Genomic DNA, 72089 nt, shown 5'->3' with positions numbered 1-72089 from the left:
AGAATCAAATGTTGTACCTATTAGACAGTTTTGTATGCCCTTAGCTTCAATCCGATTTGATGTACTTTTGACATTAATGTAAATAAATAAAGTGCATGTTTGGTTCATGTTGTTTGGTATAATTCTATGTATGACCCTAAAACTGGACACTTATAGAGACTCATGTTAGTTTTAAATGTTCACAGCCATTTGATAAGTCTGGGGAGATTTTATCCTACCAAGGCTGATACTGGTGTGTCAGCAAGTGTTGGGATGGCCTGTCTCGGCCACCAGGGTAAGACCCAAGGCACATGCAGTATGGGATTACTCGAATCCTTGAACCATACCAGATTTCTAGTATTGCCCTGGACCTTGGAGACAGATGGGCAAAACTGGAAAGTTACACCTGACCCCTAGACTCGATTATGACACTTCACTAGGTGTCAGATCAGGCTGTCTTTGATATGCCAATCAGTGAGATCCTTAGCAGGGATCAAAACCTGGGTATGTTGGGATAGTTTGAGAATTCATCTGAGTGGGTGATCATAGTGACAGGATCAGCCCCTTTGTCGGACAAGGGTAATGATCGGGAAAGGCACTCTCTCTGATGGAAACCAAACTGCCGGCAATTGATTTCAATCGTTGGAATTTTGTTTTGCAAAATTAAAATATATATATATATATATATATATATATATATATGTATATGTACGGTTCCAAAATGTTTGCAAATGGTTTTAATTCCCGGGATCCATGTGAGTAGAGAGTGCGGCACTGTTCCTTGCAACCGAGGGAGAGGTCCTCTCTTGTCAGGCAGTGCTTGATCATTATGGGCTGAGAGGTTAAGTGTAAGACCATTTAGGATAATACCTGATGGGCTAATCTTGCACCAGCCCGCAATCCCTGGGTTTTTATAAGATGGCTTGGCCCAGGGATTACTTAATGTAAGTGTTGGGCCCATAGGGTCCATGTGATGGGCTCAGGGGGTTCACTGAGCTTTTCAGTGAATTCGACTGGGCCTTGTAATAAAGGCTGGGCCAAACCCATGTGGCTGGTGTGTAGATCAATGCTTGGGTCCCACGCCATACAAAGAAGCCCAACTGGGCAGCAGATTGGAAACTAGTTAAGCACTGAACACTTAATGGGCCAAAAGCCCATTTCGAGCTGGGCTGATATGATCACCCATTTATGGGGCGAATCTGAGATTAATGCTAGTAAAAGGTTTGGGCCTTTAACCTTATCCACTCTAGGAAACCAAATTCAAATTAGATTTGAATCTGTTAATCTCCTGATAAGATCAGGAGTAAACTAACGTAATCTGCAGATAGGATTAAGATAATCCCCTATCCAAATACTGATTTGGATTGGGATAACTCCTAATTAGGAGGTTTCTTAATCAAGAAGAAAAGAGGAGAAACCCTAAGAGAAAGATATCAGATTTCGAACTAGGGTTTTTGTGCAAGAAATTATCCTGCGAACTGAGATCAAGATCTCATACAGACTCCAGAAAGAAGAGAAGTAGTTCAGCCATCTTCGTCCTAGGAGTTGTCCTCCAGCCGCCGCCATTTCCTCTTGCAAGATCTGATCTTTGCAGCAATAGGGAGTCAAGAAATCAGTTCGTGACATAAGTCTTGCAAGAAAGACTGAAAAATATTCGTTGTTCAGAGTTTCCAGAGGGTTCTTGCGAAGGATCCAGTGTGTAGGACGCACCTTGCTGGTTCCGTTCCACCCACAGCTGTGTCATCTTCAGCAGGAGCAGATCTTGGTGTCTTCTTTGGGCGTGAACACCAACTTTGGGAGATATTGTTTCTCCGGATCAGGTATAATCCTCCCCTTTTTCTTTTTGGTTCAGATCTGGTTCGATTATGGTTCAAGTAGGATCCTTAAATATTGTATTCTAAATTCAGGGAATGCGATTCCTAGTTGGGAGAAGGTAGGAAAATTTTTGAAATTCGCCCACCCATTCCGCAACTTTTAAGGCATCCATTAGATGGATCCTACCATTCTTTCAGTGGTATCAGAGCCACAGGTTCGAATCTTGAACCAAAAGAAAATCAGATCTGAACCTACGCAGATGGCAGAAGATGTTCTGCCAAGATTTGCGCAGATTGTTTTCTTTTTTTTCAAGAAATTGTTTCTTATTAAGGGCGATTGATTTGAAATTAATTTTTGTTAAATCCAAAATTTATTTAGAACTGTTCTTTATTTATTTTGATTTATAGGATTTGATCAAGAATGTAATAAATCAATAGAAATAGGATTTCTATTTTTTTTATTGAAGAAGAAGGAAGAAGAAGGCGACGCTAGAGATTTGCAGATGGAGAAATCGCTTTCTGTGATTTTCAGTTTGTGAAACTGCAACCCTAGTGATTAACCTCTGTTTTGCAGGTGGTGCAAACAGTCCATGTTTGATTTGTGATTGTTGAAATTCAAAATTATTAATTTCAGATCTTTCATGAATTAATTCTTGAATTGAAAATCAGTTCCGGACCATTTCGGACTAGATTGGACCAAAACTGTTTGGACCAAATCTAGGGTTCGAAAGGGGCTATTTTTCAGTCCATTTTTCTCACACTTGTTGTTCCAAATCTGATGTTCAATTATAGGGATTAATTTGGCCCACCTGTAAAGCCCAATTTTAAAACGGTTATAACTGCAAAAGCCCACTTTTTGTGAGAAAAACTATATGGGCCGAACTGCTAACTACGATTCAGCCCATACACCTAGTAGACATTAATTATTAAAGCTATGGATTTCAATTGGGTTGTTTAATGGACTTTACGATAGTTAATTGATTGGATCAATTCCTCCTTTACATGTGATGTTTGGATGTTTGATGTGCTACGACCATGGGCCATAAGCACTTGGCCCATGATGACTCGTTAGTGGCTCTTGCGCACACAATGGCTGAGTGCACATCATTGCCATGGTGTCCCTTAAGGTCATTGGATGACCCCTCCTTGTTTGGTGGGCCCCATAACCCTGAAAAGGGATGTGTATGGAACACCTAGCCGATTAAGGCCCACCAGAAATCTGACTTTATGAAAGTCAATGGGAGCCACTTTGGTTTGACCTAACATTAGAACTAGGGCGTAATTTTGTTCCCTCCAGCAAATATGAGTGCATGTGATAGGGAGATCCATATGATGGACTCTCTAAAGGCCTTCCGTCATTAGCACAATGAAGGGTCCTTCAGTAATGAGGAAACGCACCATAAATGTGGGCTATCCATTTGCTGTTGGATCTGTTAGAGTGTTTCATAAGATGATAGGGGTGTCATAGACCGATGTGGGAGGGGCTTCACCAGAAAATGGGAACTCTCTCATGGTACCTTGGCGTAACCTGAATATGATGGGTGAGCACTCACTGGACAGAAAGGTTTACCTGAAAACGGCTCTGAACCTTGTCTGATAGAGGCCAAAGGGAAACTCATTCGATGAGTGGATATGATCCATCACAGAAAGGTGGTGGGGTTATGCAACTGAAACAGTTGGCTTCACGCACCGCATGTGATTTCCCACATTTCCAAAGACATTTCGTCATCTCCGTCATTGAGAAAGGAGGGAAATCTCAGAGATGAACAAATGGGAATGGAACATAGATTAAAAGCCATATCTATGTAGGTAACTTGAATCAAACTAAGGTTGTGGACTAATGATTTTGCTGTTTTATTAGAAAATGGCAAACAGTCAATTCGCAAAGCTTCTAGACGATAAAAAGCTTAAGGGTCCAAACTTTGCCGACTGGTACAGAAATCTTATGCTGGTCCTAACTTCCGAAAAATTAGATAAGGTGGTGAAAAATCCTGCCCCGGAGCGTCCGGGTGATAGGGCTTCTGAGGCCCGTAGGAGGGACTACCAAGATTGGGAGGATAAGAACTCCCTAGCCCGCTGCTTTGTATGAAGAGCAGAACCGTTCTACTCGACTGAAGGTCCTGAAACTGTTCATGACCGCGCAGATGTCTAAGGGGCAAAAATTTCATGACCATTGTCTTCGGATGATGGGCTACATTAACGAACTGGAAGCCCTTGGATCCGGGCTAGATCTTGGCACGCAAGTGGATGCCGTCCTGAATTCTTTGCCCTCTTCCTTTAATGCATTCACAATGAACTACAACAAGAATAAGCTGAAGGTCAGCATCCAGGAACTCAGCAATATGTTGCAGAGGGCCGAGAATCTACTCAAGAAGGATGAGCCTGTGGTTATGCTTGCTGAAACTAACAAATCGGGCAAGAAAAAGAGAAAGGCAAAGAAGCCCCAGAAGAAAGCTGCCAAATCCAAGAAGCAGAAGAAGAACAAGGCATCTGATGTCTATCACTTCTGCAAGCAGACCGGCCACTGGAAGAGGAACTGTCCTGCCTACCTGGAATATAAGAAAGGTAACATCGAAACTTGTGTCATAGAAACTAATATGTTAGTTACTTCTGTGTCCTGGTGTGTTGACTCCGGGGCTTCAACTCATGTGTGTAACTCACTGCAGGGGTTCAAAGATAGCAGAAGATTGAGTGAAGGCGAAGTGACACTATTTTTGGGAACGACTGCAAGTGTTGCAGCTGCAGCAATAGGAACCGTAGAATTAGTTTTTAGAGAAGGAGTCCTTGTACTTAAAGATTGTCTTTATGTATAGAACTTGAGAAGAAATTTAATTTCTGTTTCTAAACTGTGTGCTGATGGATATACTGTTTATTTTAGTAATATGATTACTGTTAAACGGAATAACAAATTCATCACAAGCGGGGAACTGGAGAACGGTCTCTATGTTCTACATCCTTCTCTGGAAACTAACTTAACCGAAACTATGTCGGTCAAAAATCCCAAGAAAAGGACTCGTGATATAGTGAATCCCACGTGCCTCTAGCATTACCGACTTGGCCATATCAGTGTTGACCGAATCACAAGACTGGTAAAGGATGGTCTTTTGGATTTTCTAACCGTAGAAAATCTTTCCACTTGTGAGCCTTGCCTCCAAGGTAAGATGACTAAGAGGCCATTTTTTTAGATAGTTTTGTATGCCCTTAGCTTCAATCCGATTTGATGTACTTTTGTTATTTAGTGGAAATAAATAAAGTGCATGCTTGATTCATGTTGTTTGGTTTAATTCTGTGTAAGACCCTAAAACTGGACACTTATAGAGACTCGTGTTAATTTTAAATGTTCACAGCCATTGGATAAATCTGGGGAGATTTATCAACTGCCGGCAGTTTGGTTTCCATCAGAGAGAGTGCATTCCCGATCATTACCCTTTGTCCGACAATGTGGCTGATTCTGTCACTATGACCACCCACTCAGATGAATTCTCAAACTGCCCCAACATACCCAGGTTTTGATCCCCACTAAGGATCTCACTGATTGGCATATCAAAGGCAGCCTGATCCAGCACCTAGTGAAGTGTCATAATCGAGTCTAGGGGTCAGGTGTAACTTTCCAGTTTTGCCCATCTATCTCCAAGGTCCAGGGCAAGACAGGAAATCTGGTCCGGTTCAAGGATTCAAGTAATCCCATACTGCATGTGCCTCGGGTCTTACCCTGATGGCTGAGACAGGCCATCCCAACACTTGGTGGCACACCAGCATCAGCCTTGGCAGGATAAATCTCCCCAGACTTATCCAACGTCTGTGAACATTTAAAACTAACATGAGTCTCTACAAATGTCCAGTTTTAGGGTTTTACACAGAATTAAACCAAACAACATGAATCAAACATGCACTTTATTTATTTCCACTAAATAACAAAAGTACACCAAATTAGATTGAAGCTAAGGGCATACATAAACTGTCTAACAACTCCCACTTGCACTTTGGTCCAATCTGGTACAAGCCGGAGTCCCATACTTTCCACGTGTTTCTCAAACACCTTTTGTGTCAGTGGCTTAGTCAATGGGTCTGCCACATTGTCCGCTGATGCTACTTTCTGAAATAGGACGTCCCCTCTACCAACGATCTCCCGTAGAACATGGTACTTCCTCTCGATGTGCTTTGACTTTGAGTGGGCCCGAGGCTCTTTAGCCTGTGCGATCGCTCCATTGTTGTCACACAACAACGGGATGGGTGATGTGCTGGATGGAATCACCCCCAATTCGTGTATGAACTTCTTCATCCACACGGCTTCCTTGGCAGCTTCACTTGCGGCAATGTACTCGGCCTCGGTTGTGGAGTCTGCAGTGGACCCCTGTTTGCTGCTTTTCCAGCAAACAGCACACGATCCTATCGTGAAAACATACCCAGATGTAGACTTTCTATCATCTGGATCCGACTGGAAATCGGCATCGGTATACCCTAGAACTTGCAGAGAACTACCATCGAATACCAGACAAAACTCTTTCATCCTTCGAAGGTATTTGAGTATGTTCTTCACAGCAGTCCAATGCTCCTGTCCGGGCGAGTGCACAACATTGCATACATGATGCTCCCTACGGCTGAGGCATAGGGAACGTCTCTCATGCTTTCAATCTCCTCAGAAGTCTTAGGAGACATCTTCTTGGAGAGAGTGACTCCGTGCCTAAAAGGAACGTTTCCTTTCTTGGAGTTTTCCATGCTGTATCTTTTGACAATCTTGTCAATATAAGCAGCCTGGGATAATCCAATTATCCGCTTCGATCTATCTCTATAGAGTCGAAGACCCAGTATGTATGAAGCTTCTCCAAGATCTTTCATGGAGAACTACTGTGATAGCCATACCTTGACCGAAGTCAACATTCCTACATCATTCCCAATGAGTAGGATATCGTCCACATACAAGACCAAAAAGGTGATCTTATCCCCACTGGATCCTGCCATCGGGGCCCTTCTTCCTCTTGTAGATCCATTTGCAACCAATTGCTTTTACCCCGGAGGGCGGATCCACTAGAGTCCAGACTCCATTGGTCTCCATTGAGTCCATTTCAGCTCTCATGGCCTCCACCCACTTCTAGGAGTCTATATCTAACATAGCTTCTGCGTAAGTCACGGGATCCTCTTTACTAATCAAGGCTTCCACCAAGTAACTATCCTGGTCATTACCATATCGGACTGGTGGTCTGGATACCCGGGTGGACCTTCTAGGTTGGTCATTACTTGGAACTTGTGGGACATCTCCCACTGCTCCTGAGCTCTCCTCATCAAGAACTATTTCCTGACGATGGGTGTCCTGGATGTAATCAGTTTCTAAGAATTGGGCGTTTCGACTGCAGAACACTTTCTGCTCACTTGGGTCATAGAATAGATAACCCATCGAATCCTTTGGGTAGCCTATAAACAGGCAACGGCTGGTTTTAGATTCCAACTTGTCCGCACTTGTTCTTTTAACATGTGCAGGACAACCCCAAATCTTCAAGTGTCTTACACTTGGCTTCCTTCCGGTCCAAAGCTCATATGGAGTTTTCGGAACTGATTTGGTTGGAACCCGATTCAGCACGTAGATAGCAGTCTCTAATGCATATCCCCAAAAGGATGTGGGTAGTTCTGTGCATACGAGAAGTGACCGGACCATGTCCAACAAGGTCCTATTCCTCCTCTCTGAAACACCGTTGAGTTGAGGTGTAGCAAGAGGAGCTAGTTGTGACACTATCCCATTGGCCTTTAAGTAGTCCCTGAATTTGTCAGAGAGATACTCGCCACCTCGATCTGATCGAAGGGCCTTAATTTCTCTCCTAACTATTTCTCGACTTCCTGTCTGAATTCTTTGAACTTTTCAAATGATTCAGACTTATGTCTCATTAGGTAAACGTAACCATATCGTGAAAAATCACATATAAAGGTGATGAAGTACACGTGTTGATTCCAGGTAGGCAGGACAGTTCCTCTTCCAGTGGCCGGTCTGCTTGCAGAAGTGACAGACATCAGATGCCTTGTTCTTCTTCTGCTTCTTAGGTTTGGTAGCTTTCTTCTGCGGCTTCTTTGCCTTTCTCTTTTTCTTGCCAGATTTGTTAGCTTCAGCAAGCATAACCACAGGCTCATCCTTCTTGAGTAAATCCTTGGCCCTCTGCAACATATTGCTGAGTTCCTGGACGCTGACATTCAGCTTATTCATATTGTAGTTCATAGTGAACGCATTGAAGGAAGAGGGCAAAGAATTCAGGATGGCATCCACTTGCGTGCCAAGATCTAGCCCGGATCCAAGAGCTTCAAGTTCATTAATGTATCCCATCATCCGAAGACAATGGTCATGAACTTTCTGCCCTTTGGTCATCTGCGCGGTCATTAACAATTTCAGGACCTTCTGTCGAGTAGAACGGTTCTACTCTTCATACATTGTCCTTAGACTGTCCAATATGTCCTTGGCTAGTTCGATCTGATCGAATTGCCTCTGTATTGAGTTGTCTAATGAGGCAATGACAAAGCAGTGGGCTAGGGAATTCTTATCCTCCCAATCTTGGTAGTCCCTCCTACGGGCCTCAGAAGCCCTATCACCCGGACGTTCCGGGGCAGGATTTTTCACCACCTTGTCTAACTTTTCGGAAGTTAGGACCAGCATAAGATTTTTGTACCAGTCGGCATAGTTTGGGCCCTTAAGCTTGTTATCGTCTAGAAGCTTTGCAAATTGACCGTTTGCCATTTTCTGATAAAACAGCAAAATCATTAGTCCACAACCTTAGTTTGATTCATGTTTACCTACATAGATATGGCTTTTAATCTATGTTCCATTCCCATTTGTTCATCTCTGAGATTTCCCTCCTATCTCAGTGACGGAGACGACGAAATGTCTCTGGAAATGTGGGAAATCACATGGGGTGCGTGAAGCCAACTGTTTCAGCTGCATAACCCCACCACCTTTCTGTGACGGATCATATCCACTCATCAAATGAGTTTCCCTTTGGCCTCTGTCAGACAAGGTTCAGAGCCGTTTTCAGGTAAACCCTTCTGTCCAGTGAGTGCACACCCATCATATTCAGGTTACGCCAAGGTACCGTGAGAGAGTTCCCATTTTCTGGTGAAGCCCCTCCCACATCGGTCTTTGACGCCCCTATCATCTTATCAAACACTCTAACAGATCCAACAGCAAATGGATAGCCCAATTTTATGGTGCGTTTCCTCATTACTGATGGACCCATCATTGTGCTAATGACGGAAGGCCTTTAGAGAGTCCATCATATGGATCTCCCTATCACTTGCATTCATATTTGCTGGAGGGAACAAATTACGCCCTAGTTCTAATTTAGGTCAAACCAAAGTGGCTCCCACTGACTTTCATAAAGTCAGATTTCTGGTGGGCCTTAATCGGCTAGGGGTTCCGTACGCATCCCTTTTTCAGGGTTGTGGGGCCCACCAGGCAAAGAGGGGGTCATCCAATGACCTTCAGGGACACCATGGCAATGATGTGCATTCAGCCATGGTGTGCGCAAGAGCCACTAACGAGTCATCACGGGCCAAGTACTTATGACCCATGGTCGCAGCACATCAAACATCCTAACATCACATGTAAAGGAGGAATTGATCCAATCAATTAATTGCTGTAAAGCCCATTCAACGGCCCATTTAAAAAAAAAACAAGTCATTAACGATTAATGTCCACTAGGTGTATGGGCTGAATCGTAGATAGCAGTTCGGCCCATATAGCTTATCTCACAATAATGGGCTTTTGCAGTTTTAACCCTTTAAAACTGGGCTTTACAGGTGGGCCGAATTAATCCCTGTAATTGAACATCAGATTTGGAACAATAGGTGTGAGACAATTGGACTGAAAACAGCCCCTTCGAACCCCAGATTCGGTCCAAACAGTTTTGGTCCAATCTAGTCCGAAATGGTCCAAAACTGATTTTCAATTTAAGAATTAATTATTGAAAGATCTGAAATTAATAGTTTTGATTTCAAACAAACACAAAACAATTATGGATCTGAAATTAATAGTTTTGATTTCAAACAAACACAAAACAATTATGGACTGTTCGCACCACCTGCAAAACAGAGGTTAATCACAAGGGTTGCAGTTTCACAAACTGCAAATCGCAGAAAGCGATTTCTCCAACTGCAAATCTCCTGTCGCCACCTTCTTCTTTCTTCTTCTTTAATCAAGAAAAAATAAAACAGAAAACCTATTTCTATTAATTACATCCTTGATCAAATCCTATACATTCAGTCTAAAATAAAAAAAAAAAATTATTTACAGACCGAATTAAGTGAAATAAATAAAAAGAAAAGAAAAATGGTGCGCAGACCATCTGCGCTAAATCTGCACTGCGATCTCCAGGTTCGAACAGTCCATTAAATCAAAATATATAAAGAACAATTCTAAATAAATTTTGGATTTAATAAAAATTAATTTCAGATCAATCGCCCTAAACAAGAAACAGTTTCTTGAAAAAGAAAACAATCTGCGCAAATCTTGAAAGAACACCTTCTATCCATCTGCGCAAGGTCAGATATGATTTTCTTTTGGTTCAAGATTCGAACCTGTGGCTCTGATACCACTGAAAGAATGGTAGGATCCATCTAATGGACGCTATAAAGGTTGCGGAATGGGTGGGCGAATTTCAAAAATTTCCTACCTTCTCCCAACTGGGAATCATATTCCCTAAATTTAGAATACAATATTCAAGGATCTACTTGAACCCTAATCAAACCAGATCTATACCAAAAGATAAATGGGAGGATTATACCTGATCCGGAGAAGATCTCCAGAAAACAAAAAAGGCTGAACTGTTTTTCTTTTCTGGAGAGTGTGAGATCTAATCTCAAATCGCAGGAACCCTTCTTGCGATCTTGCTTGGTTCGAAATCTGATATTTCTCCCTCTTAATTGGTTCAAAATCTCCTCCTTTTTTCTTGATTAAGAAATCTCCTCCTTAGGAGTTATCCCAATCCAAATCAGTATTTGGATAGGGGATGATCTTAATCCCTTTCCCAGATAGAGTTAGCTTACTCCTGATCTTATCAGGAGATTACCAGATTCAAATCTGATTTGAATTTGGTCTCTAAGAGTGGATAGAGCTAAGAGCCCAATCCTTTTACTAACTTCAATCTAAAATTCGCCCCCTGGATGGGTGATCATATCAGCCCACCTCGAAATGGGCTTTCGGCCCATTAAGTGTTCAGTGTTTAATTAGCTTCCAATCTGCTGCCCAGTTGGGCTTCTTTGTATGGCGTGGGACCCAAGCATTGATCTACACACCAGCCACATGGGTTCGGCCCAACCTTTAATACAAGGCCCAGCCGAATTCATTGAAAAACTCAATGAACCCCTTGAGTCCATCGTATGGACCCTATGGGCCCAACACTTACATTAAGTGGTCCCTGGGCCAAGCCATCTTATAAAAACCCAGGGACTGTGGGCAGGTGCAAGATTAGCCCATCAGGTATTATCCTAAATGGTCTTACACTTAACCTCTCAGCCCTTAATGATCAAGCATTGCCCGACAAGAGAGGACCTCTCCCTCGGCTGCACGGAATAGTGCCGCACTCTCCTCTCACATGGATCCCGAGAATTAAAACCATTTGCAAACATTTTGAAACCGTACATATATATGTAAATATATTAATTTTGCAAAACAAAATTCCAACGATTGAAATCAACTGCCGGCAGTTTGGTTTCCATCAGAGAGAGTGCATTCCCGATCATTACCCTTTATCCGACAATGTGGCTGATTTTGTCACTATGACCACCCACTCAGATGAATTCTCAAACTGCCCCAACAGACCCAGGGTTTGATCCCCACTAAGGATCTCACTGATTGGCATATCAAAGGCAGCCTGATCCAGCACCTAGTGAAGTGTCATAATCGAGTCTAGGGGTCAGGTGTAACTTTCCAATTTTGCCCATCTATCTCCAAGGTCCAGGGCAAGACTGGAAATCTGGTCCGGTTCAAGGATTCAAGTAATCCCATACTGCATGTGCCTCGGGTATTACCCTGATGGCTGAGACAGGCCATCCCAACACTTGGTGGCACACCAGCATCAGCCTTGGCAGGATAAATCTCCCCAGACTTATCCAACGGCTGTGAACATTTAAAACTAACATGAGTCTCTACAAATGTCCAGTTTTAGGGTTTTACACAGAATTAAACCAAACAACATGAATCAAACATGCACTTTATTTATTTCCACTAAATAACAAAAGTACATCAAATTAGATTGAAGCTAAGGGCATACATAAACTGTCTAACAGCTCCCACTAAAGATGACACAGCATAGGGTGGAGCAAAATCAGCAGGATGTCTTTCCAGCAGGAACCTGATTCTTCACCAAGAATCTAATGAAGGGCGAGTGAGCATGACTTCAGATCACCTTTTCTGCCCAAAGGTGATATCAAGAACCCTTCTTGATTGCTCGTACAGGTGGAGATCGATCTGGTAATGGCGGCAATAGCAGGAGAAGGCAAGAGCAGAAGATGGCGTCTGTCTAACTGTATGTTGTCTTCAATCTTATATCAATAAGACTGAAGGATGAATTGGGGTTCACCCTTCTCCTCTATTTATTGCCTTAAAGGGAGCTTTTCCTAATCCCATTAGGAGTTTCTTAATCCAAATCTTGTATTTGTATCTGGACTCTCTTTAAGAGATAAGGATAATCCCTTATCTTATCTGCAGATAAAGATCAGCCCTCTCAATCTAATTAGGAGTTTCTAGATCTAAATCTCTATTTGGATCTGGACTCTCTGACTTGATATGGACAATCCCTTATCCTATCGGTTGATCTAAATCCTAGAACCACCCCTCTTTAATTAATCTAATTAAGCCAGTTCGAATTGGGCTTTATGCCCATTAAGTCCATTTGCTCACTTATTCTCCAAACTGCTGCCCAGTTAGATATCCTTGTATGGCATTGAAGGGATGAGAGATCCATCCTATGGACGCCCAAAGATTGCGGAATAAGGGGCGAATTTCAAAAATTTTATCTCTCCCTTCAACTGGGAATCGTATTCCCCATTTAGAAAATCATATTTTCAAGGATCAATCTTGAACCATAAACTGAACCAGATCTGAATCAAAAGGAGTGGGAGAGGATTATACCTGATACGGAGAAATACTATCTCCCAATGGAGGTGTTCACGCCCAAGGAAGGATCCAAAATCTGCTCCCACTGAAGATGGCGCAGTGCAGGGTGGAGCAGAATCAGCAACGTTCTTCAAAAGAACTTGATCCTTCGTAAGGATCAACTGGACGACTTGAGTACAGCTCCAACCAATCTTTTCACAAAAGATTGAAATCAAGATCCAATCTTGATTGCTCCCAAGAACTGGAGATCGAACTGAAGGAATGGCAAAAGCAGGAAGGTGGCGGCAGGAGAGAATTCGCAGTATGCAGGAAATCTCTCAATCTCTCTTTCTTCAAAGAGAGATCAGCTCCTAATCAGATTAGGAGCTGCTAATCCAAATCATATTTGGGTTAGAAGTCCCTTAGTGATAAGGGATAACCCTTATCTTATCTGCAGATAAGATCAGCTGTCTCCTAATCTAATTAGGAGGTTTCCAGATCTAAATCCCATTTAGATCTTGGACTCTCTGAGTGGATAGGGTCTAAGCCCAATCCTTTCAGCTGACCCTCTTTAGAATTCGCCCCCTTTAAATGACTGATCAAATCAGCCCAGTTCGAAATGGGCTTAAGGCCCATTTAAGGTTATGTACTCAAAAGGCTTTCAAATTGCTGCCCAGTTGGGCTTCCTTGTATGGCGTGGGACCCAAGCATTGATCTACACATCAGCCACATGGGTTCGGCCCAGCCTTTGTTACAAGGCCGGGCCGAATGCACTGTTAATGACAGTGCACCCTCTGAAACCCATCAAATGGGCTATATGGGCCCAACACTTACACTAAGTGGTCCCTGGGCCAAGCCACCTTGTAACACCCAGGGACTGTGGGTAGATGCAAGATTAGCCCATCAGGTATTATCCTCAATGGTCTTACACTTAACCTCTCAGCCCATAATGATCATACACTGCCCGACAAGAGAGGACCTCTCCCTCGGCTGCAACGAACAGTGTTGCACTCTCCACTTATATGGATCCCGGGAATTAAAACCTTCTTGCAAACAATTTAGAAACCATACATATATACTTTTATATCTCATATAAAATATATTTTGCAAAACAAATCTCAACGGTTGAAATCAGCTGGCGGCAGTCTTGGTTTCCATCAGTGAGAGTTCATCCCCGATCATTACCTTTGTCCGACAAAGGGGCTGATCCTGTCACTATGATCACCCACTCAGATGAATTCTCGGACTGTCCCAACATACCCAGGTTTTGACCCCCTCTAAGGATCTCACTGATTGGTACATCAAAGACAGCCCAATCCGACACCTAGTGTAGTATCATAATTGAGTCTAGGGGTCGGGTGTAACTTTCCAGTTTTGCCCATCAATCTCCAAGGTCCAGGGCAATACTGGAAATCTGGTCCAGTTCAAAGATTCAATTAATCCTACACTGTATGTGCCTAGGGTCTCACCCTGGCAGCTGAGACAAGCCACCCCAACCGACTTGGTGGCACTACAGTGTCAGCCTTGTCAGGATAGGTCTCCCTAGACCGACCCACTGGCTGTGAACATTCTAAACTAACACGATTCTCATTAAGTGTCCAGTTTAAGGGTATTACACAGAAACATACCAAGGGAACATGAATCAAATATGTATCTTTATTCATTTACAATAAACTCATAAAGTACATCATTCTGATTGAAGCTAAGGGCATACAAAACTGTCTAACAGGCATGGGACCCAAACATTGATCTACACATCAGCCACATGGGTTCAGCCCAGCCTCTATTACAAGGCCTAGCCGAATTTACTACAGGAGAGAGTGTACCCCTGAGTCCATCACCAAAGGCTCCTAATGGGCCCAACATATACACTAAATGGTTCTTGGGTCAAGCCACCTTATAAAACCAGATGAGACCAAAAAGAACCCTTTTTTTATCCCCTAATATTCACTCTTTTACATTCATTTAGCACTTAAATGGACTCATTACTCTTGTATTTCGATTCAGGGCAATAAAGAAGGCAATTGGAAGAAAACAGGGCAAATCGGGTGATTTTGCACAGTTTCGACGACAGTCAGTGATTTGGGCCTCACTCACAATTCCGGACTCTGAATTGGGCAATTCAAGAAGAATTATCAAGAAAAAAGAAAGGCCCACAACTTTTATGTTTTGGGTTTTGACTGATTCGGTCCGCCTCGAGTACGGAAACGAGCCCGAAGTCGGAGCAAGTTCACAGCCAGGCCCATTTCACAACTTAAGCCCAACTCGCAGAAGTACCTTGAAGCAGCCCAAGTTTTAAAGCAGCCCAACTCGAATTCAAGAGTTAAGAGTCTGAATTTTGAATGTAATCTCCAAAGATAGAGTCTTATCAGATCTAAAGTCTTTAATGTAATCCTAGAGAGATAAGAAGATTGAGATTAGATCATTAGATAAGAGAAAGGATAGGATTAATTCAAAGAAGATCAAGACTCCATAAAGATAAGACGATCTCCTAGAAGGAGTTGGAAAATAGCCCTCTCCTTTGGCTATATAAAGAGGGGGGCAAACCAGCTCTAGCATCACTCACTCTCAGATCCAAGAGATCATCAAGAAGACCAAGAAGCTCAAGAAGGTAGTTCGGCTATGGAGAAGAAAAGCATGGAGATTGCGCAGATCATGAACAGCTAAGCTTCTTTTTCTGGTTCAAGGGGGGAGGTTCGATTGTGTCATTGTGAGGTTCTGTAGTTAATTTACTTTCTTGCTTATTAATTCAAGTATTCATTGATTCTTGTGCATATTTTTATTGGATGTTGATGTTATTTAGTTTGACAAACTGAATTAATGTTGATATTCCTATTGCTATCCATGATTTCGGTGATCCGTAATTGTCACGAATAATGGTACAAGTAGCAATTAGGTTGATATCTTTTTGGGTCAATTGTTTGTGACAGCCTTTGACCAATGTTTTAACATGGTTCAACCTAATGGAATTGATGGAACAAAATTCAGTAATTGCAGCTATCTCAATGCTATCATTGTTTAACATGGAACACTATCGTACCCAGTTGAGTGGTGATAAGTGTTGATCGAATGTTGGGTTTGGTCAACTGAATTAGGAAAACACAAGGTTTATTATGGCTATCCTAATAAATCTAAGGTTAAATGCTTGAATGGCAAGAATGTTGAAATGTACCTAGGATCGATGGCCAATCGATTCAACCCGAACCCTTGAACCAGAATTCGGTAAGACTGATTTTCTCTTGTTTGTTTAGTTTGTTATTCTTTTAATTTTAGTTATTAAATTTTCCCACACAATTACTTTATCCATTCGGCTAAGAGATTACTGATTTGCTCCCTGTGGAATTCGACCTACTACCACTTTACTACAAATATTTTATTGTGGGACTAGTACTAATTTTGAGGGCTTCGATAACCCGTCAAAATTTTGGTGCCGTTGCCGGGGAGCAACTTTAATTTCTTAGCTATTACCTTCCTCTTGTTAACCTCTTTTGTTTTATGACTCGTGCTTCTCAACGAGGTGAAATCGAGTACAACCCCGAAATTGAGAGGACCACCCGTCATTTAAGGAAGGAGGCAAGACAAAGGAATGATCGTTCCCCAAAAAAGGTGAATTCAGATTGTGATTTACTCATCTGTGATCTACCCATCTTCGAAGGAGAAGAAAGAATGGCTGACAGAGAGAGGACGTTGAGAGAGTTAACTGCACCAATGATGAACCAACAGCCCCTATGCATCATGTATCCCAATCTTGAGGTAGGTTTTGAATTGAAATCTGGTTTGATATAATTATTGCCTCTATTTCATGGTTTTCCAGATGATGACCCTCAAAAGCATCTGAAGGAATTCCATGTTGTCTGTTCAAGCATGAAACCCCACGGTATGACCGAGAATCAGGTAAAACTCATAGCCTTTCCATTTACTCTACGTGATTAAGCAAAGGATTGGTTGTATATTCTTCCTCCTGGTTCAATACGCACATGGGATGAGATGAATAGGGTATTTTTAGAAAAATATTTCCCAGCATCCCGGGCTGCAAACATAAGAAAAGAAATATGTGGAGTTCGGCAATTTGGTGGTGAGGCACTATATGAAATTGGGAAAGATTTAAACAATTTGTTGCTAGCTGTCCACACCACCAAATACCCGAACAACTGTTAATCCAATACTTCTACGAAGGGCTGCAGCCCATGGATAGAAGTATGGTCGATGCAGCCAGTGGAGGAGCCTTGGTGAACAAGACACCCGAAGCGGCTAGGGAGTTAATCTCCAACATGGCCGAAAATTCACAGCATTTCGGTGCAAGGACAGACGGTACCATTAGAAGGGTTAATGAGGTAAGCCATGTAAATTTAGAAAATCAGATTTCTGACTTGACTACTTTGGTAAGACAACTCACTGCAGGACGTTTACAAACTGCCAGGGTGTGTGGTATCTGTTCGATTCCTGGCCATCCTATGGACATGTGTCCATCATTACAGGATGGGTCGATTCAGCAAGCGAGTGCCGTAGGAGGATTCTCTGGCCAGCCCCAACGAAAGTATGATCCCTACTCCAATTACTACAATCTGGGGTGGAGAGATCATCCAAACCTATGCTACGGGAACCAAGGAGGACAGCAGCAATATCAGCCCCATTTTTTCAGTCGACAGCCCCAGTTTTCAACACCCATCACAGCGCAAGGCCAACCCCCGAATTCAGGTACGTCATTAGAAGATATAGTTAAGGCTCTAGCTACTAATACTCAGCAATTTCAACAAGAAACAAGAGCCAGCATTCAGAATTTGGGGAACCAAATCAGCCAACTTGCCACTGCCGTTAGCAAGTTGGAGGTGCAGAGCTCCGGGAATCTACCATCACAAATGGTAGTCAACCCCAAGGAGAGTGTATGTGTAGTGGTGCTAAGAAGCGGGAAGGAACTACAGCTAGAACCTACCTCACCAAGGAAGGTGGATAAAGGACAGGAAGAAGAGAAGGTGCAGGACTCAAGAGTTAGAGAGAACGTTTCAGCCATGATCAAGAGGACCTTACCAGAAAAACATGCTGATCCAGGTATGTTCACCCTACCTTGTGTGATTGGCAATAAGCAAATCGAGCATGCCATGCTAGACTTAGGTGCATCGATCAACGTCATGCCATACTCGATTTACTATGCTTTGAGATTAGGTTCTTTAAGGGAAACAAAGCTGTTATCCAATTAGCTTATCGTTCTAATGCCTACCCAGAAGGGATTGTTGAGAATGTAATGGTGCAGGTTAACGATTTAATTTTCCCAGCTGATTTTTACATTCTAAAGATGGAGGAGAACACGATCGAAGGTTCAGCCCCACTTCTATTAGGCAAGCCATTCATGAAAACGGCCAAGACCAAAATAGATGTGGATGAGGGTACCCTCTTCGTCGAATGTGACGGAGAGACTATTAAATTTAATATTTTTGAAGCTATGAAGTACCCAAATGAAGACCATTCGATTGACACTATTGATCCAACTGTGCAGGAATTTTTTGAAAAAGATATGAATGAGGAGCTAGAATCGAGTGCACAATTGGATACGAAGGCCCCTATTCCAGATTTGAACCCGCCCATGATGGATGGAAGGGGAGCACACCGAAAGCTGAAACCATGAGAGCTAAAGTAGCAAAAGAGGACGTCGAGCATAACGACGTTAAACAATTGCGCTTGGGGGAGGCAACCCATTGTGTTTAGTTAATTTTGTTATTTTCTTTGGTTTTGATTTTTTGTGTTTAGCAGGAACCCAACAAGACAAACAGGGAAGTACCCCCAAATCCTTCTACTTTATGCATAATCACATACATTGGGGACAATGTATAACTTAAGTGTGGGGGGATTACGGAAATCTGATGGAAATTTGGGATACCTTATCTTCTTGAAATTTCTGCTCCCTAGAAACTTATCCTTGAACGATTTCAACTTATCAGGAATCATGTGCTTAGGCTGAATAGATAAGATAGGATGCAAGCATGACTAACTGAATCTTTCTTGGCTGCATATGGTACCTCATGATTTTAATCGATCAATAGGCAAGATGCATAAGGGTTTGATTGATTTTCACATAATTATCTGTCAAACATGGGTTGATTATTCTAGAACTTGCTGTGTTAGGCATATAGAGACCACGATCAATGAATTCATGGATCAGGCAGTGAAACCCTGTGATTCTTGTGAAAAAAAAAGGAGTTTGAAAATAAAATCGTAACTAATGTGAGATGGAGCATAAAATGCACTCACATTTAGAAACAAAAATAAGTGTGAGATGGAGCATAAAATGCACTCACATCTAGAAACAAAAATAAGTGTGAGATGGAGCATAAAATGCACTCACATCTTGAAAAAAAGGCAAGGGTGAAATGGAGCATAAAATGCATTCACCCTAGAACCACAACTCCATTCTCACCTTTAGATCCTACGAATTCACACTAAGTGGTGGAGATGTGATACATAACAAGCTTATGGCAATAAGCACACCTTGTTTTGATTCAAAGAAAAGTAATTGCATCTGGCTGAATTGGTTTGTTAAAAGCAATGAGCACCCGTGCAGTCCAAGGAGTTTCAGCCCTAGAAGGCTTGTCTCCTTGACTATCGATTTAACTTGAGACTATGAGGAATGGTGATTTGCGATCACTCTTGGACAAGAAAAAGGGGAGAAAGAGATGAAAAGGGAAAGGTTACCAAGTCTGAACTAAAGCATGAAATGAACCAGGCCTCATGTAGAGAAAAAGAAAGATTGAAAATCAATAGTTAGTGTCTCTTGTGTAACTTGAGTTTTTGCCTTGCCCGAGGACGGGCAAAGTTTAAGTGTGGGGGGATTTGATGAGACCAAAAAGAACCCTATTTTTATCCCCTAATATTCACTCTTTTACAATTATTTAGCACTTAAATGGACTCATTACTCTTGTATTTCGATTCAGGGCAATAAAGAAGGCAATTGGAAGAAAACAGGGCAAATCGGGTGATTTTGCACAGTTTCGACGACAGTCAGTGATTTGGGCCTCACTCACAATTCTGGACTCTGAATTGGGCAATTTAAGAAGAAAGAAAGGCCCACAACTTTTATGTTTTGGGTTTTGACTGATTCGGTCCGCCTCGAGTACGGAAACGAGCCCGAAGTCGGAGCAAGTTCGCAGCCAGGCCCATTTCACAACTTAAGCCCAACTCGCAGAAGTACCTTGAAGCAGCCCAAGTTTTAAAACAGCCCAACTCGAATTCAAGAGTTAAGAGTCCGAATTTTGAATGTAATCTCCGAAGATAGAGTCTTATCAGTTCTAAAGTCTTTAATGTAATCCTAGAGAGATAAGAAGATTGAGATTAGATCATTAGATAAGAGATAGGATACGATTAATTCAAAGAAGATCAAGACTCCGTAAAGATAAGGCGATCTCCTAGAAGGAGTTGGACAACAGCCCTCTCCTTTGGCTATATAAAGAGGAGGGCAAACCAGCTCTAGCATCACTCACTCTCAGATCCAATAGATCATCAAGAAGACCAAGAAGCTCAAGAAGGTAGTTCGGCTATGGAGAAGAAAAGCATGGAGATTGCGCAGATCATGAACAACTAAGCTTCTTTTTCTGGAACAAGGGGGGAGGTTCGATTGTGTCATTGTGAGGTTCTGTAGTTAATTTACTTTCTTGCTTTTTAATTCAAGTATTCATTGATTGTTGTACATATTTTTATTGGATGTTGATGTTAATTAGTTTGACAAACTGAATTAATGTTGATATTCCTATTGCTATCCATGATTTCGGTGATCCGTAATTGTCACGAATAATGGTACAAGTAGAAATTAGGTTGATATCTTTTGAAGGGATGAGAGATCCATCCCATGGACGCCCAAAGATTGCGGAATAAGGGGCGAATTTCAAAAATTTTCTCTCCCTTCAACTGGGAATAGTATTCCCTATTTAGAAAATCATATTTTCAATGATCATTCTTGAACCTTAAACTGAACCAGATCTGAACCAAAAGGAGTAGGAGAGATATACCTGATACGGAGAAGTAGAATCTCCCAACGAAGGTGTTCACGCCCAAGGAAGGATCCAAAGACTGCTCCCACTGAAGATGGCGTAGTGCAGGTGGAGCAGAATCAGCAGTGTTCTTCTCCAAGAACTCTGTCCTTCGCAAGAATCAGCAAAATAGTACGTGAGCACAACTTCCTTTCAATCCTTTCTCAAAGAACTGATGTCAAGATCCAATCTTGACTTCTCTCACAACTGGAGATCGAACTGGCAAACAGGGCAGCAAGAACAGGGAGGTGGCAAGAGAGTATTTGCAGGCAGCAGAATTCTCTCTTCTTTTCAGTACTAAAGAAAACCGGATAATCTGTTTTTAAAGGCTGCCGCCATCTTCTTCTTTTATAATCTTAATAGGATCAGCTCCTAATCAGATTAGGAGTTGCTAATCCAAATCACATTTGGGTTAGAAGTCCCTTTAAGTGATAAGGGATAATCCTTATCTTATCTGGAGATCAGATCAGTTATCTCCTAATCTAATTAGGAGGTTTCCAGATCTAAATCTTATTCAGATCTTGGACTCTCTAAGTGGATAGGGTCTAAGCCCAATCCTATTAGCTGATCCACTTCAGAATTCACCCCTTTATTAACTAAATAAACAGCCCAGTTCGAATTGAGCTTTAGGCCCATTAAGCTTATGTGTTCACTTAACCCTCTTAACTGCTGCCCAATTGGGCTTCCTTGTATGGCGTGGGACCGAAGCATTGATCTACACATCAGCCACATGGGTTCGGCCCAGCCTTTGTTACAAGGCCTGACCGAATACACTGTTAAAGACAGTGCACCCCTGAAACCCATCAAATGGGCTCTACAGGCCCAACACTTACCCTAAGAGGTCCCTGGGCCAAGCCACCTTGTAACACCCAGGGACTGTGGGCAGATGCAAGATTAGCCCATCAGGTATTATCCTCAACGGTCTTACACTTAACCTCTGAGCCCATAATGATCATACACTGCCCGACAAGAGAGGACCTCTCGCTCGGCTGCAAGGAATAGTGTTGCACTCTCCACTCATATGGATCCCAGGAATTAAAACCTTCTTGCAAACATTTTAGAAACCATAATATATATATTTATATCTTATATAAAATATATTTTGCAAGACAAATCTCAACGGTTGAAATCGGCTGCCGGCAGTCTTGGTTTCCATCAGTGAGAGTGCATCCCCGATCATTACCTTTGTCCGACAAAGGGGCTGATCCTGTCACTATGATCACCCACTCAGATGAATTCTCGGACTGTCCCAACATACGCAGGTTTTGACCCCCACTAAGGATCTCACTGATTGGTACATCTAAGATAGCCCAATCCGACACCTAGTGTAGTATCATAATCGAGTCTAGGGGTCGGGTGTAACTTTCCAGTTTTGCCCATCAATCTCTAAGGTTAATCCCATGCTGCATGTGCTTCGGGTCTTACCCTGATGGCTGAGACAGGCCATCCCAACACTTGGTGGCACACCAGCATCAGCCTTGGCAGGATAAATCTCCCCAGACTTATCCAACGGCTGTCAACATTTAAAACTAACATGAATCTCTATAAATGTCCAGTTTTAGGGTTTTACACAGAATTAAACCAAACAACATGAATCAAACATGCACTTTATTTATTTCCACTAAATAACAAAAGTACATCAAATCAGATTGAAGCTAAGGGCATACATAAACTGTCTAACATTGATCCCCGCTAAGGAACTCACTGATTGGCATATCAAAGACAGCCCGATCCAACACCTAGTGAAGTGTCATAATCGAGTCTAGGTGTCAGGTGTAACTTTCCAGTTTTGCCCATCTGTGTCCAAAGTCCAGGGCAATACTAGAAATCTGGTCCAATTCAAGTATTCGAGTTATCCCATACTGCACGTGCCTTGGGTCTTACCCTGGTGGCCGAGACAGGCCATCCCAGCACTTGGTGGCACACCAGTATTAGCCTTGGCAGGATAAATCTCCCCAGACTTATCCAACGACTGTGAACATTTAAAACTAACACGAGTCTCCATAAGTGTCCAGTTTTAGGGTCTTACATAGAATTATAACAAACAACATGAATCAAACATGCACTTTATTTATTTACACTAAATAACAAAAGTACATCAAATCAGATTGAAGCTAAGGGCATACAAAACTGTCTAACAGCTCCCACTTGCACTTAGGTCCAATCTGGTACATGTCGGAGTCCCATACTTTCCACGTGTTTCTCAAACACCTTTTGTGTCAGAGGCTTAGTCAATGGGTCTGCCACATTATCCGCTGATGCTACCTTTTGAATTAGGATGCCCCCTCTACCAACGATCTCCCGTAGTACGTGGTACTTCCTCTCGATGTGCTTTGACTTCGAGTGGGCCCGAGGCTCTTTAGCCTGGGCGATCGCTCCATTGTTGTCACACAACAACAGAATGGGTGATGTGATGGATGGAATCACTCCCAATTCGTATATGAATTTCTTCATCCACACGGCTTCCTTGGCAGCTTCACTTGCGGCAATGTATTCGGCCTCGGTTGTGGAATCTGTAGTGGACCCCTGTTTGTTGCTTTTCCAGCAAACAGCAAATGTTCCTATCATGAAAACATACCCAGATGTAGACTATCATCTAGATCCGACTGGAAATTGGCATCAGTATACCCTAGAACTTGTAGTGAATTACCATCGAATACCAAACAAAACTCTTTTGTCCTTCGAAGGTATTTGAGTATGTTCTTCACAGCAGTCCAATACTCCTACCCTGGGTTGGCCTGAAATCTGCTTACCACACTCACCGCCTGAGCAATGTCCGGGCGAGTGCACAGCATGGCATACATGATGCTCCCTATGGCTGATTCATAGGTAACCTCTCCCATGCCCTCAATCTCCTCAGAAGTCTTGGGAGACATCTTCTTGGAGAGAGTGACTCCATGCCTGAAAGGAACGTTTCCTTTCTTCGAGTTCTCCATGCTATATCTTTTGATAATTTTGTCAATGTAAGCAGCCTGGGATAATCCAATTATCCGCTTCGATCTATCTCTATAGAGTCGAAGACCCAATATGTATGAAGCTTCTCCAAGATCTTTAATGGAGAACTGCTGTGATAGCCATACCTTGACCAAAGTCAACATTCCTACATCATTTCCAATGAGTAGGATATCGTCCATGTACAACACCAAAAAGGTGATCTTATCCCCACTGGACTTCATGTAAACCTAGGGTTCATCCGGATTCTACTCAAAGTAAAGCGTTTTAACGGCAGAATCAAAACGGATGTTCTAACTCCTAGTAGCCTGTTTAAGTCCATATATAGATTTATTATGTTTACATACCATGTGTTCCTGACCAGCAGCTATGAAGCCTTGCGGCTGCTGCATGTAGATATCTTCACTAAGATCTCCATTCAGGAACGCGGTTTTGACATCCATCTGCCAAATCTCGTTGTCATGGTATGCTGCTACAGCTAGCAGGATCCTAATGGATTTAAGCATGGCCATGGGCGAAAAGGTTTCTTCATAATCGATGCCTTTTTTCTGAGTATACCCTTTCGCCACCAAACGAGTTTTGTAGGTCTCAATCCTACCATCGGGGCCCTTCTTCCTCTTGTAGATCTATTTGCAACCAATTGCTTTTACCTCGGAGCGGATCTACTAGAGTCCAGACCCCATTGGTCTCCATCGAGTCCATCTCAGCTCTCATGGCCTCCACCCACTTCTGGGAATCTATGTCTAACATAGCTTCCGCGTAAGTTACGGGATCCTCCTCACTAGTCAAGGCTTCCACCAGGTAACTATCCTGGTCATAACCATATCGGACTGGTGGCCTGGATACCCGAGTGGATCTTCTAGGTTGGTCACAACCTGGAACTTGTGGGACATCTCCCACTGCTCCTGAGCTCTCCTCATCAAGAACTATTTCCTGACAATGGGTGTCCAGGATGTATTCGGTTTCTAAGAATTGGGCGTTTCGACTGCAGAACACTTTTTGCTCACTTGGGTCATAGAATAGATAACCCACCGAATCTTTTGGGTAGCCTATAAATTGGCAACGACTGGTTTTGGATTCCAACTTGTCCACACTTATTCTTTTAACGTGTGCAGGACAACCCCAAGTCTTCAAGTGTCTTACACTTGGCTTCCTTCCGATCCATAGTTCATATGGAGTCTTCGGAACCGATTTGGTTGGAACCCGATTCAGTACGTAGATAGCAGTCTCTAATGCATATCCCTAAAAGGATGTGGGTAATTCTAAGCATATGAGAAGTGACCAGACCATGTCCAACAAGGTCCTATTCCTCCTCTTTGAAACACCGTTGAGTTGAGGTGTGGCAGGAGGAGCTAATTGTGAAACTATCCCGTTGACCTTTAAGTAGTCCCTGAATTCGTCAGAGAGATACTCGCCACCTCGATCCGATCAAAGGGCCTTAATTTCTCTCCCTAACTACTTCCCGACTTCCTGTCTGAACTCTTTGAACTTTTCAAAGGATTCAGACTTGTGTTTCATTAGGTACACATATCGTGAAAAATCATCTATAAAGGTGATGAAATACACGTGTTTATTTCGTGTCCTGACACTCAGGGGACCACATACATTAGTATGTATTAGGTCAAGTGAGCTTGCAGATCTTTTAGGCTTACCGTCAAATGGCCGCTTAGTCATCTTACCTTGAAGGCAAGGCTCACAAGTGGGAAGATTTTCTACGGTTAGAAAATCCAAAGGACCATCCTTTACCAGCCTTGTGATTCGGTCAACACCGATATGGCCAAGTCATTAATGCTAGCGGCACGTAGGATTTTCTGTATCATGATTCCTTTTCTTGGGATTTTCGACCGACATAGTTTCGGTTAAGTTAGTTTCTAGAGAAGGATGTATAACATAGAGACCGTTCTCCAGTTCCCCGCATGCGATGAATTTGTTATTCCGTTTAACAGTAATCATATTACTAAAATAAACAGTATATCCATCTGCACACAGTTTAGAAACAGAAATTAAATTTCTTCTCAAGTTTTGTACATAAAGACGATCTTTAAGTACAAGCACTCCTTCTCTAAAGACTAATTCTATGGTTCCTATTGCCGCAGCTGCAACACTTGCAGTCGTTCCCAGGAATAGTGTCACTTCGCCTTCACTCAATCTTCTGCTAACTTTGAACTCCTATAGTGAGTTGCACGCATGAGTTGAAGCCTCGGCCACTGGAAGAGTAACTAACATATTAGTTTCTATGACACAAGTTTCGATGTTACCTTTCATAGATTCTAGGTAGGCAGGACAGTTCCTCTTCCAGTGGCCGGTCTGCTTGCAGAAGTGGCAGACATCAGATGCCTTGTTCTTCTTCTACATCTTGGGTTTGGCAGCTTTCTTCTTGGCTTCCTTGCCATTCTCTTTTTCTTGCCCAATTTATTAGCTTCAGCAAGCATAACCACATGCTCATCCTTCTTGAGTAGATCCTCGGTCCTCTGCAACATATTGCTGAGTTCCAAGACGCTGACATTCAGCTTATTCATGTTGTAGTTCATTGTGAACGCATTGAAGGAAGAGGGCAAAGAATTCAGGATGGCATCCACTTGCGTGCCAAGATCTAGCCCAAATCCAAGGGCTTCGAGTTCGTTAATGTAGCCCATCATCCAAAGACAATGGTCATGAACTTTCTGCCCTTTGGACATCTGCGCGGTCATGAACAGTTTCGGGACCTTCTGTCGAGTAGAACGGTTTTGCTCTTAATACATTGTCTTTAGACTGTCCAATATGTCCTTGGCTAGTTCAATCTGATCGAACTGCCTCTGTATTGAGTTGTCCAGTGAGGCAATGACAAAGCAGCGGGCTAGGGAGTTCATATCCTCCCAATCTTGGTAGTTCCTCCTACGGGCCTCAGAAGCCCCATCACCCGGACGCTCCGGGGCAAGATTTTTCACTACCTTATCTAACTTTTCGGAAGTTAGGACCAGCATAAGATTTTTGTACCAATCGGCATAGTTTGGGCCCTTAAGCTTGTTATCATCTAGAAGATTTTTGAATTGACCGTTTGCTATTTTTTGATAAAACAACAAAGACGTTAGTCCACAACCTCAGTTTGATTCATGTTGCCTACATAGATATGGTTTTCAATCTGTGTTCCATTCCCATTTGTTCATCTCTAAGATTTCCCTCCTTTCTCAGTGACGGAGATGACAAAATGTCTCTGGAAATGTGGGATATCACATGGGGTGCGTGAAGCCAACTGTTTCAGCTGCATAACCCCACCCCCTTTCTGTGACGGATCATATCCACTCATCAAATGAGTTTCCCTTTTGGCCTTTGTCAGACAAGGTTCAGAGCCGTTTTCAAGTAAACCTTTCTGTCCAGTGAGTGCTCAACCATCATATTCAGGTTACGCCAAGGTACCGTGAGAGAGTTCCCATTTTCTGGTGAAGCCCTCCCACATCGGTCTATGACGCCCCTATCATCTTATGAAACACTCTAACAGATCCAACAGCAAAAGGATAGCCCAATTATATGGTGCATTTCCTCATTACAAAAGGATCCATCATTGTGCTAATGATGGAAGGCCTTTAGCATCATATGGATCTGATGGGATGAGAGATCCATCCTATGGACGCCCAAAGATTGCGGAATAAGGGGCGAATTTCAAAAATTTTTCTCTCCCTTCAACTGGGAATCGTATTCCCTATTTAGAAAATCATATTTTCAAGGATCAATCTTGAACTATAAACTGAACCAGATCTGAACCAAAAAGGAGTGGGAAGAATTATACCTGATACGGAGAAGTAATATCTCCCAACGAAGGTGTTCACGCCCAAGGAAGGATCCAAAGACTGCTCCCACTGAAGATGGCGCAGTGCAGGTGGAGCAGAATCAGCAGTGTTCTTCTCCAAGAACTCTGTCCTTCGCAAGAATCAGCAAGATGGTACGTGAGCACAGCTTCCTTTCAATCCTTTCTCAAAAGACTGATGTTAAGATGCAACCTTGACTTCTCCCACAAGTGGAGATCGAACTGGCAAACAGGGCGGCAAGAACAGGGAGGCGGCAAGAGAGTATTTGTAGGGAGCAAAATTCTCTCTTCTTGATTTCAGCACTAAAGAAAACCTGATGATCTGTGTGTATATGCCTTTGGGCTGCCGCCCCCTTCTTCTTTTATAATCTTAAAGGGATCAGCTCCTAATCAGATTAGGAGTTGCTAATCCAAATCATATTTGGGTTAGAAGTCCCTTTAAGTGATAAGGGATAATCCTTATCTTATCTGGAGATCAGATCAGCCATCTCCTAATCTGATTAGGAGGTTTCTAGATCTAAATAAGATTTAGATCTTGGACTCTCTAAGTGGATAGGGTCTAAGCCCAATCCTATTAAGTGATCCACTTCAGATTTCGCCCCTTTATTAACTAAATAAACAACCCAGTTCGAAATGGGCTTTAGGCCCATTAAGCTTATGTGCTCACTTAACCCTCTTAACTGCTGATCCTGTCACTATGATCACCCACTCAGATGAATTCTCGGACTGTCCCAACATACCCAGGTTTTGACCCCCGCTAAGGATCTCACTGATTGGTACATCAAAAATAGCCCAATCCGACACCTAGTGCAGTATCATAATCGAGTCTAGGGGTCGGGTGTAACTTTCCAGTTTTGCCCATCAATCTCCAAGGTCCAGGGCAATACTGGAAATCTGGTTCAGTTCAAAGATTCAATTAATCATACACTGTATGTGCCTAGGGTCTCACCCTGGCAGCTGAGACAAGCCACCCCAACCAACTTGGTGGCACTACAGTGTCAGCCTTGTCAGGATAGGTCTCCCCAGACCGACCCACTGGCTGTTAACATTCTAAACTAACACGAGTCTCATTAAGTGTCCAGTTTAAGGGTATTACACAGAAACATACCAAGGGAACATGAATCAAATATGTATCTTTATGAAGCTAAGGGCATACAAAACTGTCTAACAGCTCCCACTTGCACTTAGGTCCAATCAGGTACTAGCCGGAGTCTCATGCTTTCCACGTGTTTCTCAAACACTTTCTGTGATAGTGGCTTTGTCAATGGGTCTGCTACATTTTCCGCTGACGCTACCTTCTGAATCAGGACGTCCCCTCTACCAACAATCTCCCGCAGTACGTGGTACTTCCTCTCGATGTGCTTCGACTTCGAGTGGGCTCGTGGCTCCTTAGCCTGAGCAATGGCTCCATTGTTATCACACAACAATGGGATGGGTGATGTGCTGGACGGAACAACTTCCAACTCGTGAATGAACTTCTTCATCCACACAGCTTCTTTGGCAGCCTCACTTGCGGCAATGTATTCGGCCTCGGTCGTGGAGTCTGCAGTGGACCCCTGTTTGCTGCTTTTCCAGCAAACAACACACGATCCTATCGTGAAAACATATCCAAATGTAGACTTTCTATCATCTGGGTCTGACTTGAAATCGGCATCTGTATACCCTTGGATCTGTAGTGAGCTACCGTCGAACCCCAGACAAAACTCTTTTGTCCTTCGAAGGTACTTAAGTTTGTTTTTCACAGCAATCCAATGCTCCTGCCCTGGGTTGGCCTGAAATCTGCTTACTACACTCACTGCCTGAGCAATGTCAGGACGAGTGCACAGCATGGCATACATGATGCTCCCTACGGCAGAGGCATAGGGAACGTCTTTCATGCCATCAATCTCCTCAGAAGTCTTGGGAGACATCTTCTTGGAGAGAGTGACTCCGTGCCTGAAAGGAACATTTCATTTCTTGGAGTTTTCCATGCTGTATCTTTTGACTATTTTGTCAATATAAGCAGATTGGGATAATCCAATTATCCGCTTCTATAGAGTCGAAGACCTAGTATATAGGAGGCTTCTCCAAGATCTTTCATGGAGAATTGCTGCGAAAGCCATACTTTCACTGTAGTTAACATTCCTACATCATTCCCAATGAGTAGAATGTCATCTACATATAGAACCAAGAAGGTAACCTTATCTCCACTGAACTTCCTGTAGACACAGGGTTCATCCGGATTCTGCTCGAAGTCAAACGATTTGACAGCAGAGTCAAAACGGATGTCCCAACTTCTAGAAGCTTGCTTAAGTCCATAAATGGATCTATTAAGTTTACATACCATGTTTTCCTGACCCGCAGCAATGAAGCCTTGCGGCTGCTGCATATAGATATCTTCAGTAAGATCTCCATTCAGGAATGCAGTTTTGACATCCATCTGCCAAATCTCATAATCATGGTATGCTGCTACAGCTAGCAGGATCCTAATGGATTTAAGCATGGCCACAAGCGAAAAGGTTTCCTCATAATCGATGCCTTCTTTCTGAGTGTACCCTTTCGCCACAAGACAAGCTTTGAAGGTCTCAATCCTACCATCGGGGCCCTTCTTCCTCTTGTAAATCCATTTGCAACCGATTGCTTTTACCCCGAAGGGTGGATCTACTAGAGTCCAGACTCCATTGGCCTCCATTGAGTCCATCTCTGCTCTCATGGCCTCCACCCACTTCTGGGAATCAATGTCCAACATATCTTCCGCGTAAGTCACGGGATCCTCCTCACTAGTCAAGGTTTCCACCAGGTAACTATCCTGATCATAACCATAACGGACTGGTGGTCTGGATGCCCGAGTGGATCTTCTAAGTTGGTCACTACCTGGAACCTGTGGGACATCTCCCACTGCTCCTGAGTTCTCCTCATCAAGAACAACTTCCTGACGATGGGTGTCCAGGATATAGTCGGTTTCCAAGAATTGTGCATTTCGACTGCAGAACACTTTCTGCTCACTTGGGTCATAGAAAATGTAACCTACAGAGCCTTTTGGGTAGCCCACAAATAGGCAACGGCTGGTCTTAGATTCCAACTTGTCTGCACTCGTTCTTTTAACGTGTGCTGGACAACCCCAAATCTTCAAGTGTCTGACACTTGGTTTCTTTCCGGTCCAAAGTTCATATGGAGTATTCGGAACCGATTTGGTTGGAACCCGATTCAGCACGTAAATTGCAGTCTCTAATGCGTAACCCCAAAAGGATGTGGGTAACTCTGAGTGTATGAGAAGCGACCGGACCATATCTAATAAGGTCATATTCCTCCTCTCTGAAACACCGTTAAGTTGTAGTGTAGCAGGAGGAGCTAATTGTGATACTATCCCATTGTCCTTTAAGTAGTCCCTGAATTCGTCAGAGAGATATTCGCCACCTCGATCTGATCGAAGGGCTTTAATTTCTCTCCCTAACTGTTTCTCGACCTCTTGTCTAAACTCTTTGAACTTTTCAAAGGATTCAGACTTGTGTCTCATTAGGTACACGTAACCATATCGTGAAAAATCATCTGTGAAGGTGATCAAATACACGTGTTGATTTCGTGTCCTAACACTCAGGGGACCACATACATCAGTATGTATTAGGTCAAGTGTGCCTGTACATCTTTCAGGCTTACGGTTAAATGGCCGTTTCGTCATCTTGCCTTGTAACCAAGGCTCATAGGAGCGAAGATCTTCTACAGTTAGAAAATCCAAAGGACCATCCTTTACCAACCTTGTGATTCGGTCAACACCGATGTGGACAAGTCGGTAATGCCACAGACACGAGGGATTAACTGTATCATGGGCTCTCTTCTTGGGGATTTCAGCCGACGTAGTTTCGGTTATGTTAGTTTCTAGAGAAGGATGTAGAACATAGAGACCGTTCTCCAGATCCCCATATGCGATGAATCTGTCGTTTCTTTTAATAGTAATCGTATTACTAAAGAAGACAGAATAACCATCTGCACACAGTTTTGAGACAGAAATCAAATTTCTTCTTAAATTTTGCACATAAAGACAATCTTTCAGTACAATTATTCCTTCTCTAAAATATAATTCCACGGTTCCTGTGGCCGCGGCTGCAACAGTTGTAGTAGTCCCCATGTAGAGTGTGACTTCTCCTTCACTCCGCCTTCTGCTTACCTTGAACCCCTGCAGTGAGTTACACGCATGAGTTGAAGCCCCGGAGTCAATACACCAGGACGCAGAAGCTACCAACAAATTGGTTTCTATAACACAAGTTTCGAAGTTACCTTTCTTGGATTCCAGGTAGGCAGGACAATTCCTTTTCCAGTGGCCGGTCTTCTTGCAGAAGTGACAGGCATCCGATGCTTTGTCTTTCTTCTGCTTCTTGCTTTTAGTGGCTTTCTTCTGAGGCTTCTTTGCCTTCCTTTTTCTCTTGCTTGTCTTGCCAGCTTCAACAAGCATGGCTACAGGCTCATCCTTTTTAATCAGTTCTTCAGCTCTTTGCAATATATTGTTGAGCTCTTGTAAGCTGACATTCAGCTTGTTCATGTTATAGTTCATGATGAACGGATTAAAGGAAGGAGGCAAAGAGTTAAGGATAGCATCTATCTGGGTTGCAAGGTCCAGGCCGGATCCAAGAGCCTCCAGTTCATTGATGTATCCCATCATCCGAAGACAATGGTCATGAACTTGTTGACCCTTGGACATTTGTGTGGTCATGAACTGTTTCAAGACCTTTTGTCGAGTAGAACGATTATGCTCTTCATACATTGTCCTGAGACTGTCCAATATGTCTTTGGCAAGTTCGATCTGATCGAACTGCCTCTGTATCGAATTGTCCAAGGAGGCAATGATGTAACACCGGGCAAGGGAGTTTTTCTCCTCCCATTCCTGATAGTCTTTCCTTCGGGCCTCAGAAGCCCTATCTCCCGGACGCTCCGGGGCAGGATTCTTTGCCACTTTGTCAAGTTTTTAAGAAGCAAGGACCAGCATAAGGTTCCTATACTAGTCAGCATAGTTTGGGCCCTTCAACTTGTTGTCATCAAGTAGCTTTGCAAATGATCCATTTGCCATTTTCTAATAAAAGAGCAAACATCAGTCCACGACCTAATTCGATTCATGTTCATTTCATAGCTATGGATTTTAATCTACGATCCATTTCCATTTATTCATCTCTGAGATTTCCCTCCTTTCTCAGTGACGGAGACTACGGGTTGTCTCTGGAAATGTGGGAAATCACATAGGGTGCATGAAGCCAACTGTTTCAGCTGCATAACCCCACCACCTTTCTGTGAAGGATCATATCCACTCATCATATGAGTTTTCCCTTTGGCCTCTGTCAAACAAGGTTCAGAGCCGTTTTCAGGTAAACCTTTCTGTCCAGTGAGTGCTTACCCATCATATTCGTGAACGCCAAAGTACCGTGAGAGAGTTCCCATTTTCTGGTGAAGCCCCTCCCACATCGGTCTATGATGCCCCTATCATCTTATGAAACACTTAGACAAGCCTAACAGCAAATGGATAGCCCATTTTCTGGTGCGTTTCCTCATTACTGAAGGACCCATCCTCATGCTAATGATGGAAGGCCTTTAGAGAGTTCATCATATGAATCTCCCTATCACATGCACTCATATTATCTGGAGGGAACAGATAATTACGCCCTAGTTCTATCTTTAGGTCAAACCAAAGTGGCTCCCACTGACTTTCATAAAGCCAGATTTTGGTGGGCCTAAATCGGCTAGGGTTCCGCACGAGACCTCATGATGAGGTGTGGGGCCCACCACTGAGGGAGGTCATCCAATGACCAAAAGGGACACCATGGCAATGATGTGCATTCAGCCATGGTGTGCGAAAGAGCCACTGTCGATTGAGCATGCGCCAAGTACTTATGGCCCATGTACGTAGCACATCACACATCCATACATCACATGCAGGGAAAAATTGATCCAATTAATTATCTGTAAAGCCCATTTGAAGCCCATTTTAAATCCATAATATTAACCATTAATATTATTCAGGTAAATGGGCCGAATGGTTCAACCCATATAGCTTTAAGGGTTAAGTGGGCTTTTAGCAGTTTTAACTGTTTAAAACTGGGCCTTTACAGGTTGGGCCGAATTAACCATTTAATTAAAAATCAATCCTTAGGCCCATTAGTGGGAAAATTAGGGCTGACTTTCAGCCTTGATTAAACCCTAGATTCAGTCCAAACAGTTTGAACCAATCTTGGTTCGAATGGGTCTAGGGTTTGATGTTTAATTAAATCTTTAATTCAAGAAAATAATCTGAAATTAATTACTGATAAAAGAAAAAACAACAATCAGTAAATCAGGGCTGCTCGCACAATCCATCCTGCAAAACAGAGGTTAGATCACAGAATGCAGATTCACAAACTGCAAATTGCAGATGGCGATTCTCCCATCTGCGAAATCTTCTTCTCTGCGAAATCTCGCTTTCTGCGCCGCCATCTTCGATCCATAATTAAAATAAATAGAAATCCTATTTCTATTAATAATTACAACAGATCGAATACCTATACATTGAGTCTAGAAAAAAAAAATTATTTACAGACCAAATGTAATAAATAAATCAAGAAACTGCAAATCTTGCAGGTTCCCTGCGCAAACCAAGATTTCGATCTCCTCTTGTACGAACAGCCCATAAATCAAGAAAATCATAAAGAACAATTCTAAATAATAATCAGATTTATATAAAATTAATTTCAGATTATTCGCCCATTAATTTTGGGAACAAATTTCCCAAAACCCATATCTGCACAAATTGAGAAAATCATAAAGAACAATTCTAAATAATAATCAGATTTATATAAAATTAATTTCGGATTATTCGCCCATTAATTTTGGGAACAAATTTCCCAAAACCCATATCTGCGTAAATTGGGTAGAACACCTTCTACCCAATTGCGCAGGTTCAGATCTGAAACAAACTGGTTCAAGATTTGAACCATGGCTCTGATACCACTGAAGGGATGAGAGATCCATCCTATGGACGCCCAAAGATTGCGGAATAAGGGGCGAATTTCAAAAATTTTTCTCTCCCTTCAACTGGGAATCGTATTCCCTATTTAGAAAATCATATTTTCAAGGATCAATCTTGAACCATAAACTGAACCAGATCTGAACCAAAAAGGAGTGGGAAGGATTATACCTGATACGGAGAAGTAATATCTCCCAACGAAGGTGTTCACGCCCAAGGAAGGATCCAAAGACTGCTCCCACTGAAGATGGCGCAGTGCAGGTGGAGCAGAATCAGCAGCGTTCTTCTCCAAGAACTCTATCCTTCGCAAGAATCAGCAAGATGGTATGTGAGCACAACTTCCTTTCAATCCTTTCTCAAAGGACTGATGTCAAGATCCAATCTTGACTTCTCCCACAAGTGGAGATCAAACTGGCAAACAGGGCGGCAAGAACAGGGAGGCGGCAAGAGAGTATTTGCAGGGAGCGGAATTCTCTCTTCTTGATTTCAACACTAAAGAAAACCTGATGATCTGTGTGTATATGCCTTTAGACTGCCACCCCCTTTTTCTTTTATAATCTTAAAGGGATCAGCTCATAATCAGATTAGGAGTTGCAAATCCAAATCATATTTGGGTTAGAAGTCCCTTTAAGTGATAAGGGATAATCCTTATCTTATCTGGAGATCAGATCAGCCATCTCCTAATCTGATTAAGAGGTTTCTAGATCTAAATCTTATTTAGATCTTGGACTCTCTAAGTGGATAGGGTCTAACCCAATCCTATTAGCTGATCCACTTCAGATTTCGCCCCTTTATTAACTAAATAAACAGCCCAGTTCGAAATGGGCTTTAGGCCCATTAAGCTTATGTGCTCACTTAACCCACTTAACTGCTGCCCAGTTGGGCTTCCTTGTATGGCATGGGACCCAAGCATTGATCTACACATCAGCCACATGGGTTCGGCCCAGCCCTTGTTACAAGGCCTGGCCGAATACACTGTTAAAGACAGTGCACCCCCTGAAACCCGTCAAATAGGCTCCACAGGCCCAACACTTACCCTAAGAGGTCCCTGGGCCAAGCCACCTTGTAACACCCAGGGACTGTGGGCAGATGCAAGATTAGCCCATCAGGTATTATCCTCAATGGTCTTACACTTAACCTCTCAGCCCATAATGATCATACACTGCCCGACAAGAGAGGACCTCTCCCTCGGCTGCAAGGAACTGTGTTGCACTCTCCACTCATATGGATCCCGGGAATTAAAACCTTTTGCAAACATTTTAGAAACCATATATATACTTTTATATCTTATATAAAATATATTTTGCAAAACAAATCTCAACGGTTGAAATCGGCTGCCGGCAGTCTTGGTTTCCATCAGTGAGAGTGCATCCCCGATCATTACCTTTGTCCAACAAAGGGGCTGATCCTGTCACTATGATCACCCACTCAAATGAATTCTCGGACTGTCCCAACATACCCAGGTTTTGACCCCCGCTAAGGATCTTACTGATTGGTACATCAAAAATAGCCCAATCCGACACCTAGTGCAGTATCATAATCGAGTCTAGGGGTCGGGTGTAACTTTCCAGTTTTGCCCATCAATCTCCAAGGTCCAGGGCAATACTGGAAATCTGGTCCAGTTCAAAGATTCAATTAATCATACACTGTATGTGCCTAGGGTCTCACCCTGGCAGCTGAGACAGGCCACCCCAACCGACTTGGTGGCACCACAGTGTCAACCTTGTTAGGATAGGTCTCCCCAGACCGACCCACTGGCTGTGAACATTCTAAACTAACATAAGTCTCATTAAGTGTCCAGTTTAAGGGTATTACACAGAGACATACCAAGGGAACATGAATCAAATATGTATCTTTATTCATTTACAATAAACTCATAAAGCACATCATTCTGATTGAAGCTAAGGGCATACAAAACTGTCTAACAGGATCTCCCTATCACATGCACTCATCTTTGCTGGAGGGAACAAAATTACGCCCTAGTTCTAATTTTAGGTCAAACCAAAGTGGCTCCACTGACTTTCATGAAGTCAGATTTCTGGTGGGCCTTAATCGACTAGGGGTTTCGTACGCTTCCCTTTTCAGGGTTGTGGGGCCTACCAAGAAAAGAGGGGTCAGCCAATGACCTTAAGGGACACCATGGCAATGATGTGCATTCAACCATGGTGTGCGCAGGAGCCACTGAAATAAATAAAGAAAAAGGGTGTGTAGACCATCTGCGCCAAATCTGCATTGCGATCTCCAGGTTTGAACAGTCCATTAAATCAAAATAAATAAAGGATAGTTCTAAATAAATTTTGGATTTAACAAAAATCAATTTCAGATCAATCGCCCTTAACAAGAAACGATTTCTTGAAAAAAACAAAAAAAAAACAATCTGCGCAAATCTTGGCAGAATATCTTTTGTCCATCTGCGCAAGTTCATATCTGATTTTCTTTTGGTTCAAGATTCGAACCTGTGGCTCTGATACCACTGAAAGAATGGTAGGATCCATCTTATGGATGCCAAAAAGATTGCGGAATGGGTGAGCGAATGTCAAAAATTTTCCTACCTTCTCCCAACTGGGAATCGTATTCCCTAAATTTAGAACACAATATTCAAGGAACCTACTTCAACCATAATCGAACCTGATCTGAACCAAAAGGAAAAGGGACGATTATACATGATCCGGAGAAGAAGTATCTCCCAAAGTTGGTGTTCATGCCCAAAGAGGACACCAAGATCCACTCCTATTGAAGATGACACAACTGTAGGTGGAATGGAACCAACAGAGTGCGTCCCACACACTGGATCCTTCTCAAGAACCCTCTGGAAACTCTGAGCACCAAATCTTTTACAGTCTTTTCTGCAAGACTGATGTCAAGAATTGATTTCTTGATTTCTTTCTTCTGCAAAGATCAAATCTTGCAAGAAGGAATGGCGGCAGCTGGAGGAGAACTCCTAGGACGAAGATGGCTGAATCACTTCTCTTCTTTCTAGAGTGTGAATGAGATCTAATCTCAGTTCACAAGATGCTTTCTTGCTTGAACCCTTGGTTCGAAAATCTCTTTTTTCTCTTAGGGTTTCTCCTCTTTTCTTCTTCATTAAGAAACCTCCTAAATTAGGTGTTATCCCAAACCAAATCAGTATTTGGATAGGGGATTATCTTAATCCTATCTCTAGATTAAGTTAGCTTACTCCTGATCTTATCAAGAGGTTACCAGATTCAAGTCTGATTTGAATTTGGTCTCCCAAAGTGGATAAGTTAAAGGCCCAATCATTTTCCTAACATTAATCTCAGATCCGCCCCATAGATGGGTGATCATATCAGCCCAGCTCGAAATGGGCTTTTGGCCCATTAAGTGTTCAGTGCTTAACTAGTTTCCAATCTGCTGCCCAGTTGGGCTTCTTTGTATGGCGTGGACCCAAGCATTGATCTACACACCAACCACATGGGTTCGGCCCAGCCTTTATTACAACGCCCAGCCGAATTCACTGAAAAGCTCAGTGAACCCCTGAGCCCATCACATGGACCCTATGTGCCCAACACTTACATTAAGTGGTCCCTGGGCCAAGCCATCTTATTAAAAAATCCAGGTACTGTGGGCAGGTGCAAGATTAGCCCATCAGGTACTATCCTAAATGGTCTTACACTTAACCTCTCAGCCCATAATGATCAAGCACTGCCCGACAAGAGAGGACCTCTCCCTCGGCTGCAAGGAACAGTGCCGCACTCTCCACTGATATGGATCCCGGGAATTAAAACCATTTGCAAACATTTTGAAACCGTACAAATATATATATATATGTATATATTAATTTTGCAAAACAAAATTCCAACGATTGAAATCAACTATCGGCAATTTGGTTTCCATCAAAGAGAATGCATTCCCGATCATTACCTTTGTCCGACAAAGGGGCTGATCCTGTCACTATGATCACCCACTCAGATAAATTCTCAGACTGTCCAACATACCCAGGTTTTGATCCCCGCTAAGGATCTCACTGATTGGCATATCAAAGACAGCCCGATACGACACCTAGTGAAGTGTCATAATCGAGTCTTGGGGTCTACTGTAACTTTCCAGTTTTTCCCATCTGTCTCCAAGGTCTAGGGCAATACTGGAAATCTGGTCCGGTTCAAGGATTCGAGTAATCCCATACTACACGTGCCTTGGGTCTTACCCTGGTGGCTGAGATAGGCCATCCCAACACTTGGTGGCACAACAGTATCAGCCTTGGCAGGATAAATCTCCCCAGACTTATCCAATGGCTGTGAACATTTAAAACTAACACGAATCTCTATAATTGTCCAATTTTAGGGTCTTACACAGAATTATACCAAACAACATGAATCAAACATGCACTTTATTTATTTACACTAAATAACAAAAGTACATCAAATCGGATTGAAGCTAAGGGCATACAAAACTGTCTAACAGCTCCCACTTGCACTTAGGTCCAATCTGGTACTTGCCGGAGTCCCATACTTTCCACGTGTTTTTCAGACACCTTCTGTGTCAGTGGCTTAGTCAATGGGTCTTCCACATTATTCGCTGATGCTACCTTCTGAATTTGGATGTCCCCTCTACCAATGATCTCTCATAGTACGTGGTACTTCCTCTCGATGTGCTTTGACTTCGAGTGGGCCTGAGGCTCTTTAGCATGGGTGATCGCTCCATTGTTGTCACACAACAACGGGATGGGTGATGTGCTAGACGGAATCACTCCCAATTCGTGTATGAATTTCTTCATCCACACGGCTTCCTTGGCAGCTTCACTTGCGGAAATGTACTCGGCCTCGGTTGTCAAATCTGGAGTGGACCCCTGGTTTGCTGCTTTTCCAGCAAACAGCACATGATCCTATCATGAAAACATACCCAGATGTAGACTTTCTATCATCTGGATCCGACTGGAAGTCGGCATCAGTATACCCTAGAACTTGTAGTGAACTACCATCGAATACCAGACAAAACTCTTTTGTCCTTCGAAGGTATTTGAGTATGTTCTTCACAGCAGTCCAATTCTCCTGCCCTGGGTTGGCCTGGAATCTGCTTTCCACATTCACCGCCTGAGCAATGTCTGGGCGAGTGCACAGCATGGCATACATGATGCTCCCTATGGCTGAGGCATAGGGAACCTCTCTCATGCTGTAAGTTTAGGTATGTGTCCATCATTACAGGATGGTTCGATGCAGCAAGTTAGTGCCGTAGGAGGATTTCTGGGCCAACCTCAATGCAAGTATGATCCCTATTTCAATTACTACAATCCTGGGTGGAGGGATCATCCCAATCTGAGCTACGGAAACCAAGGAGGATCATAGAGATACCAGCCCCAAGCTTTCAATAGACAACCCCCAATTTCAGCACCTATCTCAGTGCAAAGTCAACCCTCAAGTTCAGGTATGTCATTAGATGAAATCGTTAAGGCTCTTGCTACTAACACTCAACAATTTCAACAAGAAACATGGACCCGCATCTAGAACTTAGGAAACCAAATCAGTCAGCTTGCTACTTCCATTAGCAAGTTGGAGGCGCAGAACTCTAGAAAGCTACCATCGCAGACAGTAGTTAATACCAAGGAAAATGCAAGTGCAGTGGTGCTGAGAAGTGGGAAAGAATTGCCTTTACAACCTACGTCACCAAGGAAGGCAGATAAGGGAGATAAGGAAGAGGAGAAACAAGATTCAAACAAGAGCTCCATTAAGGTAATACCTAATCCCCCCTCTCCCTAAGATTACTAATGCAATTGTACCACCTTTTCCTAGTAGGTTGGAAAAATCCAAGAAGGAAGAATATGAGCAAGAAGTATTAGAGACCTTCAGGAAGGTGGAAATAAACATTCCCTTGTTAGATGCCATCAAACAGATTCCAAAATATGCAAAATTTTTGAAAGAATTGTGCACTAACAAGAGGAGGCTGCGAATCGATGAGAAGGTAGGGGTTGGAGAAAATGTTTCAGCTATCATTAAGAGGACCTTGCCGGAAAAACGTGCTGATCCAGGTATGTTCACCTTACCTTGTGTGATTGGCAATAAAAGAATCGAGCGTGCCATGATAGATTTAGGTTCATCCATCAATGTCATGCCATACTCGATTTATTATGCTTTGAGATTAGGTCCCTTAAAGGAAACTAGGGTAGTCATTCAGCTAGTTGGTCGTTCTAACGCCTACCCGGAAGGGATTGTTGAGGATGTGTTGGTACAGGTTAATGATCTAATCTTTCCAGCCGACTTTTACATCCTAAAGATGGAGGAGGACACGGTCAAAAGTTCAGCCCCACTTCTATTAGGCAGGCCATTCATGAAAACGGCCAAGACCAAAATAGATGTGGACAAGGGTACCCTCTCCGTCGAGTTCGACGGAGAGATTGTTAAATTTAATATCTTTGAAGCTCCGAAATATCCAAATGAATGCCATTCGATATGCTCTATTGACACTATTGATTCAATTGTACAGGAAATTTTTGGAGAAGAGGACATGAATGAAGAACTTGAATTAAGTGCACAATTGGACAGGGTGGAGGAGTTCGATACATCCTGCGAAACTTCGGAATCGATACCGGAACAAAAGGTAATCAATTCTGATATTCCATTGTCATTTTCCCACAAGAAATTGTTGCCTTCTGTTTTCCAGGCCCCCAAGTTGGAATTAAAGACCTTACCAGCTCACCTTATGCATACTTGGGCGACCAAGAAATATTGCCCGTGATCATTGCGAAAGGGTTGACTGAAGAACAAGAGGAACGACTCATCAAAGTTCTGAAAGAACATAAGGCGGCGATTGGTTGGACCTTAGTTGACATAAAAGGGGTCAGCCCCTCAATTTGCATGCACAGGATTCTTTGGAAGATGGCGCCAAACCAGTTAGAGAATCGCAAAGAAAGCTCAACCCAGTAATGAAAGAAGTGGTGATGAAAGAAATACTTAAGTTGCTAGATGAAGGGATAATCTACCCAATTTCAGATAGTAAATGGGTAAGTGATTTTTGGTAAGAAATCAAAATAATGAACTAGCCCCAATGAGGGTACAAAGTGGCTGGCGTATGGTAATTGATTTTTGAAAACTTAATTTGGCCACTCGAAAAGACCATTTTCCCTTACCCTTCATAGATCAGATGTTAGAAAGATTAGCAGGTAAGGCCTTCTTTTGTTTTCTCGATGGGTTTTCAGGTTATTATCAGATTGTTATTGCCTAGGAGGACCAAGAGAAAACAACTTTCACTTGCCCATTCGGTACTTTTGCTAACAGACGAATGCCTTTTGGTCTGTGCAATGCTCCAGGCACTTTTCAAAGATGCATGATTAGTATATTTTCTGATTTTATTGAGAAGTGCATTGAAGTGTTCATGGACAATTTTACTGTTTATGGTGATTCACTTAAATAATTTGAGTAAAATTCTGAATCGATGTGTCGAGACTAATCTTGTTTTGAATTATGAAAAATGCCACTTTATGGTAAAGGAAGGCACTGTGTTGGGACATGTTATCTCGACTAGAGGAATAGAGGTCGATAAGGCCAAAGTTGATTTAATTGTGAGCTTACCTTACCCTACAAATGTTAGGGAAGTACGTGCCTTTCTTGGACATACAGGTTTCTATCGCAGGTTTATCAAAGACTTTTCAAAAATCGCCCTGCCATTGTCCAAATTGCTTCAGAAGGATGTGCCTTTCGACTTTGGGGATGAGTGCAAGGAAGCATTTGACAAGCTCAAGAATCTATTGACAATTGCACCCATTATTTAACCACCTAACTGGAACTTGCCCTTTGAGATCATGAGCGATGCAAGCAACTATGTGGTAGGGGCTGTTTTAGGTCAACGAATTGATGGGAGGAGCCACGTCATCTACTATGCTTCAAGAACGTTGAATGTTGCACAATGCAACTACACAACCACTAAAAAGGAGCTATTAGCAATTGTGTTTGCTTTAGATAAATTTTGATCATATTTGCTTGGCTCTAAAGTGATTGTATTTTCTGATCATGCAGCTTTGAAATACCTTTTAGCGAAAAAGGAGTCAAAACTAAGGCTGATAAGGTGGACACTCTTGCTCCAAGAGTTTGATTTGGAGATGAAGGATCGAAGGGGAGCTGAAAACTCGGTGGTAGATCATCTAACTAGGTTGGTAAAAGATGAGGACTCCTCACCCATCTCTGAGTTGTTTCCTGATGAGCAACTGTTTCACATAAAAGGTATGGTCCCTTGGTATGCTGATATTGTGAATTACTTGGTCACCGGAATTTTGCCTAATTATCTCAGCAAGTCAATGAAGAATAAAATCAGGTATGAGGCAAAATATTATGTTTGGGATGAACCCTATCTATGAATTTTGCTCCGATCAAGTGATTAGGAGATGTCTCCCTGAAAATGAGCATATATCGATTTTAAACTTTTGACATAATTATGCTTGTGGTGGTCATTTTGGGCCAAAAAGAACTACTCGAAAGGTCCTAGATAGTGGGTTGTATTGGGTAACCCTATTTAAAGATGCATACCTGTTTTGCAAAAATTGTGAAAGATACCAACAAACAAGTGCATTATCTCGTAGGAATGAGATGCCCCAAACCCCCATTCTTATCTGCGAAATATTTGATGTTTGGGCTATTGATTTTATGGGACCCTTTCCTCCCTCCTGTGGTTTTATTTACATACTTTTGGCAGTTGACTATGTCTCAAAATGGGTGGAAGCAAAGGCCACCAGGACTGATGATTCTAAGTGTGTTGTAGGGTTTATCAAATCTAACATCTTCAGTAGGTTTGGCATTCCTCGAGCCATCATAAGTGATCAAGGGACCCACTTCTGCAATAGAGCCGTCGAAGTCTTACTGAAAAAGTATGGGGTATATCACCGAATCGCCACTGCTTATCACCCCTAGACAAATGACCAAGCTGAAATCTCCAATAGAGAGGTTAAGTCCATTTTAGAGAAGACGGTGAATCCAAGAAGAAAGGACTAGAGCCTACGTCTGGATGATGCACTCTGGGCATATCGAATAGCATATAAAACACCAATAGGGATGTCTCTTTATAGGTTGATTTTTGGCAAATCTTGTCACTTGCCAATCGAAATTGAGCATAGGGCCTATTGGGCAATCAAACGCTGCAATATGAACATGGAAGAAGCTGGCAAGGCAAGAAAGCTCCAATTGCAAGAATTGGAAGAGTTGCGGTTATAAGCATATGAGAATTCGAGAATCTACAAAGAGAATACCAAATTGTTCCATGATAATTTGCTTTTGATAAAATAATTTATAATTGGACAAAAGGTTTTATTATACAATTCTCGACTTCAACTCATGCCAGGTAAGTTGCGTTCCAGGTGGATGGGTCCATTTGTTGTTACTAATGTGTTTTCTTATGGTGCAGTAGAGATCAAAAGTCTCAATACAAACAAGGTTTTCAAAGTGAATGGGCATCGATTGAAGTTATTCCATCAGGATGCAAATGTCTCCTCTATGGTAGACATCTCGTTGGACCTTCCTCATTATTCATTGAGTTAAGGAAGCAAAGGAGGATGTCAAGCACAACGACGTTAAACAATTGCACTTGTGGCTGAATAGATAGGATTTTATAGTCGAGCAGCTGATTTTATATCTGAAGGAACCCAACAAGACGTACAGGGAAGTTCCCTTAAATCCTTCCACTATATGCATAACCATATACCTTGGGGACAATGTATACCTTAAGTGTGGGGGAATTAGGGGAAACTCATAATTTATGGGGTAACTCTAGCATGCTTCATTCATCACTTCTTAACCTTGCCTTTTGAAATTTTTGCTCCTTGGGAACTTATCCTTGAATGATTTCAAACTATCAAGAATTATGTGCTTAGGCTGAATAGATAGGATAGGATGCAAGCATGACTAACTGAATTTTTGGCTACATAAGGTACCTCATTATTTTAATCGATCAATAGGCAAGATGCATACAAATTTATCCGCATGAGAATTTGATTGATTTTCACAAATATCTGTCAAACATGGTTTGATTATTCTAGAACTTGCTGTGTTAGACATATTGAGACCATGATCAATGAGTTCATGGATCAGAATGGTGATGCCCTTGTGAAAAAAAAAATCATGACTAATGTGAGATGGATCATAAAATGCACTCACATCCAGAAACGAAAGCAAGGGTGAGATGGAGCATAAAATGCACTCACCCTAAAACCCCAACCCCATTCTCACCCACAGATCTTTGGAATTCATGCTAAGTGGTGGATATGTGATACATAGAAAGCTTATGGTAAAAACATACCTTGTTTTGACCTAAGAAACAAAGAAAGGTAATTGAATCTGGCTGCATTGGTTTGTTAAAACGATGGGTGCTTGTCTAGTCCAAGAATGTTCAGCCGGTGGAAGGCTTGTTTCCTTTACTGTCGATTTAACTTGGGACCATGAGGAATGGTGGTTTGAGATCACTCTTGGACAAGTTAAAAGGGAACAAGAAATGAATCTGGGAATATCACTCTTGGATCAGGCCTTATGTACAGAGAAAGATTAAAAATCAGTAGGTAGTTGCTTAAGTTTTGCCTTGCCCGAGGACGGGCAAAGTTTAAGTGTGGGGGGATTTGACGAGACTAAAAAGTACCCTATTTTTATCCCCAAATATTCACTCTTTTTCATTAATTTATCACTTAATTGGACTCATTACTCTTGTATTTCGATTCAAGGCAAGCAAAAAGGCAATTGGAAGAAAACAAGGCAAATTGGATGATTTTGCACAATTTCGGCACCATTCAGTAATCTGGGCATAACATTCAATTCCGGACTCCGATTTCAATCATTCAAGAGGCATCAGCAATATGAAAGAAAGGCCCACAACTTTAATATTTTGGGTTTTGACAGATTCGGTCAGCATCGAAAATGAAACCGGGCCCGAAGTCAGAGCAAGTTTGCAGCAAATCCCATTTGACAGCTGAAGCCCAATTCGCAAAAGAGGCTTGTAGCAGCCCAAGATATTAAAGCAGCCCAACTCGAATTCAAGAGCCTAGAGTCCCAATTTCGAATGTAACCTACAGAAAGAGAGCCTTATTAGATTTAAATTTTTGAATGTAATCCTATAAAGATAAGAAGATTGGATTAGATCACTAGATAAGAGATAGGATAGGATTAGTTCAAAACAGATCAGGACTTTCTAACTTGAGGTTAATCTCCTAGAAGGAGTTGGAGAGAGCCCCTCCTCCTAAATCTATATAAAGGGGGGGCGGACCAGCTTTAGGCATCAATTCAATCATCCAGCAATCAAGCATCAAGCAACTCAAGCTACCAAGAAGATCAGTTTGGCCTACTAAGAAGCAAAACCTAGATGGTTCGAAAATCATGAGCAGCTAAGCCTTTTCTTTTCTGGTTCAAGGGGGAGGTTCGATTGTGTCATCGTGAGGTTCTATATTTAACTCAAGTTCTTGCTTTTAATTCAAGTATTCATTGGTTCTTGTGCATATTCTCAATGGATGTTAATGTTAATTAGTCAGACAAATTAATTAATGTTGATTTTCCTACTGCTGTCCATGGTTCGGTGATCTATAATTGTCACGAATAGTGGTACAAGTAGCAATTAGGTTAATATCTTTCTGGGTCAATTGTTCGTGACAGCCTTTGACCAATGTATTGACATGTTTTAACCTAAGGGAATCAATGGATCAAGATTCGATAATTGCAGCTATCTCAATTATTGTTATTTTGGTTTAACTATTTTCACAAAGCTTATTGCTATCACTAATTGATATGGAATGCTATCGTACCCAGTCGATTAGTGATAAGTGTGAAGGGATGGGATATCCATCACATAGATGCCCAAGTCTTGCGGAATGGACTGGGCGAATTTCAAAAAATTTCTCCCATCTTTGCAGGGAGTCAAATTCCCTATTTTAGAAAGACATATTTTTCAAGGATCAATCTTGAACCATGAACCAAACCAGATCTGAACAAAAAGGACTAGGAGGGAGGATGTACCTGATACGGAGAATTAGTATCTCCCAATGGAGTTGTTCACGCCCAAGGGAGGATCCAAAAACTGCTCCCACTGAAGATGGCGCAGTGCAGGATGGAGCAGAATCAGCAATGTTCTTCCAAAGAACTTGACCCTTTGCAAGAATCAACTGGATGGCTTGTGAGTACAGCTCCAATCAATCTTTTCCCAAAAGATTGGTATCAAGATCAGATCTTGATTTCTCCCAAGAACTGGAGATCGAACTGAAGGTAATGGCAGCGGCAGGAAGGAGGCGCCAATAGAGATTTTGCAGAGGTTGCAGTAATCTCTCTTCTGTGATTTCAACTCTGAAGACAAGAGTCTTAGGTTGCATGTCTAAAGGCTGCCGCCCCCTCCTCCTTTTATACATTTAAAGGGATCAGCTCCTAATCCTATTAGGAGCTGTTGATCCAAATTATATTTGGATTAGAAGTCCCTTTAAGTGATAAGGGAGAACCCTTATCTTATCTGCTGATCAGATCAACCATCTCCTAATCTAATTAGGAGGCTTCCAGATCTAAATCTCATTTAGATCTTGGACTCTCTAAGTGGATAGGGTCTTGGCCCAATCCTATCAGCTGATCCATCTCAGAATTCGCCCCCTTTAATTGACTGATCAAATCAGCCCAGTTCAAAATGGGCTTAAGGCCCATTTAAGGTTATGTACTCACTTAGCATTCCAAACTGGTGCCTAGTTGGGCTTCCTTGTATGGCGTGGGACCCAAACATTGATCTACACATCAACCACATGGGTTCAGCCCAGCCTTTGTTACAAGGCCTGGCTGAATCTATTATGGACAGTGCACCCCTTGAAACCCATCTTATGGGCTATATGGGCCCAACACTTACCCTAAGTGGTCCCTGGGCCAAGCCACCTTGTAACACCCAGGGACTATGGACAGATGCAAAATTAGCCCATCAGGTATTATCCTCAATGGTCTTACACTTAACCTCTCAGCCCATAATAAATCAAATACTGCCCGACAAGGGAGGACCTCTCCCTCGACTGCAAGGAACAGTGTTGTACTCTCTGCTTACATGGATCCCAGGAATTAAAACCTTTTGCAAATCATTTTGAAACCATAACACACACACACACACACACACACACACACACACACATATATATATATATCTTTTCATATTTTGCAAAACAAAATCTCAACAATTGAAACCGGCTGTCGGCAGTCTCGGTTTCCATCAGAGAGAGTGCATCCCCGATCATTACCTTTGTCCGACAAAGGGGCTGATCTTGTCACTATGATCACCCACTCAGATGATTTCTCGGACTGTCCCAACATACCCAGGTTTTGACATCCGCTAAGAATCTCACTGATTGGTACATCAAAGACAACCCGATCCGACACCTAGTGTAGTATCATAATCGAGTCTAGGGGTCAGGTGTAACTTTCCAGTTTTGCCCATCTATCTCCAAGGTCTAGGGCAATACTGGAAATCTGGTCTGGTTCAAAGGTTCTATTAATCCTACACTGCATGTGCTTCGGGTCTCACCCTGGTAGCTGAGACAAGCCACTCCAACAGTTGGCAGCACACCAGTGTCAGCCTTGGCAGGATAAATCTCCCCAGACTTACCCAATGGCTGTGAACATTCTAAACTAACACAAGTCTCATTAAGTGTCCAGTTTAAGGGTATTACACAGAAACACACCACAGAAACACACCACAGGAACATGAATCAAATGTGTACTTTATTCATTTACAATAAATTCATAATGTACATATTTTTTATTGAAGCTAAGGGCATACAACTGTCTAATAAAGTGTTGATCGAATGCTAGGTTTGGTCAGCTGATTTAGGAAAACACTAGGTTTATTATGGCTATCATAATAAATCTATGGTTAAATGCTTGAATTTCAAGACTATTGAAGTCTACCTATGATTGATGACCAATTGATTAATCCGAACCCATGAATCAGAATTCGGAAAGACTAATTTTTCTTGTCTGATATTGCTATTGCTTTCTTGTTCTTTTAGAATTTTTAATTATTTAATTTTCTCACTCTTTTATATTGCGCATTCGGCTAAGAAATTATTCCCTAGCTCCCTATGGGACCTAATAGTAATAGTACCACTATTACTACAAAAATTTTATTGTGGGACTAGCATTAATTTTGAGGGCTTCGACAACCCATCACCCTCAATGCTCTTACACTTAACCTCTCACCCATAATGATCAAACACTACTCGACAAGAGAGGACCTCTCCCTCGGCTACAAGATACAGTGTTGCACTCTCTACTCGCATGGATTTCGGGAATTAAAACATTTTGAAACCATAATATATATATATATATATATATATATATATATATTTTGCAAAACAAATTTCAACGGTTGAAATCGGCTGCCGACAACTTTGGTTTCCATCAGAGAGAGTGCATCCCTGATCATTCACTTTGTCCGATAAAGGGGCTGATCCTGTCACTATGATCACCCACTCAGATGAATTCTCGAATTGTCCCAACATAACCAGGTTTTGACCCCTCTAAGGATATCACTGATTGGCATATCAAAGACAACCCAATTCGACACCTAGTGCAGTATCACAATCGAGTCTAGGGGTCAGGTGTAACATTCCAGTTTTGCCCATCTATCTCCAAGGTCTAGGGCAATACTAGAACTCTGGTCCAGTTCAGGGTTTCAAGAAAACCCACATTGCATGTACCTCTGGTCTCACCCTGGCAGCTGAGACAAGCCACCCCAACCAACTTGGCGACACATTAGTGTCAGACTTGGCAGGACAAATCTCCCTACATCTATGCAATGGCTATGAAGATTCTAAACTAACACGAGTCTCATAACTGTCTAGTTTAAGGGTATTACCCATAAACACACCATAATAACATGAATCAAATTTGTACTTTATTCATTTACATTAAATGTCATAATGTACATCATTCTGATTGGAGCTAAGGGCATACACTGTCTAACACCACCCTCTAAAGGGTACTATTTCATTATTGTAGCCACAGACTACTTCACTAAATGGGCAGATCCCATCCCCTGTGATGAATATGTGCAGCTAACATAGAAAATTTCCTAAGACAAAACATAGTCCACAGATTTGGAGTACCAATGCATATAATGACTAATAACAGTCTGCCCATTGATGTGAATAAAAATTATCATATTCTTATCTATGAATATTCAATCTTTCTACGCTTAATTAACACTTAATCGAACTCATTACTCTGGTATTTTGATTCAGGGCAAGGAAAGAAGTCGTCAAAAGGAAAACAAGGCTAATCGGATGGTTTTTCATAGTTTCGGCACCGTTCAGTAATCTGGGCCTAACACTCATATCCGAGATCTGATTGGGCTGATTCAAGATGCACTGGAAAGATAAGAGCGAAATCTACAACTTTAATGTTTTGGGTTTTGACAGATTCGGCCTGAACCGAAGTCAAAATGGGGCCCAAAGTCGAATCGAATCTATAGTAAAGCCCATCTCACAACTGAAGCCCAATTCGCAGAAAAGCCTTGTAGCAGCCCAACTTATTAAAGCAGCCCACTTGAATTCAAGAATCCAGAGTCTTCTTAGATTTGAATTCTAAACGTAATTCTAGAAAGTTAAAGAAGATTGAGATCATTAGATAAGAGATAAGATAAGATAGGATAGGATCAGTTCAAAACTAACCTGGATTATCCATTCTTGAGATAACTCCAAGTAGTTGTAATAGCCCCTCCCCTAAAACTATATAAAGGGTTGGGCGTACCAGCACTTGGGATCTATCAATTACTGAAGCTCTCTCTGAAGCAATCAAGAAGACAATCAAGAAAGCTTCAAGAAGGGGATCAGCAAGGCAAGAAAGCTTCAAGAAGGAGGTGGCGGCAAGAAGAAGAGAAGATGTCAGCTCCAAGGGCGACATCATGAGTTCTTTCTTTCCTCTTGTTTGTTTTATTTCCTCTATCTTGAATTAATTTATTTGTAGCTAGGGCTGTGGAAAGCCTAACCATGACAATGAATTTATTTTTATCATGATTTATCCAAGATTGTGATTTCCATATAGTCTATGAGTTATTATGCTTAATGCGATTAGGAGTTTGGCCACCTCTTAATTGATCAGGTTTATGTGAATGAATTGGGAGAGGAATTCATATAATGGACTGAATAATTCATGGTGTGAATTGAATGGTATATAGGGATATATACACATGATTCATCTGAATGTATAAGTTTTTATTTAAACTTAATGCATATCTATCTTGAGAACTCTAATCGAGGGATCGAAGGGTTCCTTGATAAAAATAGATTTGATATATCTCGGGAAAGAATATTAAATAAATTTGGAAAAACTTCAGCTTATGGAAATGATAAATTATCTTGGTTAATCTCATCTATTAATATTCATCGGAATGGTTAGGCGGACCAATGGTCCTAGTGATTTCAATTAATCGTTGCATATTCAGTTATTGATTACCCTTGCTTTTATTTTCTTTCTCTACTTTTAATTTTTAGTAGTTCTTATTGTTGGATTTGAATTTCGGTTGTCCAAATAATTAACGAAGGCTGTAGTTCTAATACTTATTTTGTTAAATCCCCGTGAGAATGATATTTTTATAATACTTGATAACTAGTGCACTTGCTAGGGTTATAATCATAGCTATCAAGTTTTTGGCACCGTTGCCGGGGATTTAATCCTAAAATAATATTAGAACTTGTTAACTTTGGTTAATTTGGATTTTTATTTCTGTTTTAATTTTTTTATTTGTTCGAACTCTTGTTGTGTTCAGATTTATTAGTGCATGACACACACTAGAAGGGAAGAACTAGCAGAATTCGATCCTGAAATAGAAAGAACCCTTCAATTATTGCAAAGAACCAGCAAAGGTAAAACAAAAGAGAGGATTGAAAGAGGCGAACCAACAGTAGAAGTTGAGGAAGAAATGGAGGCAAATCATACCCTTTTGGACTATGCTTGTCCAACAATGGATGGGGCTACTTCCAGCATTTTCAAGCCCACAATTCAAGCCAATAATTTAGAAATCAAGCCTGCAATTATCCAAATGATTCAGACGAGTATTCAATTTAGTGGGTTACCAAGTGATGATCCTAATGCACATATTGTTAATTTCCTAGAAATATGTGATACATTTAAACATAATGGAGTTAGTGATGATGCTAGTAGGCTTAGGCTTTTCCCATTGTCATTACGTGATAGAGATAAAGATTGGCTTAACTCACTCCCTGCAGGAAGCATCACCACTTGGAATGACTTGACCCAAAAATTTCTGGCTAAGTATTTACCTCCCTCTAAAACAGTAAAATTGATTAATGATATCACTACTTTTGTTCAACTAGAGAGGGAATCTTTGTATGAGGCATGGGAACGATTCAAAGAAATGCTTAGGAAGTGTCCTTACCATGGGATACCAATTTGGCGTCAAATCCAAACATTTTATAATGGTATTACCCCCTCTAATTGTTCCATTATTGATGCAGCTGCAGGAGGTACTATCATGAGGAAAACGCCAGAGGAAGCTTATGATCTAGTGGAAGAAATGGTGTTGAATAGCTACCAATGGAATAATGACCGAACTGATCGAAGGGGAGTACACCATATCGATTCTTTTGCAGCTTTATCTGTTCAACTTGCTAGTCTGAATAAAAAATTAGGTAATCTTAATGTTGCAGCGATAAATGCATCATCTAGCAATCCATGTGATCTCTGTGGTCAATTAGGACATATTAATTCTGACTGTCTGTTAGGTAATCCTTTTGCTCCACATGAAAGTGCTAATTTTATTTCTCATGGTGGCAGGCCGAATTTTAACCCCTATTCGAACACATACAACCCAGGGTGGAGGACTCATCCGAATTTTTTATGGAACAACAACCAACAAAAAGTGCCCATGGGATTCCAACAACAGCCGCCCCTACAAGAAAAGAAGGGTAATTTAGAAGAAATGATTTCTAAGTTCATTAATGTTGCTGAAACAAAATTTCAAGAACATGAAAAAAGATTCTTAAGTCAAGAAGCATCAATTAAGAACTTAGAAGTCCAAGTGGGGCAGATTGTGAATATGTTGTCAAAAAGAAAAGAGGGACGATTGCCTAGCAACACAGAGAAAAATCCAAGGGAGCAAGTGAATGCCATTGCTCTAAGAAGTGGGAGGATGGCGAGACCCAAAATGATGACCAGAAAGCTGAAGTGACCGATCTACAAAAGGAAACCAAAAGGAGTACACCTAAACTGAATTTAGATGCTATTAAACTTCCTCTCCCCTACCCTAGAAGAGTTTTGAAAGCTAATTTGGATAAACAATTTGAGAAATTTTTAGAAGTGTTTAAAAAGATACATATTAACATCCCTCTTCTTGATGTATTGTCACAGATGCCAAAATATGCCAAATTCTTGAAGGAGGTGATGTCAAACAAAAGGAAATGGGAAGACTGTGAGATGGTGAAGTTAAATGAAGAGTGCTCAGCCATTCTTCAAAATAAATTTCCCCCAAAGCTTAAGGATCCAGGGAGTTTTTCTATACCTTGCACCATAGGGAATACTGAATTTGAAAAAGCTTTATGCGATTTAGGTGCCAGTATAAATTTAATGCCCTACTCTATTTTTGAAAAGCGTGGATTGCATGAACTAACATCTACAACTATTACCCTGCAATTAGCTGATCGTAGCATTAAATATCCTAGGGGAATAGTAGAAGATGTTTTAGTCAAAGTAGGTAATTTCATCATTCCTACTGATTTCATTGTGTTGGATATGGAGGAAGATAGGACAATGCCATTGATTCTAGGGAGACCCTTTCTTGCTACTGGTAATACTTTAATTGATGTACAAAAGGGTCTACTTACTCTTACGATCAATGGTGAAGAAGTGGTGTTTAACGTATTTCAAACCATGAAGTATCCCAACACAAGTGAACATGAAATATATGCAATCGACTGTATAGATGTTTGGGCAGCTGAGATTAACACGTCAAAATTAGATGACCCCTTTGAAAGCTGCATTCTTAATTCGTGTAAAAACATGCAAGTCATGGAGGAAGAAGTAAAGGAGGCGGTGAACTATTTGGAGGTCGGCCAGGAAGGGTGCAAACCAAGACAAGGAAAATTTCTGCCACTAGAAGGGCCGACCTCTACCAAACAATTGCTACCCTCCATCAAAGCACCTCCAGCTTTGGAACTTAAACCTTTACCTTCTCATTTGAAATATATATTTTTGGGAGAAAGTTCCACCTTACCTGTGATTATCTCTTCTGAATTGACAGGTCTCTGAGAGGAAAAGTTGGAGAGAGTGCTCAAGCAACATATATTGGCCATCGGGTGGAGTATCGCCGACATAAAAGGGATTAACCCTTTGGTGTGCACGCACAAAATTCTGATGGAAGAAGGCTGAAATCCCAAGGCACAACCACAGAGGAGGCTGAACCCTAAAATGCAACAGGTAGTGAAGACAGAAACTCTGAAATGGCTCGAAGCAGGTATTATCTACCCGATTTCTTATTCATCATGGGTAAGTCCTGTTCAAGTTGTACCAAAGAAAGGGGGACTACTGTAATTCTAAATGAAAATAATGAATTGACTCCCACAAGAACAATAACTGGCTATAGAGTGTGCATAGACTATCGGAAGTTGAATGAGGCCACTAGGAAAGATCACTTCCCTTTGCCATTTATTGATCAAATGATAGAGAAACTTGTAGGGCACGAATATTATTGCTTCCTAGATGGCTATTCCGGGTATCTTCAAGTACCCATTGCACTTGAAGATCAGGAGAAGACTACTTTTACTTGCTCATATGGAACATTTGCGTTTAGGAGAATGCCATTTGGACTATGCAATGCACCAGCTACTTTCCAGCATTGTATGATGTCTTTGTTTGGTGATTTCATCGATGACTTTATGGAAGTCTTCATGGACGACTTCTCCATTTATGGATCATCATTTGATGAATGCTTGCATAATTTAGAAAAGGTACTTCAAAGGTGTGAGGAATCTAACCTTGTTTTGAACTGGGAAAAATGTCATTTCATGGTTAAGGAAGGAATAGTTCTAGGACATAAAGTGTCCTCCAGGGGCATCGAAGTGAATAAAGCTAAGGTAGAACTGATTGAAAAGCTTCCTCCACTGCAATCATTAAAGGATGTTAGGGGTTTTCTGAAAGAATGGTAGGATCCATCCAATGGACGCCATAAAGGTTGCGGAATGGGTGGGCGAATTTCAAAAATTTCCTACCTTCTCCCAACTGGGAATCATATTCCCTAAATTTAGAATATATTATTCAAGGATCCTACTTGAACCATAATCAAACCAGATCTGTACCAAAAGGTAAATGGGAGGAATATACCAGATCCGGAGAAGCAGTATCTCTCAAAGTTGGTGTTCACGCCCAAAGAATGCTCCAAGATCTGTTCCTGCTGAAGATGACACAGCTGTGGATGGAACAGAACCAGCAGGGTGCGTCCTACTCACTGGATTCTTCACAAGAATCCTCTGGAAGAACTAAACACTGTAACCTTTTCAGTCTTTCTTGCAAGACTGATGTCAAGAACAGATTTCTTGACTTTCTTTTCTGCAAAGATCCAATCTTGCAATGGCAGATGGCGGCAGCAGGAGGAGAGAACCAAAACCGAAAAAGCTGAACTGCTTTTTCTCCTTTTCTGGAGAGTATGAAATCTGATCTCTATTCGCAGGAACCTTTCTTGCGATTTTCCTTGGTTCGAATTCTCTTGTTTTTCTCCTCCTTTCTTCTTGATTAAGAAACCTCCTAAATCAGGAGTTATCCCAATCCAAATCAGTATTTGGATAGGGGATAATCTTAATCCTTTGTGCAGATAGAGTTAGCTTACTCCTGATCTTATCAGGAGGTTACCATATTCAAATCTAACTTGAATTTGGTCTCTAAGAGTGGATAAGGCTAAAGGCCCAATCCTTTTACTAACTTCAATCTCAAATTCGCCCCATGGATGGGTGATCATATCAGCCCACCTCAAAATGGGCTTTTGGGCCCATTAAGTATTCAGTGTTTAATTAGTTTCCAATCTGCTGCCCAGTTGGGCTTCTTTGTATGGCGTGGGACCCAAGCATTGATCTACACACCAGCCACATGGGTTCGGCCCAGCCTTTAATACAAGGCCCAGCCGAATTCACTGAAAAGCTCAATGAACCCCTTGAGTCCATCATATGGACCCTATGGGCCCAACACTTACATTAAGTGGTCCCTGGGCCAAGCCATCTTATAAAAACCCAGGGACTGTGGGCAGGTGCAAGATTAGCCCATCAGGTATTATCGTAAATGGTCTTACACTTAACCTCTCAGCCCTTAATGATCAAGCACTGCCCGACAAGAGAGGACCTCTCCCTCGGCTGCAAGGAACAGTGCCGCACTCTCCTCTCGCATGGATCCCGGGAATTAAAACCATTTGCAAACATTTTGAAACCGTACATATAATATAAGTATATTAATTTTGCAAAACAAAATTCCAACGATTGAAATCAACTACCGGCAGTTTGGTTTCCATCAGAGAGAGTGCATTCCCGATCATTACCCTTTGTCCGACAAAGTGGCTGATTCTGTCACTATGACCACCCACTCAGATGAATTCTCAAACTGCCCCAACATACCCAGGTTTTGATCCCCGCTAAGGATCTCACTGATTGGCATATCAAAGGTAGCCTGATCCAGCACCTAGTGAAGTGTCATAATCGAGTCTAGGGGTTAGGTGTAACTTTCCAGTTTTGCCCATCTATCTCCAAGGTCCAGGGCAAGACTGGAAATCTGGTCCGGTTCAAGGATTCATGTAATCCCATACTGCATGTGCTTCGGGTCTTACCCTGATGGCTGAGACAGGCCATCCCAACACTTGGTGGCACACCAGCATCAGCCTTGGCAGGATAAATCTCCCCAGACTTATCCAACGGCTGTCAACATTTAAAACTAACATGAATCTCTATAAATGTCCAGTTTTAGGGTTTTACACAGAATTAAACCAAACAACATGAATCAAACATGCACTTTATTTATTTCCACTAAATAACAAAAGTACATCAAATCAGATTGAAGCTAAGGGCATACATAAACTGTCTAACATTTTCTTGGGCATGCAGGTTTTTATAGGCGATTCATTAAGGATTTTTCTAAAATAGCCAAACCCTTGACAAATCTGCTAGATAAAGATGTATCTTTTGAATTCGATGATAATTGTTTGCATGCATTCAACACTCTTAAGGAGAAATTGATTCAAGCCCCTATTGTATCAGCCCCTGTATGGGAACTACCCTTCGAAATCATGTGTGATGCAAGTAATGATACCTTGGGCGCAGTTCTAGGGCAAAGAAAAGAAATTTCATACCATTTACTATGCAAATAGGACCATGAATGAAGCACAAGAAAACTATTCCACTACTGAAAATGAATTACTTGCATTAGTATTTGCTATTGAAAAGTTCAGACCTTATTTGCTCTTATCTAAAGTCATCATTTTCACCAACCATGCTGCCTTGAGATATCTACTTGCTAAAAAAGATGCAAAACCTAGGCTGCTACGACGGATCTTGTTGTTGCAAGAATTTGATCTAGAAATTAAGGACAAGAAGGGTAGTGAAAATACAGTAGCTGATCATCTATCAAGGCTGGACAAAAATTATGTTGAAAATATTAATAATTCAGCATTGCATGATGAATTCCCAGATGAGCAACTGTATGCGATTAGCAGAAACAATGAACCTTGGTTTGCTGATTTGGCTAATTTCTTGGCAGAAAAGGTGGTGCCACTTCACTTGACATATCAGTAGAGAAAGAAATTTTTCTCTAATGTGAAGCATTATTTATGGAATGAACCTTACTTGTACAAAATCTGCGGGGACGGAATGATAAGGAGATGTATTCCAGAGGAAGAAGTGCGGAGTGTTATAAATTTCTGCCATGACAAAGAAGCAGTAGGTCACCATGGAGCATCAAGAACTGCTTCAAAAATTCTCCAAAGCGGTTTTTATTGGCCTTCACTCTTCAAGGATGTCTACGCTTACGTAAGTGCTTGCGACCATTGTCAAAGGATAGGTAACATCTCCCGACAAAACGAGATGCCCTTGAACAATATTCTTGTTTGCGAAATATTTGATGTGTGGGGCCTCGATTTCATGGGGCCCTTTCCAAAATCTGTTATTAATTCATACATACTTGTGATTGTGGATTTTGTGAGCAAATGTGTGGAAGCATGTGCATATCTCACTAATGATGCTCGGGTTGTCATTAAATTTATAAAAAAATTCATATTCACTCATTTTGAACACCTCGAGCTATCATAAGTGATGGGGGGAAACATTTTTGTAATAAACAATTCAAACAATTGTTAAACAAGTATGGTGTTACGCATAGAGTTACAACCCCCTACCACCCCCAGACTAGCGGCCAAGTAGAAGTCTCTAATAGAGAATTAAAATAGATTTTAGAAAAAATGGTTACCACATCTAGGAGAGATTGGTCCTTGAAACTAGAGGATGCACTTTGGGCTTACCGTACTGCATTCAAAACCCCAATCGGTATGTCCCCTTATCAATTAGTCTTTGGCAAGGTGTGCCATCTACCCGTTGAGCTGGAACATAAAGCTTACTGGGCTACCAAACTTTTGAATTTCGATTTGAGTAATGTAGGTGATAAAAGAAAGCTTCAGCTCAACAAAATGGAAGAATGGAGGAATCAAACATATGAGAATGCCCAGACTTACAAAGAAAAAACCAAAGCATGGCATGACTCCCGTATTGCAAGGAAGGAATTTAAGGAAGGAGACAAAGTTCTGCTCTTTAATTCTCGTCTCAAGCTATTTCCTAGGAAGTTGAAAACCAGATGGAGTGGATCCTTTGTAGTGGCAAGGGTATTCCCTCATGAAGTGATTGAACTGCATAATGGTAAGGGAAACACATTCAAGGTAAATGGGCAGCGTTTAAAGTATTATATTGAAGGAGAGCAACCCATCCACCATGGGTCCATTCTCTCCTTGAAACAGCCATGAAAGAAAGGATAAAGTCAAGCTCACGACTTAAAAGGAGCGCTTGTGGGAGGCAACCCATTGAGTTCAGTTTTTTGTTCAGTTATTTTTTGTGCTCTTTGCTACTTAAGATTGTGTTTTTCTCTTAGGAACTTAATCGTGTGTAGAAACTTATTTCACATCTGAAGAACCTCAACAAGGTGTTCAGGGAAGTCCCCTTAAATCTTTCTACCTTACATAAAGTAATATACATTGAGGACAATGTATTCCTTAAGTGTGGGGGGATTAAGGGAAATTGATAATTTCTGGATTAACTCTAGCATGCTTCGATCATCACTTTTTAACCTTCCTTTTTGAAACTTCTGCTCCCTAGAAACTTGTTTTTGAGTAATTTCAAACTTTCATGACTTATGTGCTTAGGTGGAATAGACAAGAAAGGATGCAAGCAAGACTAGCTGAAATTTTTGGCTATGGAAGGTGATGGAGGGTGATTTGACCCGACCCCTTGAGATGATGACACGTGGACCTGACTCAGCACGAGCAACAGCTTAGCACCACAGCCTGACTGCGACTAAGTAACGAGCCCACAGGATAGCTCGCTACGTCATACTTTCTCTCGAGCTAATCTTGAACACTCAGTGATCTAGCGCAAACTACACTCTTAGCCTCTTTACACTCTTTACCATTTTCCCCAGCATTCTAACTTAAGCATCGGAGTATTCCCACCGGGCAAGTCCCCCAGGAATTCTTCACTGTCTTCTTCTCAGGTGCCATCTGTTGCCAGCTAGGAGCCAGTCAGCAGCCAGCTAGGAGTGCCCGGATTGCGCAGCATCATTTGGCATCGTCTGTGGGAAACGCTTCAAAAAGCCTTCCTCTAAGCTTCTATAGATTCATTTTGAAAACTCAGCATTCATGGCCTCCTCCAGCAATGTCGGACGTGGTGCCAACCAAAACGCTTCTGGGAAGCAACCCCAACTTCCCATTGTCTGTATCGGACAGTTCACCGTCCCCCTCTCCGTGGACGGGATTCCCAATCTGAATGTGCCTCTCACAGTGGCACCCGTGGTCGCTCCACTCCCTTCCACAGTGGGAGCAACCTTTGTTGAACCTTCGGTTGTGCCCCCAGTGGTCAACCCGAACCAGTTAGAAGACCTAATGCAATGCATGCGAGCCATGCAAGCTCAAATGCAACAATTTCAGTAGTTCCAACTCTACCAACAACAAGTGCTGCATCAGGTCTCCCAATACTAGTACCAGCAGCAGTTTCCTTCCTTGCCTTAGGTCCAGCTGCCGCTTCCCCCTCAGCACCTGGCCATGAAACAGACCAAGCCCTCCCGCCGGAGCGAACGACCTCGCCGGGGAGAGGCCTCTCAGGCCCAAGATCCCGCCAAAAGCCAAGCTTCTTCCCACGGTAGAAAGGAGAGGCCGGCCAACCCCGCCTCGCAGCCTGGGGGCAGGTCGAGGGCCTCCCAACCAATCAAGCCCGCCTCACCCCAGCGTTCGCAGTTCGAGCTCCCACTTGCAAAGAACCCATTTGAGGTACTAGTCGCAGACTACAGGTAGGGCCCTTCAATTCAGAGCTACTACCAGCAGTCCGAGCCCATCGAGCTCAGCAGCACTAAAGCATCGAGCACCAACGCCGAGCCAGCAAAGCAGCAGCGAAGACGCCAGCGAGCTCGCCGAACTGCTACTCGAGTCTCTCCCGAGCTCAAAGGAAAAGAGGAGGTATGCTCAGGTGAAGTGAAAGCTACCCCTCTCCTCTCAGTTTCTTCCCCACTGTCTCCAGAACTCCTTGTCGTCCCCATGCCAAGGGACTTCAAGCTCCCTCCACTGGACAAGTATGATGGATCCTTCGATCCGAATGATCATGTGGATGCCTTTCAGTCCCAGATGCACCTGGCGAGAGCCAGCGAGTCCTGCATGTGCATAGCCTTTTCCACCACCTTCAAAGGGATAGCCCACACCTGGTACCGAAACCTCACGCCCGGTTCGATAAGAAGATGGGTGCAGTCCGTGCAAGTTTTCACCTCCCACTTCATCACCAACAAGAGGTGCCCGAGAACTCCGGAAAGCCTCCTCGGCATAGTTCAAAAGGAAGGGGAATCCATTCAGAGTTACATCAAGTGGTTCAACGACGCTTGTTTGCAGATACCCGACCTGGATCCCGCAGTTCACCTCACCGCAGCCAAGCGAGGTATCACCCACAAAGAGTTCAAGTGGCAGGTAGTTGTCAATCAACCCAAAACCGTGACCGAGTTCCTCAAGCTCGTGGATCAGTTCATAGGGACGGAGGAACAAATCAACCAGAAGGGCGAGCAGGCCCCTAAGAAAAGAAAGAGGGAACTAGAGCCCCCAGCCCAGGGCGACAGCAGGAAAAAGAAGGACCAAGCTCGGGGGCAAAGCCAAATCAGCCCTTCCGAGCACCAGCAGTAGAAAGGTACTACACGCCCCTCAACACAAAGCATGCCGAGATCCTCATGGAAATCAAGGACGCTCCGTACGTGAAGTGGCCACCTCGGCTGAAGATGACCCTAATGTTAGAAATAAAAATTTGTATTGTAGTTTTCATAAAGATCACGGTCATAGCACCGAAAGTTGTAAAAACCTCCACGATGAGATAGAAGAACTCACCCATCGCGCATATTTGAGAAATTGTGTACAAAGTAATAATAATAATAAAGCAGGTCAGCAAGGGGAGCAGAGTAGAGACGCTCCTGAGTCCAGCAGGAAAAGAAAGCCTAGCAAAGAGTAAAATTCAGCCCAGTAGAGAAGGCCCATTCTCAGCCCAAAAGAGCAGCCTAGAGTGTAGTTATCATGTGCTAAGAAGGAGCCTAAGTGCAGCCCAAATAGTAGCCCAAAGAGCTAGGGGTGGCAACTCTTAGATGGCTTTCAAGAGAACTCTAGAAAGTTCAAGAAGGGGGTGTAATACACCCCATTCTAGAGGCTTCAAGAAGGGGCAAGAGCCCCCTTGAAAATTTATATAAGGAGGCCTATAGAAGGGGGGAAGGTGTTCAATTGCTTGAGAGAAAGGCTTTCCCAAGAGAAGGAAGAGAACAAGGGCTAGGCGCAAGGAAGAAGAAGAAGAAGGGGCTGAAGGAGTTCAAGTCAATCTAGCAAGAAGAGAAGGTGAGTTCGAAATTGGGGGTTTTTGATTCAGAGATCTATTGTAATCATTCTATTCTAATTTCATTTTCCTTTGATTTGAATTCAGCTTCCTTGTTGTAAATTTTTCTTTCTCCCTCTTTCATTCTTTCTTGATGTATTTTAGTTTGTAAAATTTCAGATCAGCAATCAAATTCTTTTTGATTCATTCGAATGGTTGTGAATTGTACTTGAAGTTTCTTGAATAGGGGTTAAATTGTATATTAATTCGGCCAATTAACTTTCAAAACTCAGATCTGAGATTGCAAGATCTGAATTGCTTGAAAGAGAATTCAGATCTGCAAATTTCAGATTGGTCGAATTAATCTAAAGCTTGGAATTCTTAGAGTGCTTGAGAAAGACTCTAGGAATTCAGATCTACTATTCAAGAACTGAATTGGATGCATGGTTAGAGATAACTAGCACAATTCAGTTGGTGATCAATTCAGATTTGAATTGATGCCTTAGAAGTGTTTGAAGAAATGCATGCATGGGATTAGATCCTTGATAGAGATATGGGGATCATCACTAATGCATAGGATGAACATGCACTCAAAAGAGGTTGTTCATGATCTTGGGTTTTCACCAAACCAAGGCTTAATCACAATCTATTCGAATGATTCAACTTGATTGATTGCTGAATTCTGAGATTAACATTAACTGCTTACTCTTCTAACCTGAATTAAAGACAATTGGGCCAATAATTTAGATAGATTTTAGTTTAGAATTTTTAGCTTTTGAATAAAGTTTTGACTTATTGTTGATCAGATAAGAAGTGTGCAGTTTAGTATTCTTAATTGTTTCCTAAATCCTCGTGGGAACGATACTTCACTCACTACTTTATTACTTGAACGGCTAGTGCACTAGCTAGTGTCACAATGAGCCACACATCATCCACCTACTACTTGGCCATGAAGTTCCCCACGGACTTCGGAATCGGGATAGCGTGAGGTGACCAGCTTGAGTCTCGCAAGTGCTACGTCGCCACCCTCAAAGGGAAAGCCAAGGTGGCCGATGACCTCGAACTGGAGCGACCTACGGAGCAGAGCGAGGAGCGAGCTACGCCCACAAAAGAGACTATCTCCATCCCAGCCTCAATAGAGGACCTAGCCCGAACACTTCAGTTCGGTTCTTCCCTTGAGGAGCCTCTACGATCTAAACCGGTACGCTTTTTACTTGAAAATTTAGATGTTTTTGCATGGTCAGCGGAAGAAATGCCCGGCATAGACCCTAGCATTATAACTCATAAGCTTAATATTGATCCTGTAGTTAGGCCCATTAGACAGAAGAAACGCAACCTAGCCCCAGAGCGATGGAGGGCAGTCAACGAGGAGGTCAGGAAGCTCCTTGCAGCCGATTTCATCAGGGAAGTCCTTTACCCGAGCTAGGTGGCCAACCCCGTTCTGGTGAAAAAGGCTAACGATAAATGGCGCATGTGCGTCGACTACACCGACCTGAATCGAGCTTGCCCAAAGGACTGCTTCCCGCCTCCTAGGATTGACCGTCTAGTGGATGCAACCTCGGGGCATGAGTTGTTGAGCTTTTAGACGCTTACTCGGGCTATAACCAGATCAGGATGGACCGGCAGATGAAGAAAAGACTGCCTTCATAACTGAGCTTGGCCTATACTGCTACAAGGTCATGCCCTTTGGGGTAAAAAATGTTGGGCCAACCTTGAAAAGACTTGTAAATAAACTGTTTGAGCCATTGATTGACCAAAAAGTAGAATGTTATGTAGACGACATGGTTGTCAAAACCCAGTTTTCATGCGACTTAATACAAGACTTGCATTTAGTTTTTGGAATCCTATGTAGATTTAATATGAAGTTGAACCCGAATAATGTTAGACAGTTTTGTATGCCCTTAGCTTCAATCAGAATGATGTACTTTATGAGTTTATTGTAAATGAATAAAAGTGCATATTTGATTCATGTTCCCTCGGTATGTTTCTGTGCAATACACTCAAACTGGACACTTAATGAGACTCGTGTTAGTTTAGAATATTCACAGCCAGTGGGTCGGTCTGGGGAGACCTATCCTGACAAGGCTGACACTGTGGTGCCACCAAGTCGGTAGGGGCGGCCTGTCTCAGTTGCCAGGGTGAGACCCTAGGCACATACAGTATAGGATTAATTGAATCTCTGAACTGGACCAGATTTCCAGTATTGCCCTGGACCTTGGAGATTGATGGGCAAAACTGGAAAGTTACACCCGACCCCTAGACTCGATTATGATACTGCACTATGTGTCGGATTGGGCTGTCTTTGATGTATCAATCAATGAGATCCTTAGCGGGGGTCAAAACCTGGGTATGTTGGGACAGTCAGAGAATTCATCTGAGTGGGTGATCATAGTGACAGGATCAGCCCCTTTGTCGGACAAATGTAATGCTCGGGGATGCACTCTCACTAATGGAAACCAAGACTGTCGGCAGCCGATTTCAATCGTTGAGATTTGTTTTGCAAAATATATTTTATATGAGATATAAAAGTATATATATTATGGTTTCTAAATTGTTTGCAAGAAGGTTTTAATTCCCGATATCCATCTGAGTAGAGAGTGCAACACTGTTCCTTGCAGCCGAGGGAGAGGTCCTCTCTTGTCGGGCAGTGTATGATCATTATGGGCTGAGAGGTTAAGTGTAAGACCATTGAGGATAATACCTGATGGGATAATCTTGCATCTGCCCACAGTCCTTAGGTGTTACAAGGTGGCTTGGCCCAGGGACCACTTAGGGTAAGTGTTGGGCCCATAGAGCCCATTTGATGTGTTTCAGGGGGTGCACTATCCATAACAGTGTATTCGGCCAGTTCTTGTAACAAAGGCTGGGCCGAACCTATGTGGCTGATGTGTAGATCAATGCTTGGGTCCCATGCCATACAAGGAAGCCCAACTGGGCAGCAGTTAGGAAGGCTAAGTGAGTACATAATCTTAATGGGCCTAAAGCCCATTTTGAACTGGGCTATTTAATTAGTTAATTATGGGGCGAATTCTGAGATGGATTAGCAGATAGGATAGGGTCTTGACCCTATCCACTCAGAGAGTCCAGATCTGAATGTGATTCAGATCTAGAAACCTCCTAATGAGATTAGGAGAAAGCTAATCTAATCTGCAGATAAGATAAGGGTTTATCCCTATCAGCTAAAGAGAGGTCTGATCCAAATATGATTTGGATAAGCAGCTCCTAATTGGATTAGGAGCTGATCCTTTGGGTTAACAAAAGAAGGAGGGGGCGGCAGCCTTTAGCAAAATGAGATATTCACATCCTCTTGAGTGCTAAAATCACAGAAGGAAGAATTAAGCATCCCTGCAGAATTCTCTCTTGCCGCCTCCCGGTTCTTGCCACCCTTGTTTGCCAGTTCGATCTCCAGTTGTGGGAGAAGTCAATATTCGATCTTGACATCAGTTCTTTGAGAAAGAATTGATAGGAAGTTGTGCTCACGTGTCATCCTACTGATTCTTGCGAAGGACAGAGTTCTTGGAGAAGAACACTGCTGATTCTGCTCCATCCTACACTGCGCCATCTTCAGTGGGAGCAATCTATGGATCCTTTCTTGGGCGTGAACACCTTCGTTGGGGGATACTATTTCTCCGTATCAGGTATAATTCTCTCCTATTCCTTTTGGTTCAGATTTGGTTCAGTTTATGGTTCAAGAATGATCCTTGAAAATATGATTTTCTAAATAGGGAATGCGATTCCCAGTTGAAGGGAAGGAAAAATTTTGAAATTCGCCTCTTATTCCGCAATCTTTGGGCATCCATACGATGGATCTCTCATCCCTTCAAATAAGTGTGTCTTTGGCGTCACCTCGGGTAAATTCCTGGGATACATTGTTAACCGGCGCGGCATTGAAGCCAACCCGGACAAAATAAAAGCCATCCTAGACATGAGACCACCCCGAAAAATGAAGGAGGTTTAGAGATTGAATGGCAAAATAGCTGCTCTAAGCCGCTTCATGTCCAAGTCGGCATACCGCTGCCTACCTTTCTTCAAGGCAATTAAAAGCAAAGGGTTTGAATGGACCCAAAATTGTCAGCTCGCGTTTGACGAGCTCAAAAAGTACCTCGCTAGCATGCCGGTCTTAACCCGACCTGAAGAGGGCGAGGTTTTAGAGCAGTACCTCTCGGCAAATGATGAAGTGGTCAGCTCGATACTAACAAAAGAAGTAGATCGGTGACGGGTTGTCGAATCCCTCCAAATTAATACTAGTCCCACAATAAAATATTTGCAGTAAAAGTGGTTCTAGGTCGAATCCCACAGGGAGCAAATCAATAATCTCTTAGCCGAATGGGTAATGTGATTGAGTGAGAGAATTTAAATACTGAAATTAAAAGAAAAGAAAATAAATAGCAACTTAAACAAACAAGAAAAAATCAGTCTTACCGAATTCTGGTTCAAGGGTTCGGGTTGAATCGATTGGCCATCAATCCTAGGTACACTTCAGCATTCTCGCAATTCAAGCATTTAACCTTAGATTTATTAGGATAGCCATAATAGACCTTGTGTTTTCCTAATTCAGTTGACCAAACCCAGCATTCGATCAACACTTATCACCACTCAACTGGGTATGATAGCGTTCCATGTTAAATAGGGATAGCATTAAGATTTGTGAAAATAGTTAAAGCAAAATAACAATAATTGAGATAGCTGCAATTACTGAATCTTGTTCCATCGATTCCTTTTAGGTTGAACCATGTAAAAACATTGGTCAAAGGCTGTCACAAACAATTGACCCCAAAAGACTTCAACCTAATTGCTACTTGTACCATTATTCGTGACAATTACGGATTATCGAAATCATGGATAGCAGTAGGAAAATCAACATTAATTCAGTTTGCCAAACTAATTAACACTAACATCCACTAAAAATATGTTCAAGAATCAATGAATACTTGAATTGAAAAGCAAGAAAATAAATTAACTACAGATCCTCACAATGACACAATCGAACCTCCCCCCTTGAACTAGAAAAAGAAGCTTAGCTGATCATGTTTTGCGCAATCTCCATGCTTTGCTTCTCCATGGCCGAACTGCTTTCTTGAGCTTTCTTGGTCTTCTTGATGATCTCTTGGATCTTGGATTGAGTGATGCTAGAGCTGGTTCGCCCCCCTCTTTATATAGCCAAAGGAGAGGGCTGATTTCCAACTCCTTATAGGAGATCATCTTATCTTTAGGGAGTCTTGATCTTCTTGAACTAATCCTATCATATCTCTTATCTAATGATCTAATCTCAATCTTCTTATCTCTCTAGGATTACATTCAAAACTTTAGATCTGATAAGACTCTCTCCTTGGAGATTACATTCGAGATTTGGACTCTTGACTCTTTGAATTCGAGTTGGGCTGCTTTAAAACTTGGGCTGCTTCAAGGTACTTCTGCGAGTTGGGCTTAAGTTGTGAAATGGGCCTAGCTGCGAACATACTCCAACTTCAGGTTCATTTTCGTACTTGATGCTGGTCGAATCTGTCAAAATCCAAAACATAAAAGTTGTGGGCCTTCCTTTCATCTTTCTAATGCTTCTTGAATTGTCCAATTAGGAGTTTGGAATTTAGAGTTAGGCCCATATTACTGACTGTCGCCGAAACTGTGCATAATCACCCGATTTGCCCTATTTTCTTCCAATTGCCCTAAATCGAAATACAAGAGTAATGAGTTCATTTAAGTGCTAAAGTAATGTAAAAAGATGAAAATTAGGGGACAAAAATAGGGTTCTTTTCAGTCTCATCAAATTCCCCCACACTTAAACTTTGTTCGTCCTTGGGTAAGGCAAAACTCAAGCAAAACAAGAGAACCTAACTAATGAATCTCTCTTCTTTTTCTCTCCACGAGACCTGGTCCAATGCATGCTTCAGTCCAGTCTTAGTAACCTTTCCCTTTTCATCTCTTCCTCCTCTTTTTCTTATCCAAGAGTGATTGCAAATCATCATTCCTCATGGTCCCAAGTTAAATCGATAGTCAAGGAGACAAGCCTTCCCGGGCTGAAACTCCTTGGACTGCATAGGTGCTCATTGTTTTTAACAAACCAATTTAGCCAAATGCAATTACTTTTCTTTGAATCAAAACAAGGTGTGCTTATTGCCATAAGCTTGCTATGTATCACATCTCCACCACTTAGTTTGAATTCCAAGGATCTGAAGGTGAGAACAGGGTTGGGGTTCTAAGGTGAGTGCATTTTATGCTCCGTCTCACTCTTGTTTTTGTTTCTAGATGTGAGTGCATTTTATGCTCTATCTCACATTAGTCACGATTTTATTTTCTCTCTTTTTTTTTTTTTTTTGCACAAGAATCACAGGGTTTCGCCACTTGATCCATAAATTCATTGATTGTGGTCTCAATCTGCCTAACACAGCAAGTTCTAGAATAATCAAACCATGTTTGACAGATATTTATGCATCTTGCCTATTGATCGATTAAAATCATGAGGTACCATATGCAGCCAAGAACGATTCAGTTAGTCATGCTTGCATCCTATCCTATCTATTCAGCCTTGGCTCATGATTCCGGATAAGTTGAAATCATTCAAGGATAAGCTTCCAGGGAATAGAGTTTCCAAAAGGCAAGGTTAAGAAGAGATGATCGAAGCATGCTAGGGTTTTCCGTCAGATTTCCCTAATCCCCCCACACTTAAGTTGTACATTGTCCCCAATGTATGTGATTATGCATAAAGTAGAAGGATTTGGGGATACTTCCCTGATTGTCTTGTTGGGTTCCTTCTAAACACAAAAAAAATCAAAACTTAAACAAAATAACAAAAAAATCACAATGGGTTGCCTCCCACAAGCGCAATTGTTTAACATCGTTATGCTCGATGTCCTCCTTTTGCTCCTTTAATCCAATGAATACCGTGGAATGTCCAACGAGATGTCTACTGTAGAGGAGACATTTGCATCCTCATGGAACAACTTCAATCGATGTCCATTCACCTTGAAGATCTTACCTGTGTCGAGACTTTTGATCTCTACTGCACCATAAGGAAAAACATTAGTCACAATAAACGAACCCATCCACCTAGAACGCAGCTTACCTGGCATGAGTTGAAATCGAGAATTATACAATAAGACCTTTTGTCCAATTTTAAATTGTTTTCTTAAGAGTACATTGTCATGGAACGATTTGGTCTTTTCTTTGTAGATTCTTGAATTTTCATATGCCTCTAACCTCAACTCTTCCAGCTCTTGCAACTGGAGCTTCCTTTCCTTCCCTGCTTCTTCCATATTCTGTTGCATCGCTTGATTGCCCAATAGGCCCAATGTTCAATTTTGACTGGCAAGTGGCAAGATTTGCCAAAAATTAACCTATAAGGGGACATACCTATTAGGGTCTTGTAACCTGTTCGATACGCCCAGAGAGCATCATCTAGACGTAGGTTCCAATCCTTCTTTACCTCTCTATTGGAAATTTCAGCTTGCCCGTTAGTCTGGGGATGATAAGCAGTGGCAATTTGGTGATGTACCCCATATTTTCTAAACAAGGCTTCGACTGTTCTATTGCAAAAGTGGGTCCCTTGATCACTTATGATGGCTCGAGGGAAGCCAAACCTACCGAAGATGTTAGACTTGATAAACCCTACAACACATTTAGAATCATCAGTTTTGGTGGCTTTGGCTTCCACCCATTTTGAGACATAATCGGCTGCCAAAAGTATGTAAGAAAAACCACAAGAGGGAGGAAAGGGTCCCATGAAATCAATACCCCAAACATCAAATATTTCACATATAAGAATGGGGGTTTGGGGCATCTCATTCCTGCGAGACAGTGTACCTGTTTGTTGACATCTTTCACAGTTTTTACAAAACAAGTATGCATCTCTTAATAGGGTGGCCCAATACAGCCCACTATCCAAGACTTTTCGAGCAGTCCTCTTTGGCCCAAAATGGCCACCACAAGCATAATTATGACAAAACATTAGAATCGACATCTGCTCCTCCTCAGGGACACATCTCCTAATCATTTGATCAGAACAGAATTTCCATAGATAAGGTTCATCCCAAACATAATATTTTGCCTCATACCTGATTTTGTTCTTCATAGATTTGCTAAGATCATTAGGCAAAAATCCGGTAACCAAATGTTCACAATGTCAGTATACCATGGAACCATACCTCTCATGTGAAACAACTGCTCATCAGGAAACAACTCATCGATGGGTGTGGAGTCCTCATCTTTCACCAACCTACTTAGGTGATCTGCCACCGAGTTTTCAGCTCCCTTTCGATCCTTGATCTCGAGATCAAACTCTTGGAGCAAGAGTATCCACCTTATCATCCTCGGTTTTGATTCCTTCTTCGCTACTAGGTATTTCAAAGCTGCATGGTCAGAAAACACAAGTACTTTAGAGCCAAGCAAATATGATCTGAATTTATCTAAGGCAAACACAATAGCTAGTAGCTCTTTTTCAGTAGTTGTGTAGTTGCTTTGGGCAGCATTCAACGTTTTGGAAGCATAGTAAATGACATGGCTCCTTCCATCTATTCGTTGCCCTAGAACAGCCCCTATCGCATACTTGCTTACATCGGTCATGATCTCAAAGGGCAAGTTCCAATCGGGTGGTTGAATAATGGGTGCAATTGTTAATAAATTTTTAAGCTTATCAAATGCTTCCTTGCACTCATCACCAAAATCGAAAGGCACATCCTTTTGAAACAAATTGGACATTGGCAAGGCAATTTTTGAAAAATTTTTGATGAACCTGCGATAGAAACCTGCATGTCCAAGAAAGGAGCGAACCTCCCTAACATTCGTAGGGTAGGGTAATCTCACAATCAAAACAATTTTGGCCTTGTCGACCTCTATTCCTCTAGCTGAAATTACATGTCCCAACACAATACCTTCCTTCACCATAAAACGACATTTTTCATAGTTTAAGACGAGATTTGTTTCCACACACCTATTCAGAATTTTACTTAAACTATTTAAGCAGTCATCAAACGAATCACTATAAACAGTAAAATCATCCATGAACACTTCAATGCATTTTTCAATAAAATCAGAAAATATGTTCATCATGCATCTTTGAAAAGTGCCCGAAGCGTTACACAAACCAAAGAGCATTCGTCTGTAGGCAAAGGTGTTGAATGGACAAGTGAATGTTGTTTTCTCTTGGTCCTCCTGCACAATAACAATCTGATAATACCCTGAGAACCCATCGAGAAAACAGAAGAAAGCCTTACCTGCCAGCCTCTCTAGCATCTGATCAATGAAGGGTAGGGGAAAATGGTCCTTTCGAGTGGCCAAGTTGAGTTTTCGAAAGTCTATTACCATTCGCCAGCCAATTTGTACCCTCATGGGAACTAGTTCATTATTTTGATATTTTACTACAGTAATCCCAGTTTTCTTAGGTACAATATGAATAGGACTTATTGTTAGACAATTTTGTATGCCCTTAGCTTCAATCAGAATGATGTACTATATGAGTTTATTGTAAATGAATAAAAGTGCATATTTGATTCATGTTCCCTTGGTATGTTTCTGTGTAATACCCTTAAACTGGACACTTAATGAGACTCGTGTTAGTTTAGAATGTTCACAGCCAGTGGGTCGGTCTGGGGAGACCTATCCTGACAAGGCTGACACTGTGGTGCCACCAAGTCGGTTGGGGTGGCCTGTCTCAGCTGCCAGGGTGAGACCCTAGGCACATACAGTGTAGGATTAATTGAATCCATGAACTGGACCAGATTTCCAGTATTGCCCTGGACCTTGGAGATTGATGGGCAAAATTGGAAAGTTACACCTGACCCCTAGACTCGATTATGATACTGCACTAGGTGTCGGATTGGGCTGTCTTTGATGTACCAATCAGTGAGAACCTTAGCGGGGGTCAAAACCTGGGTATGTTGGGACAGTCCGAGAATTCATCTGAGTGGGTGATCATAGTGACAGGATCAGCCCCTTTGTCGGACAAAGGTAATGATCGAGGATGCACTCTCACTGATGGAACTGCCGGCAGCCGATTTCAACCGTTGAGATTTGTTTTGCAAAGTATATTTTATATGAGATATAAAAGTATATATATTGTGGTTTCTCAAATGTTTGCAAAAAGGTTTTAATTCTCGGGATCCATATAAGTAGAGAGTGCAACACTGTTCCTTGCAGCCGAGGGAGAGGTCCTCTCTTGTCGGGCAGTGTATGATCATTATGGGCTGAGAGGTTAAGTGTAAGACCATTGAGGATAATACCTGATGGGCTAATCTTGCATCTACCCATAGTCCCTGGGTGTTACAAGGTGGCTTGGCCCAGGGACCACTTAGGGTAAGTGTTGGGCCCATAGAGCCCATTCGATGGGTTTCAGGGGGTGCACTGTCTTTAATAGTGTATTCGGCCAGGCCTTGTAACAAAGGCTGGGCCGAACCCATGTGGCTGATGTGTAGATCAATGCTTGGGTCCCACGCCATACAAGGAAGCCCAACTGGGCAGCAGTTAGGAAGGTTAAGTGAGCACATAAGCTTAATGGGC

General features: G+C 42.1%; 1 protein-coding gene and 1 non-coding gene across 2 annotated transcripts; one reads left to right on the top strand and one right to left on the bottom strand.

Annotated features, from left to right (window-relative positions):
- The first annotated feature begins 51439 nt into the window (after nucleotides 1–51439).
- On the top strand, nucleotides 51440–53784 carry LOC148800591 (uncharacterized). The gene is made up of 3 exons (XM_088903794.1): nucleotides 51440–51677; nucleotides 51996–52262; nucleotides 53777–53784. The coding sequence occupies exons 1-3, from the start codon at nucleotides 51440–51442 to the stop codon at nucleotides 53782–53784; spliced, it is 513 nt and encodes a 170-aa protein (XP_088759920.1).
- LOC148800592 (small nucleolar RNA R71) lies at nucleotides 51818–51924 on the bottom strand. The gene has a single exon (XR_016071035.1). It is a non-coding gene; the product is annotated as a small nucleolar RNA R71 (small nucleolar RNA).
- Nucleotides 53785–72089: the final 18305 nt, after the last annotated feature.

This window comes from Nelumbo nucifera, chromosome 4, assembly GCF_055504915.1.
Source record: "Nelumbo nucifera cultivar China Antique chromosome 4, China Antique-T2T, whole genome shotgun sequence".
NCBI lineage: Eukaryota > Viridiplantae > Streptophyta > Magnoliopsida > Proteales > Nelumbonaceae > Nelumbo > Nelumbo nucifera.
Note: the sequence above shows the minus strand (reverse complement) of the source record. Positions and strands in the feature narration are given on the sequence as shown.

What these genes read in the sequence shown, in the direction of transcription:
- LOC148800591 (XM_088903794.1), top strand. Translation starts at nt 51,440, where the DNA reads ATGGAGGCAAATCATACCCTTTTGGACTATGCTTGTCCAACAATGGAT. An exon ending in TGGAGTTAGTGATGATGCTA is followed by an intron (nt 51,678 to 51,995) that starts GTAGGCTTAGGC and finishes TTATTGATGCAG; the next exon opens with CTGCAGGAGGTACTATCATG.